Genomic DNA, 71454 nt, shown 5'->3' with positions numbered 1-71454 from the left:
AGTTTTATGGCTGTGGGTGTTTGCCCTGCCCAGCACATCTGAGTCCTTGTTTTGGTGGGTCCCCTTAGCAATGCTGAATGACTGTGACAAGAACCATTTTTTATAACTGTGGGGGTGGGCAAGAAGGACCATCTGGATCAGCACTGCAAGTATTCAACTGAGTATTCACAGATTGTTTGGTCTTTGGGTTTTCTGGATTACATTGGGATAAATTCCTGACTTCCAAACTCTGTTTACTTACCCTTAATTCAAAATTTTTTCTTTTTTTTTCTTTTTTTTTATCTGTATGTTTTTTCTTTCTATAATTACAATATTCTGACACAGTTCCAGTCAATTAATGGTCCATTTACCTTCTTCCTAAGAAGGTATTGTTTAGGGAAATTAATAATAGACCCCAGAGGGATTTTGTTCTTCCCATTGAACTCACAAGCTTTGTGCTTTTTTTGGCATCATACAGGCTCTTGTATGTTTTTCATTTTCTTTCTTTAGGACAGAAGCAAGAGCTGTGTTCACATCCCTGTCTCAGTTTGCAGTCCAGCAGTGACCAGAAATGCATAATAAATCTCAAACCCAGCTGGGCAGGTACCCTCCATACTGAAGGGTCACATCTCACATTTATAGCAGAGCTACTTCCAGTTTGCATTTGCTAAAAGCAGCATCTGAAATGGAACTTCCCCTCCCAATCCCTGATCTGCTGCAAACCAATTTAATCCCAACTGGATCAGACCCCTGATCCACCACGAGAGAAAACTGAGCCACTGAAGTTATAATCATGGCAAATCCAGACTAACCTTCAGTGGGAGCTGATGGGTGAGATCCCCATCCCAACAGACAGGAGAACACAGGTGTATGATGGACACACACTGGGGTTGTTACAAGTGTAACACCATACAATGTAGTTTATAGTTATTCTATTCTGATAATGTTTTGCCAAAGCAAAGCAGAGGGACAACATGGCATAAGGTGGAGGTTTGGCTACAGAGAGAAATACACCCTTTCAGTACTCAAATTGTAGAATTTTATCATGTATTTCAAGCGAGCAAAAAAGAAAGACAACAAACTCTCAGGTGCTTTTTGGTTACAATACCTAGAGAGAGAATTCAGCTATGATCAGGCTGGATTCTTAAGGCAATGTTTAACTTCACTGCCACCAAACATGTCACTGTCAGAGTCCTCTGCCCAGTCAACTGCCAATCATCTTCGAGGCTCATGTTGAGGGACTTGCAGCTCCTCTTCCCTCCCTGAGTATTTGTCATGCTTACTGATCACTGGTGTGCTTTGCAGGGATCTCAAGACAGAGCCACTGAATGGTTGAGGTTGGTAGTGACCTCTTGGAGGTCATCTAGTCCAATCCACCTGCTCAACAAGCAGGGTCACCTAGAGCAGGATTCCCAGGACTATGTCTAGATGGCTGTTTAGCATCTCCAAGGATGGAAACTCCACAACTCTGGTCATGGCTTTGACCAGTCCAGGGCAACAGATTGCAGCATTGCCTGAGCCCTCAGTAACAAGTCCAGACAACAAGTTAGTTCCAGATCCCAAGGAGCAAAAGAGGAATTCAGATTTTACTTTGGATTTTCACCCTCCATTTTACTTCTTTTTTCCAGGAAGAAGATGAGTGGGTTTGGAAATATGTGTTGATAGGGTCAGTGCTCTAAATACTTTCCTGAAGGACAACTTGCTCTGATGTTGGTCACAGACAATTTGGGGCACAAAAGTAACATTGTGCAACAGGTGCTGTGTGCTTGAGTTTACCAATGGTTCACACTAAATCTAGAGACTGAACCAACTGTTTAGCAATCCCAGTGGAAGAAAGACAAAGACCTTCAAGAAAGAGCCAACAGCTGTTGTTAAGAAAGATTTGTTAGCAGGACACCTGGGGGCTTTATACATCTGTGCAAAGGAGGTGGTGGCAGACCAGCGAGATGATTTAGCTCCAAATACAGCTGAACAGATGGACTGAGTCCTGACATTTGTGCCTGGAAATCTCTGTGCCCAGGGCTACATGTGGGCACCTCATGGCCTGGGAGGGCTGTTTTGCTGTTCACCCAGGCAATGCTCCCCAGCAGGCTGACAGGCCTGGACCAGGCTGTGCTCATCACCACTAAGTTGGTTGTAATAAGATGAGTTGGGGGCTTTGACTGGAAAATATTTCATTCTTCACATTCTCCTGTGGCAATGTTAATACAGTCATTCTGTTTAGAATCAGCCTCATAACTTGTTTTCATTATCTATGGCCTTATGGTGGCAATTTAAACCTACTGATTTATTTATTCAGTCTTAATTGGGTCTTGACCTGGGTCATTGCATTATTCTATTATTCTATTCTATTCTATTCTATTCTATTCTATTCTATTCTATTCTATTCTATTCTATTGCTTTAATGAAAGTCTAGCAAATTAGGCTGGTAATATGACTGCTTAGAGGGATTTTTCCCTGTTCCTGCTTCTTAACAAAATCCCTAAAAAGTGGGGGGAAAAAGCAATGAGCTTATCCTACTGAATTGCTACTGGTGTCATGGAGTCTGAGTGAAATTCAGAAAATCAATCTGCAGTGCCCTTGGCTCTTCCTCCAAATACATGGTCTCAGAAAGAGCAAACTTAGCACATCAGCAAACATTGCCCAGAAGAGGAATTGATGGAAGACAATGGTAAAATGTGAAGCTGAAATGTGGTGTCTGTGAATTCACCCTGTGAATCCCTCCTGTTCTGGGAGCCCAAATCTCTGTTGATTTTCAGGTCTTTCATCATGTCTCAAAAGGTTTGTTTCATCCCCCTTCTCTCTCCTGGCAGCTTGGTGCCCAAGCAGAGAACTTGGCAGCACCTGTGAGAAGGACCATTTTCTCCCTCCTCTCTGTCATGACATCCATGAGAAGCAGCCCTGGCCATCGTGACTGCCCTCCATTACCACTGGCTCCTTACAGCCTCTTCCCCAGGGAGTTTCCAGCAAGGCTGCTGCACCTGCAGTGCATTTTCTGCCCCTGCAGTGCATTTTCTGCCCCTTGGGCTAAGGAGCTCTGTGCTGCCAAAGCTGCCTGTAACTTCTTACAGCTCAATAGCTCAATGTCCCCTGTTGTATGGCTGGAAATATGCTGCTTCCTCCCACTCCTTGCTCTTCGCGGAAGACCATACAAGGTGTCTCACTTGGCACTGGCTTCTGCTGAGGAGAAAATATCATCACTTATCAGCAGTGCAGCCCCCCCAGTCCTGCTCGTACACCCCAAAGCCTATTTCTGTAAAGCACACCAAGAATCTGCTCCAAAGAGAAAGTTGCAAAACCAAAGAAAATCTGCCAACAATTAAAACCAGCAGATGTGGAACACAAAGCTCAGACCACTTTGATCCCCAGTGTGACAATGCATTTTGGTTTATCCCTTTAGCAGAGCAGGGATTTTTGTCTCCACATGGGCTGTAATGATGGGGCTGGGAAGCATCCATTGTCATTAATTAGAACAGTTGGATCACATTTTCCTTTCTCCAGCCTGCTTAGCCCCTGAGTCAGTGCACAGAGCTGGGTGCCTGTGGGGAGTGCTCTGACTGCAGCACTAACCTCACTCCACTGACCAGGTCTGAATCTGGAACCCCAACAAACTGTCCCTGGGCTGCCCACAGGTCTGGCTGCACCACCACACAGTGCTGAGGCTGTCTTAGATGCTGCAGTAGAAGCCAGCTGTCCCAAGCTGGCTGCATCTGAATTCACAATATTGTCCAAAACCACTTTCTACCAGATCAGACCCACCAGGTCAGAAGGAGATACAAACTGTTTGCAAAGCCAACATGAGGCAAGGTGTTTGGTTTTTGCCTGGAATATGAGGTGGGCAGGCTCTGTGTCCCCTGCAGGACTGCTTCATATTTGCTTCATTTGTTCAACAGATTTTGTGCCTTACTCAATGTGGTTTGGGAGCTGTGTAAGCAAACGTGGAGAGGGTGGACTTGTTTTTGCTCCATGACTGTGGCAGCTGGTATCTGAAACCATGTGCTGGCCTCTCATAGCAAACAGCATCTGCTCCAGCTGTGTTTGGAGAGGGACCTGGGTGTTGGGTGACTGTTGTGTAGCTGCAGGGCTGGACTTACATGATTGCACTCACAAGGATGAGGCCAGGCAAGAGGGGTCTGAGGTTTTGGGTAGTTGCCTGTTAGGAACATGGTTTAGTGGTGGCCTTGGCAGTGCTGGCTTGACAGTTGGACTTGAAGATCTTTTCCAACCAGAATGATCCTATGAGTCTGCTGCGTGGCCACCTGGGGCTGGGCATGCAGCAAAAGTGCTCTGCAGCTGGGGTTTCACCTGCACCCCAAGGAGCCCTGCTGAGTGAGCCCCTCCAGCACAGGGCACAGTTTGGCCTGATGAGCTGCTTTGCAGGGCAAGAAGGTCCCACCCCAGCCTGGGGCTTCAGCTGCAGTTATCTGCTTGGTGACAAGGATGGGTGCTGAGGAAGGTATTGGACCGTGGTTTCTAAACTTCCCATGGTCCGTGTGTGAATATTCATGTGTTAAACTGTGTATTAGGTCATATATTAAAGCCAAACACTGTCACCAAGGTGGCACTATTGGCTGGCTCCACTCTTGTGCTTATATATAAAATAATAACATTTTTAACTGCTATCAGTTTTGTCACTTATTATTATAATACTTGTGTTGATTTTCATTCTGTTTTTTTCACTGTTCACTTTGCTTTTTATTGTTATTATTTGTTCGCCTTTTATTTAGTACTATTTATTTACCATTTTATTTCTTTGGGTATCCCCTGCAATAAAGGAGCTACCCAGTTATCTGGCATGTCCCTTTGGCCCAAATCCCAGACAAATACCTGCCACTCATGTGTCTGTAGGTGCCATGTGCAGTAGGTCAGCTTCATCATCTTCATCACACCAGGGCTGTGCTGGGAGGCAGCAGTACAGAGGGTTTAGCCCAGCATCTCAGGCTGCCCCTGCAGGGTCTTGTCTCCCCCAGCCTAGGTGACTTTTCAGTTTGCTGCTGGCAATCTGGTGGCTTCACTGACCACCTAATACTGCCCAGTCCCTGTCAAAACCTGAACACTCTTTGTCAGGGTCCCTGTTCTGTATCTGTGGGGTTTGCAGTCTGCACCCCTAAACCAGACCCTGGCCTCCAGTCAGGGTGAAACCATTTCACATTCCTTGTCCTAAATGTCCTTGTTGTTGCTGCAGGGACCATTAAACAGCTCTCCTGCTCCAGGTGTACCTGCATGGCAGGGCTTGGGTGACAGTTACCAAATATCATGAAGGACTGAAGAAACAGTGGAAACTGAAGATTATATTATTAAATCATAAGCTTTGCTTCCCTCAGTGAGCTCAGCAGCTCAGCAAGTGCCATTCCCAGTGACCAACATGGCAAATGCTATTGCCCTCAGAGGTGGTATCATTATTGCTTTGTGGAGGTGAGATGCTGGAAGGGATGTATGTAATTCTGTATCTAATGCTCAGGCTGCTCCTGATACCTGACTGATCCTCAGGAACTTGCCCTGACAAATCTCATCCAAGTGCTTTAATGGAGACATCTGTCCTAGAATCACAGAATTGTGTTGGTTGGAAATGACCTTTAAAGGTCATCAACTCCCATGGGGAATTTAAACATGATTCCCCCAAACTGCTCTTACCAATTTGTCCATCTCATTGACGTCACCTTTAAGTGTCCTCCTGCCACCCCAGCCAGCAGGTCCCTCCTTGCTGGAGAATTAGCCTGTTTCATCTTAGGCACTGCCCAGCTCACAACCCTCTTCTGTGATGGGCCATTTAAGGGTTAGCACAGCATGGCTGTGACACACACACTGGGTGTGTGATGCCTCCTGTTTGGTGTGACTGATACCTGCTGGTGGGAGGGACATGGACTCTCAGGAGAGCAACAGAGATGACTGGGGGATTGGAGCATCTCTCTTATGAGGAAAGGCTGGGAGTTGGGACTCCTCAGCCTGGAGAAGAGAAGGCTGAGGGGAGACCTTATTAATGCCTGTAAGTATCTAAAGGGTGGGTGCAAGGAGGATGGAGCCAGACTCTTTTCAGTAGCTCCCTGTGACAGGACAACAGGCACAAGCTGGAACACAGGAAGTTCCATTTAAGTATGAGGGAAACCTTCTTTACTGTGCAGGTGACAGAGCCCTGGGACAGGCTGCCCAGGGAGGCTGTGGAGTCTCCTTCTCTGGAGACATTCAAGACCCACCTGGATGCAGCCCTGAGTCATGTGCTCTGGGTGATCCTGCTTTGGTGGGGGAGTTGGACCAGATGAACTCTAGAGGTCCCTTCCAACTCTGACAATTCCATGATTCTGTGATCTCAAACAACAGGACTCTGACCAAAAGTGACTGCCATGCTTTCTTCAGCCATTTTAGGTCAGCTGAGCTTTCCTGGTGTCACAGTCTCCCATGGGTGGACAACAGACTTGTTCCCCTAGATCTCAGTGGAAATGAAGCCAAAACTCTTTGGTTTTTTCACCAGACTCTCTGGCTTGGTGCAGTTCCAGGTCAGTGGTGCTTTTTTTTCTCCTGTATGTTTAGGTACCAAGTGTGTTGCAACAGGATGGGCTTCCCTGGTGACATGGGGATGCAACTGCAGACAGTGCTTTCTGGCAGAGACTTCTAGCAAGTGCCACCACTTGGACCATCATATTGTGCTATATTGCCCAGCTCTGGTGCAATGTTGGGGGCCAGTACTGGTGTGGTCCAGAAGACTGGGACAGTGAAGCTGGTTAAGAGGGAAACTTGACTGAGGGTCTGCAACTGAAAAGCTCTTAACCATTCATTACAACCTGCCTGAATTGGGGTGGATTTACCAGAAAAATAGAATTGATATTAAAATTTCCCCATCAGACTCCAGCTCTTTGCTCTGAAGGTGGTGGTGGTAAAAAAAATCAGCAAAAAAATCTTTAGAGAAAAATAAAATGCTTTTCAGTTGCTGACAGCCCCAGCAATGCTTGTCAGTTTGGAAACTATTTTTTCCAAGCACTGAGGCAGAGACTAAGACCAGGATGGAAACTTTCGACCTGAACAGTGTAAATACAGCTACTGGAAATGTTGTAAAATCACAGCTGTCCTGCTCTCCTGGCAAGCAGTGCTGATTCCAGCCCCAACTACCCTATCTGTTGCCTGAGGCCAGAATTAGTCCTTCACCTTGTGTTTTTGGGCAGTAAAATGAAGCCCTTGTTTTGTGTATGTGAAGAAGACCAGAAATGAGCCTGAATCACCCACACACATGCACAAGAAATCAGGTTTTAGGATGTTTTCTTAGAGAAAAGATCTTCTTTGCTGCCAGCTTCCAGCTAACACACTGTACCTATTGGTGCATGGTGACACTTCTAGCAGCTCTGAAACAAATAATTTGAAGAAATCATAACTCATGATCTGTTTTCCCTCAGCAAGAACTGCTTTTCCTGGCATCAAGAAATGGGAAAAATGATGTATTGACAGCAGTCTGTGACATTTTCTCTTCCTTATCTCTTGAGGCCAAGTCTCCAGCTAGCAGGGTATTTCAGAACTAATCATAAAAGTAATATTAAAAAGAAGCAACCAAAACAGTTGCCCCTTTCCCATCATAATGCATGGGAACAGCTCAAGGGAGCAACCCCTTCATGGGGTGATCATGGGTTTGTCCTTGAGCAGTGAGCAGGGACCAGGCATATCAGCCTCTCCGTTGGCTGCCTGGGTTTACTGGCATGGCAGACCAAATAAATCCCTTTTGGAGGCACTCTGTTTTTCTCTGAGCAAGGGAAGTGGAACAGAAATGTCATCTGAGACATAACTAAGTGGTTAGGACAACCTGCTGTTCTGAGCTTTCCTCTTCTCTTGTTGGCTGGTCCCTCTGTCCTCTTTCCAAGCCACCAATGACCCTGTGGGAGCATCTCTGTGCATCAGACCTTTGCTTATCCTGGGAGAGGCTGGGAAAGAGATGAAGAAATTAGATTGTGAAGGTTAAGAGAGGCATGGCCAGCAGGTTGAGGAAGGGCATTCTCTCCCTCTATTCTGCTCTCCTGAGACTCCACCTGGAGTACTGTGTCCAGCTTAGTCCTCAGCTTATGGACCTGTGGGAGTCCAGAGAGGGGCCACCAAGATTATCAGAGGGTTGGAGCACCTCTCCTAAGAAGACAGGCTGAGAGTTGGGGCTGTTCAGCCTGGAGAAGAGAAGGCTCCAGGGAGACCTTAGAGCACCTTCCAGTACCTAAAGGGGTTAGAGGAAAGCTGGGGAGGGGCTTTTGACAAGGGCAGGGAGTGAGAGGACAAGGGTGAATGGTTTTAAACTGAAAGAGGGGAGATTTATATCAGATATTAGGACGAAATTCTTTCCTGTGAGCGTGGTGAGACACTGGCCCAGGTTGCCCAGAGAAGCTGTGGATGCCCCATCCCTGGAAGTGTTCCAGGCCAGATTGGATGGGGCTTGGAGAGACCTGGTCCAGTGGGAGGTGTCCCTGCCCATGGCAGGGGGGGGTTGAAACTTGATGGTCTTTGTCCCTTCCAACTCCAACCATTCTATGATACTTTGACTCTACAAATAACCTGAAATTCTTTTTTAATCAGGCTACTGCTGCCCTCTGATTTTTTCAAATTTATGAGACAACCCACAAGCTCCCTCTCTGCTCCTCAGGAAGCCAATGAAATGCCTCTGATGCCATTTTTGTGCCCAAGGTCTCATACGCATGGAGAAGATTTGCTTTACTGAGCAACCAGCAGTATAAAGACCTGGTTCCAGCTGCAGGCCCAGGGCTGCCAAGGAGGCTGCATTCAGAGAAGAACATTCTGAGCCTTGAGGCTCCACCACTGACTCAGCTTAGCAAAGCCCTGGCAAAAGCATACTTTGCCTTTGGAGCCTGAGTGACGTGGGCAGGGGTGGGGGGGAAGAGAGCAGATGACAGGGCAGGTACATATAGACTTCAGAGAGAGGGTTTGACTGAGTCCTGTAAAAATTATGGTTTGGATTGTGGTCTGTCTGCTAGAGTAAACAGAATAGAATAGGAAAAAGGAAGTGTCAAATTTGCTCTCTGCTCTGCAAAGAGCATGTCTCTCTGCAAAGAAAGACTGAGAAAAAGCAATGGGCATCCAGCCCCTGCTTGTATGGGAAGCACTGGGAGAGCTACTGGGGGAGATGCTGCAGGTGGTGGTTTACCTGGCCAAGTGCTCATCATCCTCTGTGCATGGCCACAGCAAAGGGATGAATGACATCCCCAAGGTTCCAATCATGAAGAATTCCCCAGTCCTGTCAGTCATCCTTGTGTATCAGACGTGCCAAGTCATGGAGGCCCCTGAGAAGACCCTGGATTCCATGTGGGGACTGTGTAAAGTCAGTAGTCAGAGGCTGTTGAAAGCAGCCTTCTTGATCTTCTTGATCTAAGGAAGAGAAGAGACCTCCCTGAGCTTTGCTCCAGCCAAGAGTGCATTGGTCTCACTCCTTTTGCTCAGCTAGGTGTGTTCCTGTGTGAAAAAATGATCCAAATTTTGGCACCTGATGCAGACGATTCTGATTCGTCCTCTGCCAGGAGCTACAACCCTCACTGGTGTCTTGACATCTCCCGTCCCTGCCCCATTTGGGCAGCTGGTCATTTTAGAAACAGGAATAGGGACCTATAGTCAAGGATCCCTGAATTTTCTTACGCAGATGTGCCATTGAACTGCTGTATGAATAGTTTTCTCTGTGTCTTGGTGCCTCTGCTTGACTTTGAGTGAAGGGGATCATGCAAAGCCTTGCTTAAAGCATTTTAGGCATTTTCAAGGACTTGACTTAGTCAGTGAGAAGGTGAAGTATTTTGTTGGAGTTGTTCCCAGACTGTGATCTATGGGCTGCACTTTGGCAGCTGGTGGCCCTCCAAAACCATGTCGTTTCGGGTTTCCTTTTGATTGCCTTCCTTGCAGAAAAGATCCCAAGAGTCTGCAAGAACAATTAGAAAGAGGAAAGAAGCCAGGCCACTTTGTGTGCTCTGGATGCTGACAGCAGTGCGTTGAACTCACCTCTGCTCTTCACCATGTTGCCAAGTTGCCACCCAAAGGCAATGCCTCCAGGACAGCAGCAAGTTTGCCTGGGTGGATCCTACCATAGAGTGATCATTCAGAATCATAGAATCATAGAATGGTTTGGGTTGGAAGGGACCTTTAGAGATCATCTAGTCCAACCCCCCTGCAATGATCAGGGACATCTCCAATGGGGCCAGTTTGCTCAAAGCCTCATCCAACCCAACCCTGAATGTTTTAGGGTGACGAGGATGATGAAGGGACAGGAACACCTGTCTTATGGGGAAAGGCTGAGAGACCTGGGGCTTTTAAGTCTAGAGAGAAGACTGAGGGGGGATCTAATTAACGTCTATAAATACATGAGGGCTGGGCATCAAGAAGGCAGGGACAACCTCTTTTCACTTGTGCCCTGTGAGAGGACGAGGGGCAATGGATTCAAACTCAAGCACAGGAATTTCCACCTCAACATGGGGAAGAATTTCTTTACTGTGAGGGTTACAGAGCACTGGAACAGGCTGCCCAGAGAGGTCGTGGAGTCTCTTTCTCTGGAGACTTTCAAGACCTGTCTGGATGCCTTTCTGAATGGTCTGCCCTAGTTGTGTGGTTGGTTGGTTGTTTTTTTGTTTGGTTGGTTGGGTGGTGGTTTTTTTGGTCCTGCTCTGGCAGAGGGGTTGGACTCAATGATCTTTGGAGCTCCCTTCCACCCCCTAATATTCTGTGATTCTGTGATTCTGTTTCCAGGAATGGGGCATCTACCACCTCTCTGGGCAATCTGGTCCAGTGTTTCACCAACCTCTTTGTAAAAAATGTCTTCCTTATCTCTAAGCTGTCTTAGTTTAAAGCCCTTACCCTTTGTCCTCTTGCAACAGGCCCTGCTAAAAAGTCTGTCCCATCTTTCTTGCAAGCCCCCTTTATATATTGAAAGCTTGCAAAAAGATCTCCCTGGAGCCTTCTCTTCTCCAGGCTGAACAACCCCAACTGTCTCAGCCTGTCTCTGTAGGAGAGGTGTTCCAGCCTTCTGATCATCTTTGTGGCCTCCTCTGGACTGCTCCAGCCAACTCCAGACCTCCTGAGATTGTCAGGCACACAGTCAGGGCCAAAGGGGGTGGAAATGGGGTCAAACACACTCCAGTTCAAAATGCCCCATATAATTTCTGATGAAGAGTCTGTCCTACTGACCAAGAAGAGAAGGACACACCAATAATGCCTCTCTTCTCTGGCTTCATAACTGAAATGAGATTGTTTAAATCTCTTTAACTGGTGACACTGTCCCTGTCTGATGCTGCAGAGCATGGCCTGGCAAGAGAGGGCACCAAGCAACACACTGACAGGATCCTCTTGAGGTCAGCCCAGCTTTTGAAGAGCAATGTGAGGGGAGATGGTGCCTGCACACCATGATGCATCCCTACCTTCACAAGAGGGAGTGTGCAAGGTGGGCTGACTTTGGCAGAGCAGATCCCACCCAGGGGAAGGGTGGTGGCAGGGCACCACAGGGGGACATGGCAGCAGCTGAGAAGGGACTGAATCTGCAAGCTGCTGCAATGCCACTTCTGGTTGCAAAACCCTCAGAGAACTTCTTTGGTGGAAAAGAGGAGGGAGGTCCTCTGATGCAAACCTGTCTTCTCCCGACACTAACTGGCCACTTTCCTTCTCCTGCTTGAAGGGCTTGTCTGCCCTAGCGTGTGTGATGGGGGTGTTTTTGACTTCATTGTGTTCAGTGAGGTGACCAGCTTCTGGATGAATTGCTCTACTGTGTGTTAGGAGCACAGGATGCTGACAGATCTGACTTTCAGATCAGAACCCACCTGAATGACATTCAGAAAGATTTGTGTTTGTAGGAAACTTTCCACTCAGTTCCCTTCTAGATCTAGGTAATTGCAAGCAGAACTGGAGCTCATTTTATTTCCCAACAAAATGTGGCAAGACAAAAACCACCCAGGACCCTGGTACTAGATTGGGGAATTCAAGGGACACATCAACGTGGATGGGTGCAGTCCAACCTGATGGATCCAACTGCCTTCCTTGCTGGCCAGATGAGTCAAGCAGGTTGGAAACCACAAATCCACATGCTGAGCTAATATGTGGTTTTCTGGTAGTATTTGTGGGCTGGTCTGTGGATGCAGCACCAGCTGAGCCCAAAGCTCTGCCCAGCTCGTGGTTAGAGACTTGTGCTGCTAACACAACATCTTGGGTCTATTTTCAGTAAAGCTACTGATTTTTCTGAGTAAAGTTAAGCTTTGAAATTGGAGACATGCCTGGTGTTTGGACACTTGTCCAGAGAAGTGAGAGGTCTCAGTGAGCTTGGAGGGCATGGGTTGAAGGCTCTGGTTTTGGCTCAGTCCCTGCATTGTGCTGCCTGCAGCATCTCAGCTCCCTGAACCTTCCCCAGGCTCTCCCCACCCATCAGTCCTCCATGGGTCTGTTTTTAAGCAAACCAGTTCCTCTTCTCACCCCTCTGAAATGTCACTGACACAACCAAGTCCTCACCTGGGGCTGCTTTTGGGGTCCCTTATGCAGACACTTGATGGACAGTGCACAGCAAATAGCTCTCCATTTTCCAAGGGTCCCATCCAGGTCCTGCTGGCCACCTCTGCAAGGCCATTTCTGGCCCTGGGGGTGCTCCAGCTCCTGTGTCACTCCTGTAGCTTCTCATCTCCAATCTGAGTTTACTGGAGCACCCTCACCCTTATGGCATCTGCCTGCATGCACAGGCTGTGACCTCCCCACAGCCCCAGGGCCCTGCAGAGGTGTTCTGGAGCTGGAGATACAATAAAAATACCCTTTCATTTCAGCATGGGCTGTCTATGCTTCCATCTTTGGCAGTTTGACTCACTGGTCAGGATGGAGACCCAAGACAGGCTCAGGAAGGTTAATTAAGGTCATTTGCTGCAGTTTTTGCCATGAAGGACTGTGAAGGCTTTGCTGACAGTGTATGCATTGAAGAAACAAAACACTTCAAAGGCTCCCTGCTGATTTTTCTGGGGCAGGGGGATATAGGAATGTGAAGGGACTTCTGCCAAATTTTGTCATGACTCCAGAGTGCGAGTTTGCCAAAGAAAATGTCACTTTACTGATTATAATTTAATGTTGCAAAACAATCATTTCCCACCACCACCTTGTTCTGAGAAATGGCTTCTTGTTTGTGGAAAACTTCAGTAAAAAGAAAAAAACCCCAAACATTCATGATGCAAACAAGAAGAGAGGGAGATGGCACTGCACAATATTTACATTAACCAAAGCAACAAGCAATTACCAAGAAACCATCAAGCACCTCAGGAGTGGTGTGATGCCACCAAGCCCATCTAATGGAAAACCGATCAAGTCACCAAATCTTGACCCACCAAAAGATGATTCCTTGGAAAGACAGCATTGCTGCTGCCCCACTACATCTGTGCTGTGCCTGCCTCCCCAGGGATTAGCTCTGATGCCACCTGGGAAATGCCTGTTGGGATGACTTGACTTGGTTCCACACACAACCAAGGTGACTGGAGACAAGGAGCCCTCCCAGAGCAGCTCCACATATGCTGGGACATGCTGTCCTGCTCACTGTGTTTGTTTTAGGGGATTAGGAACATGCCTAAATCCAAGAGCATGTTGGAAATGATGTTTCACACACAAAGCAGTCTGGTTTGGAGGGAAATAGCAATGTTTCTGTGATTAAATGAAAATAATTGGGGTTAAATGGGGAGGAAAATGAAATTTCCTTGCAATTACTTGGATTTACTGTAAGAAAGAATGACATACCTTGTCAATTTTATCTGCTCTCCACAGTTTTCCTTTTATGTTTTTCCTCCTACTTTTAGAAATGAATTTGAGCTCCTTTGCCTCATTAATGAGAGATTACCCAGCTTGGTGAGAAGTTTTGCATATTCCAAATGGGCTTTACTGGTACAGCTCTGAAACACTGATGTGCTCTTCTATTCCCCAAAAAACACCTTCTCCTAAAACCCAAGCAGAATAACATGGCTGTTTCCCTCAATTATTGTCCAAACATTTGGAAGTCCTTCTCTTCTCAATGGTTCTGGTGTTAAGAAGCAAAGCAAGCTGCTAACATTGTCTGCTCTCCATAAATCCTCTTTTACTGTGTGGTTCTCCCCAAGCTACCCATGTAGGGTTGTCAAATCAGAACAATGTTTGGGATTTAAGAGGAAATAACACTGCTTATTTGGTGCATTTTGCTGTACCAAGATCTCCTCACAAAACAAACAAACAAAACCCCAGAAACCCAGAAATCTTCCTATTGTCAAGTCTAAGACCAGAAGATGATTTCTGAACACAGAGCAGCATCTGGAGCATCCACTCCAGCTCTGGTGAGATACACAAACCTTGCACAAGTTTAACCAGTGACACAAAGAGATGTGGTGGTGGTGGTAAGAGGAAAATCCCAAGATTTCCTTTCTCCTGTTTCCCTCTTTCATTTTTCCTTTACTTCTTTTTTTTTTTTTTTCCCCAGGATGTTTTTTGAGTTTCTGTACCACCCCCTGCCAGCCCATCTAGCTATGCCAACCTGCTCTGCACTCCTGCACCCCAGTTACTCCCACACAGCTCTTCAAAATGGCCATAATCAATAGTGCCTTCCACATTCATTTGGAAAATGGGTTGAAATTTTGCCCTTTTTGTGGGTTTCCAGATTAGCCAGTCCCTGAAATAGCTCAGAGTGGGTCTAAAAATTAGTGTCTGTGTCAGGCCCTATGTGATGTACACCAGCATGAACAGACACTACCCAAATTCCTCTTCACACTTGTGTTTACTGCCTGTACAACATCCCTGGTTGCTCTCTGGGTACTGTCACCAGCAGGGACAAGCAATCAATGATGACACTTGAATAACATTTTTATTTGGGATTGACATCCCCTGTGACTTGTTGGGAGGGTTAACTTGTGATCTGATCTGCCTGCTAGTCTTTATCTCTGGAAATTATTAAAAACCAGGGAGGAATGAAAGGAAAAACTCCAAGGAAATGACTTCTTTTGATTTTGCAACCAGAGGGGACGTTTTGGGTTGTGTTTCGATTTTGCATTTGGGGGGTTTGTTTCCCTTTCTTTTTTGCAAACTAACAAATCTCTCGTAAAACTGACAAGAAGAACAAAATGATTGGGGTTTTTTTTTAAGCCAGAGAAAGAGGAAAATAGGAAGAATTTTCCAGTCTTTTCATTAAGAGACAACAATAACAGCCAAAAAGAGAAAGTTTTTCAACATTATTGTTGGAAAATTTGTAAGAGTAGCAAAGTTGTAGCTGTATTAACTGTACTTTCTCAGCTTTATACGAACATTTTTAAAACATGAATGAATAACAGAGGGAATATTTTTAATAACAAAAAAATTAGAACACAAGCTTTTAATATCTATACCAGGACAAACAGTTCATTTATTTAAACAGCAGTTTAGAAACCAGAAACAACAACATGAAAAATTGTTACTTTCCAATGGGTTTAAATTTTGGAATAAAAATTTCTTGATGGCTTCTAGGGAAGCCTTAGGTCTGTAGTAATTCTCAGGAAATAGCACTGCTGAGTACAGCACAAAACAACTCCATTTGTGCTGCTTTGGAAGGCAAAACCTTTTGAAATGGGTGTAGCTTGTGGTGCCATCAAAATCTTCAGAAATGTTGATATTCAAGAGTGGGGAGGGGGAAAAAAAGCAGCTCTATTTTCCAAAAGGAGCAAGACTGGGAGAGATGAAACTGGGCAGCATCCTAGGAGGCAACACAAGGATTAACTTCTGAGTTCAGCTTGGACTGCAGCTCGTGGTTGAAAGGTGACATGGGAAGCAGGGACCTGCAGAGCTGCAGCCTGGGTGGACTCTGTTCTTGAGCCACAACGTGGGGACCATGCAGTGATCTGGTAAAGTGTGGAGAGTTAGGAGCAGAGTGGTGGTTTGCACACTTACTTCTGAGGCCCTCAACTCCATGTTAAAGATCATCTGGCTCAGTCCACCTTGTACAACTGAGGTGGAGCCCTGGCACATTGTCAGCATTGCCCAGGGCTGGGCAAGGGCAGGCTGCCCCTGTTGCAAAGCAGGAAGAGTATCTGCACCTGGGTGTCATGCTTGGAGTAAGAAAATTATTCTGAGAAGGGAAAAGGAATACAAAACCTCTTCTTCTGCCTTTCCTCCCTCATGGTGCCCTGTTATGGAGGAAGGTTGGTTGAGTGGCAAGACTCAAGATGTGCTCTGGAACCTTAACATCAGCTGTGGATACTGATGCCTCAGCCTATGCTGCTTGACCTGAAGTCAGTGTGTAAATATCTAATAAAGGACATGATGGCCTTTTTTCTTCCATAAGATAACCAAGAAATGGGATTTTCTTCATATTTTAAGAAATTAGACTATATCAAATGTGTAATAAAAATATTTTCTATAGGATTTTAAAATATATACATATATAAACTACCTTAATTTTTAATGCCCTGTTGATAATTGATGTGGTCTCTACAGTATCTAAGTGTAACTAAGTGAGGCTGCCCAGCAACCTCCATTATACCTCAAACAGTGATTATAAAACTTGAAGCCTTGTCCACACTGTAAATTAAACCTGCTTGAAAACAGGACCTGAAATTTTCTGCCAGGCCCCATCCAGCACCCACTGATAGTCAGGCTAAATCCACTCCTGACTGCAGGAGCTGGATTCAGTCCTAGACACAGTCCCAGAATGCCATGGTTTCCAACCCTGTTGGCTGGGCAATGATGAAGGCACCCGAGGGAGTTATTGTGACCTTTGAGGCAAACTAAAAAATATTAGATCTTTTATTTAGAATATTTTGGGATATTTAGAAACAGTTAAGACAATCTAGGCACTTTCATACTTCATTCTGAAGAGGGACACTGGGTGTTGACTTGACTCAAACTTGCCTGCCTCCTTCCCACAGCATCCATCTCCATATATCCTTCAAGTGAAGGATGTAAGTTGTCAAGAAGAGCTCCTGTGTCAGGTGCCTGCAATGGCCCATGGGGCTGAACTGGCATGTTCATCTAAGACAACCTAAAGCTGGTGATGGAGGTGGAGGAGCGTGAGGGCCCAGAAGCACGGATTTACAGTCTGGCCCCATGTCCACCAAGGACAGGGAGGACGTGGCTTTGGGCTGTGCCTCCACACCCAGCCAAACACCATCTGCATTCCTGTTCAATCTAGCACTGTGGCTAAAGCAAGTCCAGATCCATTTTCCATGCAAGGTTTGAAGCAAAGTGTAGACAAGGTGTGAGGGCCAGATCCTGATCTAACACAGGCAAAAACTGCCATTTATCATTGGCCTGAGCACTTACCCTGGCATTACACTTTAAGATAAGTAGCATGGGAGTTCTCCTGCTTCAGAGAGTTAATGTAGGGGATTTGACCACCTGCAGAGGAAAGTTTCTCACTGAGTTTTCGGTTCATCTGCTCCATGTGCCTGGTGTTTTTCCTGGCCTGCCGGAGAGACCTCTTGACCTTCTTCACCCGATCTCGCAGCTGCTTGTTGCGCTTCTCCAGCGTCGCCACCTTCTGCTGCAGCTTCTTCACCCTGTCCTCCTCCTCAAACAGGGCTTTCTGGACTGAGGAGCACATCAGCTGAGGGGAAAGCAGAAACAAAATAGCAACAGGTTAGCTTGACACAAAAAAAAAGCATACTAAAGCAAAGGCTAATTCAGGTGTTCCTTGAAACACTTCAGAGCTCTTCAAAAGAAGATCCTTTTTTTGAAATTCTACTTTTTTTTTAAAACCTTTTCTACTGAAATCCTCTCTGTGTTCAGATAAGACCCGAAACTGTAGGTCTTAATGATCCTAGTGATTCACAATTACTAGTACGAGACATTTTGACAGACCTGTCCAGCCCACTGAGGCTACACTGAGCTTATGGGGAAAGGCTGCCCCATTTCCTAGTGACCCCACTTGGGAGTACTGTCTGGAGCCCTCAACACAGGAAGGACATAGAGCTCTTGGAGAAAGTCCAGAGAAGGGCCACCAAAATTATCAGAGGGCTGGAGCTCCTCTGCTATGAAGACAGGCTGAGAGAGTTGGGGCTGTTCAGCCTAGAGAAGAGAAGGCTCCAGGGAGACCTTACAGCACCTTCCAGTACTTGAAGGGGCTCCAGGAAAGCTGGGGAGGGGCTTTTTACCAGGATGTGTAGTGATAGGATGAGGGGTAATGGTTTTAAGCTGGAAGAGGGGAGATTTATGTTAGACATTAGGAAGAAATTCCTTACTGTAAAGGTGGTAAGACACTGGCAGAGGTTGCCCAAGAAAGCTGTGGCTGCCCCATCCCTGGAAGTGTTCAAGGGCAGGTTGGATGGGGCTTAGAGCAACCTGGTCTAGTGGGAGGTGTCCCTGCTCATGCAGGGGGGTTGGAACTAGATGATCTTGAAGGTCCCTTCCAACCTAAACCATTCTATGATTTTATGGTTTCTGGTATGAAGCTAGAGTTCAGACCAAGGGCTGTCACTGTTGGAAAACTCTAGATTTGATTCAGCTTAGCAGCCCTTCAGAAACTCCAGATTGTGAAGTGAGCTTGTCCTCTGCTCTTTATGTCAACATACAAAGACAGCACCTGCAAAATACAGACCTGGTTGTTTTGTGTTTTCAAGAAGTCTTGTCTTAAATATCTCATTACATGGGTTTATTTCAGATGAAACCCTAAAGGGGAAAATCCCAGTAGATTCTAGGAGCATCCGAGATCCCATAATTTTGACAGAAGTTATTTATTTTGGGGTCAGTGACTGAAAACCACCCCTCCCATTCTACACACTAGCAGCTTATTGCAATATTGTCCCCAGTACAGGCAGCCAGCTCTTGATGTCCACTCACAGAACCATTCTGGTTGGAAAAGACCTTTAAGATCATTGAGTCCACTCACACCTGCTGCTGTTAGAGAGAAATAAAACAAAACAAAACAAAATGAACACACACACACAAAAAATCCCAACAACAAAAACAGCCAAACAAACAAACAACAAAAAAAGGAGACAGCTTCAAAGGTGCTTCACTCGAGGCATCAGAGGCCAAGAGGGCATTTCAAATCCACTGGGCTGGGTGATGGCCCAAAAGTAAAACATCTGTTGGATGACTGGTCATCCTAGGATGACCCAGAGGTCTATCTCCTCTCTGCTATATGTGATTGCCATTCTCACAGTTCTCCTGGTTCTGACTTGCTCCCTGCTTGTAGGTGCAGCAATAGGAATGTGATGAGAAACACCAGCTACAAAGGCTGATGTGTAAGTGTCAAAGCAAAGGAGCTGTGCTCCTGACACACAGTGTCCCTTGGGACAGGATTCAGCTGCCTTCTCTTAAGCTGCTAAACATGAGAATCAGGCCTGGGCTCCTCTCTTTTGGTTTCTCCTGTAATGTCTTCAGGGAGAGACACCCTTCAGGACAGTGATGTCCAGCTTCTAGGGAGGAATCAACCTCTAAACACAACTCTTTCGTTTCACTGACTACAAAGGCACCAAGTTCCATGTTTTCTACCTGGGCAACATTTTCCAGACAGAAACAGATGAGGTGCATGGGGCTCAAGGATAGCCCCACCAGAGCATTTCTGATCTAGAGAAGCCACCATCTGAATCGATTTCTGCCCAGGGTGATGAGCCTCCTTCCTTTTTTTTCCCTACAAAAAGCATCCAGAGGTATTTTATAGTGCAAGTAGGATTTCCAACTGATTGCTGCACTTTGAGGAAAGTCAGTGTCTGCTCTGGATTTATCTCCTATGTAGATCTAGATTTTTTTTATGTGTGTCAAGCACTCCTGGAGCCTGGATGGACTTTCTCTGGCAGAACATTTGGAACAGAGAGGGAATCTAAATAAACAAGTAAATCCTCACTGTGATGATGAAGGATTACATGTTTCTTTCCATCTTACTTTGTAGTATTTTCAACAACTGGAAGTAGGGGGGGGGAGAAGCTGCTTTGATGATTAACGTTTCATTTGCTTTGGAAACCCCCAGCAGCTGAAAACCATGGCCAGTCAACACAAACACAGCAACTGCTTCCAGTCCCCACCAGCTCTTGTTTCTTGTGCAAAAGCACTGCAGGGCTTTGCTGAAGGGCAAATGTTCACCCCGATCATCCTCTCGTTAGGGGTCTTTTATAAATGCATACTTGGGAAGAGTGGGAGCTCACACGTGGAGGGCCAGAAATTGCTCTGAAGAGGAGGGAATTTGGTTTTGATCACAGCTCGTTCCAAGGGCAATTTGAAAACAGCCAGCACATCCTGGCTTTTGTATTTGCTAAACACTTGCAAAACTTCAAGCAGAATACTTCTTGAATTTAAAACCCTGCAAAGGAGAGCACTGAGTTAGGAAAAGATGTCTGTTGGGAAGACAGGAGGTGGAAACTCTACTTGATGAGGGATTTCTTGCATTTTCCATTGATGCAGTGACAGGTCTGGCCTACGACAGAGCCCAATGCAGAGGAACAAACAACTCATGCAGCTGAAGTGTGAGGTTGTGTGAACTCAGTCGTGTCATCTGCCTGGGCTGGCTGGTGGGGGAATGGCAACGTCTGATGGCAGACATCAGGGATGGCACTAGCCTTATCCCAGAGGCACTTTCAAACCTTTTGAGGCTGGTCCTTTATCAGCAGAGGTGGTGCAGCTCTACAGAGACACTCGGGAACTTCCCAAACACCACCAAAAAGCTAGCCAGCTTGTTTGCTTATGCTGTTCCTCTTCCAGGTCTTCACTCTCCAGCTGGAAACCTAAGGCTTAGTGCTTAAATTACCTGGATATTTCCAGGGAGATCACTGGAACAACACAGTTATGAAATACTGATGTACTCTCAGACATGCAGAGCTTTGCTTTCCAACAGGGCAGGCAAGAGAAGAGCCCAGCTTGATAATTTGATACCTGCCAACAATTGCTGGACTACTAGCCAAAAAATAAGCTCTTTGCTCCTTCTGCATGGGGAAAAATAACAAGGTGGTGTCCTCACATTCTCACCAGCTGGTTACAAAGAGCATTTTTCACAGAGCTCTGCAGTCAGGATGAAGTTTAAATGTGAGTACTGTCCCACCCTTGCTGTTACTGCGAGGGCTGCAGTTCACGTGGGTGCAACCAAGTTATTTTTAAACTGGTGCTGGGAACTGTGTAAGAGTGAGAGCTAAGAGCTCGGCACTGCCTGGATAACTAACCCAGTTGCTGGACAAATGGATGAGAAGATAACCAGCCCTCAGTTCATGTTGCTACTTGAAACTTCTTGTTCGTGACCAGATGAGATATCCCTGTATTGTGCAGTCGATCCTGTGGAGTGTATCTACAGCCAAGAATTTCACACCCCGTTTTGTCTGGTCTCATGCATCCATAAATGCACACACTTTGCACTTGATAACCATCATACCTTATACCTTAAGATCATACCTTAGACCAAAGTAATTTCTAAAAGCTACAGGGAACTGGATTTTGTTTCTGGGAATGGCCTGTGCCCCCATTCTCCACCACAGCTTGCCGTGTCAGGTACACCAGAGAAGGTAGGGTAGGGGGGTTGTGCAATACTTAATGGATAATGAAATCTCCAGCCAGCCAGGCAAGTCACTGAGGACCCAGCTCCACTCGGCACCACTGAAGAAAAAGATGGGAAAGGATGGATAGTTGACAGCTCCTATTCCCACAAGGTATCAACAGTAGACAGGTAAGTGACAGCTCTGAAGTGCTGCACTTAGCATGGTGCATGTGCCCACAGACCTGGGAAATGGGCAGAAGGACCAGGAAATGGCTCCTCATAAAAATGTGTGTATTACTTTTCTAGGGTTACTTCAAAAGTTATATTGCCTAGCGACCCACAGTTCAGAAGAGCTGTTTATTCTAGAGATCTCTATCTGCATGTCTTCTTGTTCCACAGCTTTGTTAGCAAGGCATCCTCAGTAGAGGTTAAACCTGAGTGCAGTGCAGCACCAGGAGATGTAACAAGGTAGCACAACAAGAACCACAGAGCTCGTTAAGATTGATCCCAGACACCCTACAGCTGTGAAACTACAAATTAAATATATTTCAGTATCTGTCTAAAACATCCTGTCACAGATACAGCCAGCTTTAAGTTTCACTACATCTAGGTGATTTACAAAGTCTGCCCATTTGTCAAACAAATCAGCACTGTGACAAATCAAACTGATTTTCTGAGGTTCACATTACAAGCATGTGAGCCCTTTACCAAAGACCCTGAATTGAAGTATATATACATTTGTCTGATTGACAGGCACACACATCTGCCTTCTGTAAGCTTCACTAGAATGAGACAGGGGCTAGGACACATGGATAAATGTGCAATGTTAAAGCTAATCCACCACAAATTGTCCATAAATGGCTGAAGTTAGCATTACAGACCTCAATTCACTAAAAAATGCAGCAGTGGCACCTAAGTCTTGCCCTTCCTTTACCAAAGGGAGAGAAGCTGAGTTGTAACTAGTTCCTCATGCTTGTTCCCTAGGGACAGCACAGTACCAGAGCCAACTACCTAAAAGTCCTTCATCTCAGGTCTCCTAAAAATATCTTTCACATCAGGCAGTATATTTGGACATTCAGATACAGGTTGTCATCAGGCAAGATGATTGTAGGAATGTCTTTAAATATGTGACAGTAAGACCTGACCTCTGCATGGACGTGATGTGTTTTTAGAAGAACTGGGCATGAGTCACTTTGGTTTCTTTGGTCCTCAGATCTTCCTCCTGACCCTCAGTGCTAACTGGAGCAGTGCCTAGATGGGCTACTCCCTCAGCATCCCAGACACAGCAGCACTTCACCACAACCTCTGGGAGTGTCCAGTGGAAGAAGTGAGAGTGTCTCTCTCTGGAAACGTATCCTGAGCCCTGTGGTTGGGAAGCACAGCTCCTGCTCTGCACTGCACCCCAGGGACCTCACTGCATCCCTACACCCCTCTCCTCTTGCCCTTCCCTGCTATAAATCCTCTCTACAGAAAAGGTAAAAAACGTCCATTTTCTTGCTTCTCTGTGCTTTGCCACTGTTCAAGTTATGTAAAACATCTTCAACTGAAGCCTTATGCAGCACAAAGTGTGTGTGTTCCTCCAGCTCTACTTGTCTCAGCACAGCAATAGTTCATATCCTCTCTCTCAAGAGGCTCAGGAGCCAAACACAGCTCTCTATTGTTCTTCATCTCCACCAGGAAGCATTTCTCCAACCCCTTCAGTGCTCTTAGCAAGAGGAAGGGTTCTGTGTCGTGGGGAAGCTAATAAGGACATGATATAGCTCAGGCACACAATTTTCAGCTCTCCTGGCCAGGGAGGTCCCCTTCAAGCCCTGCCTTGCCACGGGCACCTTTCAGACTCTGAGCATCCCTTTCTGCTGTTGCTCAGCCCCTTTGGGCAGGCTACATGGGGGCCAGGATGCTGGATGGGAAGACGGACGGTGCAGCAAAGGGGAGCAGGAGGGTCTGGCAGCAGAGTATGAGGTTTGGGATGGAGTGACTTAACCTCCAGTTCCTGGGACTTCTCAGCCAAGACTAACGCTCCTGCTGAAGTGTGGAAAAGCCCCTGTCAGCACTGTTAAACCATTCTGCTGGGGCATGGCAGTGCTGGGTTAAACCACCTCTGCTGGCTGCAAGGCTGCTGCAGGACCTTGCAGAAGTGCCAAACTGGGATCTCCAGGGCAGATCCAGCCTCACTGGCATTAAGGGGGAGGAGCTGGGATTTCCCCCTAGGGTTTCATATGAATCACCAAGATACATAAGACCTGGACGGAGAAAGAAATTATGGCAGCTGTTCTTATCTTACTTTTGGGTCAGGAATTGCCATGGGAGGTGTAAGGCTTGTGGCACGTGTCTCCAGCTCATTTGAAATATTAGAGCTGGGGACTTCAGTGGGGTATGAAGCACTGCTCACTGGAGCCTCTGGCAGGCTACACCCACCACGAGGTGCCTCAGTGCTGGAAATGGTGTTTTTCTTCCCCACTCCACTGCTCACTAAAAGCAGGTGTTCACCTTAAACTCCTCAGACACAGCCAGTCAAGGCAAGTCCTCTCACCTTTCCCAGCCATTATAGGAGAGGAACAGTCATGTCCAAGGGGAGACTTCTTGCCTATCCTAGACACTTGTCTCAGGTGGGCCACCTCTGGGAACACCTCTCCATTGCCTAGATAACTAACTCAGACTGAGGTGGATCCCACCCAAGTCCCACAAAATGGCAGTTGGTGTAACTGACTAGCTGGGGCAGGCTGCAAGGGCAGCATATGGGTAGTTTTATTGGAGTTTGGACAATCTCGCCCAGGAAACAGACCCAAATCCATGTTCATGGGCAATCAGGAGTCTTTAAAAACAGTTTTGTTTCTTCTGATCAGCATCAAACTGCTGCTTGGTGGAAAACCACCCAAAGGACTGTTGGAAGGCTTGCCTGGGCCAGCTCTTGGGTAGCATTTTGGCAGGTCTCTTGGGTAGTATTTGGCCCTGATGTCCTCTGAGCAGCTGAGAAGGGCCCATGTACTTGGAAAATGTGAGCAGTGTTTCCAAACTGTGATGTAAAGCCTGAGTTCCAGCAGCTCCACCAAGACACTGACTCAGCACAGAGGATGGTTTCCTCTCAGGGAAGAGTGTTTTTCACAAGGAAAAACAAACTATTATTTTTCTTCTGAACGTTTTTAAAAATAATGATCTTGGGCCAAACAACAGATCGTTTTAAAAGAATGCTTCCCTGTGATTAAGCACTTTGAAAAACCAGACTTTCCTTTCTGGCAAGGGGTCTGGACTGCTGGTGGCTCTCATCTGCACAGGGCATTGCAGGAATTCATCTCACAGCCCTTGCACCCCTGCTCCCAGGTTATGGGTGATTTTAGAGAACACAGGAGGATTAGGAGGCACTTGAGGGCTGGTGAAAAGACTGTCAACCCTGGAGGTGCCTGGAGAGAGGTCCCTGGCCCCAAAACCATGTGTAGAGCATACCCTGGGGCATTGCTTTCCCCAGACATTTTGACAATGAAGCCTGAAATGCTGCTGAGGGGGAGGATGCAAAGATACAAGTGACAATTGCACCCCATCCCGTCTGCCAGGTTTGGAGATGGAGGTGGGAATGTGTCTCCATGGTACTCAGATTGGTCACTGCCAGTACCCAGGAAGGGATCAACACCTTATTCCCTCTGCTTGCAAAGGGAAAAAGGAGGTGGCTTAATGAGAATAGAAAGCACAGTGATGAAGAAGACAGGAAAGGGGGAAAAAAAGAGATGTAGAGTATGAGCCAGGCTGCCAACCACAGGCACCTCACTTGTGCCAAGGGAGCAGATAAGTCAGTCCTGACAGTAAATCCCTAAATTCCCTGCCCAGGCAGTGAGAGACAGAAGGTCTCCAGGAAAAGAAAAATAAATCAAGAGGACAGGACCTCACTCTGGGGCATCTCCAGGTCCTTTTCCTCTCCCCGCTGACCACGCAGGCAGCGGGGCAGGCACACCAAGAGCCCGCCCGGCTGCTTCTCTCTGTCCCTCCGAGGAGCCTTGTTTCCTTTGAAAATGTTCCTCTAAGCGATTGGCTCAAGATGCCACAGGAATGCGGTGATAGATCAGGGAGGGGAGCGGCCCTGAAGTCTCTCGTCTAAGTGGTTTAGCAGGAGCAGCTGTCCTCCTCCTCCTCCTCTTCCTGCTGCTGCTGCTGCTCCTGCTCTGGTTCCTTCTAGGTACCATGCCTGGAGGTAGGTGCTCCTGACACACCTCTGCCCTGTTCCTGCCGTGCAAGCAGGGAAGCTGCTTCCTTCTAGGTAAATGACACTGAGTGCTAAAGTGCACTACCCAGCTCAGCTGTGCTGGGCTTAAAGAAAAGTGTTTTGATTAAGAAAAAAAAAAATCTTTTCTCTGTTGGCAGAAGCAATGTAGGTGCTGAGAACACGGTTTCAAGTCTACCTTACAAAACAGGCTGCTTCATTTCTGCATCTTGCTCTGCCTGAATGCTGAAAGTGACTGTTCCTGAGTTACTGATTTATTTATTCATTGCTTTTTTTTTAGTGTTTTTTTTTCCTGTCTCAGAGCCAGGGTTGCAGTTTCAGCTGGGCTTCAAAAGGCTGTGTAAGAGGCTTTTCCCCTCCCTCCCCCCTATAACTTGCACAGAAATTTTCCATTTCCAAAGCTACCACCCAAAAACTTGCTATCCACTTTAATTTCCAACTCAGCTCTTTCCCACCGAGCATTAATTATTATCACAATAAAACTAATTAGGTCTGATGTGCCTAAAACTACTTTGCCAATATACTTTACCTCAAGTATATGTGACCATGTCTCCATCTAACCTTGTTTTACTTGGCTTGTGTTTCAATAGGATTAGGTCACCATTCTACACACACACACACACACAGCAAATTAATTAAATACCAAGGAAGGGGTAAAAGCAACAAGACCCAGAAATCAAGTGTATTGTGTCTTTCCCTCCCTCTGATGGGAACACAGGGAAATGAGAAACTGCTGCTCAGAGCATCACAGCATCATCTGCTCTGCTCCCATTTATTGAAATGTTGGTGTTGACTTTTGAATGAGCTGAGCTCTACCTTGTGTTACAAACCTTCAGTTTCTAGAAACTTCAGTTGGTGTAATGGTTGTGTTCAATAGACAGCATCTACCCTAGAGCAAGGCAGCAGTGAAGGCTGCACAATATATTCAGCTACTGCATCACCAGATGCAGCTGAAGCCAAGAACCAGCATCAGCTGGTGAGGAAATGTATTTGAAAGTCAACCATGTCCTGGGCTGCTTCAAAAGAAGCGTGGCCAGCAGGTCAAGGAAGGTGCTTCTGCCCCTCTGCTCCACTCTTGTGAGACCCCAGCTGAAATATTGTGACCAGCTCTGGAGGCCCAAACGTAAGGACATGGAGCTCATGGAGAAAGTCCAGAGAAGAGCCACCAAGATGATCCAAGGACTGGAACATCTTATGAAGACAGGTTGACAGTTGTGGTTGTTCAGGCTGGAGAAGAGAAGGCTCCAGGGAAAGCTTATAGTGGCCTTCCAGTGCCTGAAGGGGCTACAGGAAAGCTGGGGAGGGGCTTTTTACAAGGGCGTTTAGTGAGACGACAAGGGATAATGGTTTTAAGCTGGAAGAGGAGAGATTTAGGTTAGATATTAGGAATAAATTGTGTGAGGGTGGTGAGACACTGCAACAGGTTGTCCAGGGAGGTTGTGGATGCCCCTCTATGGAAATGTCCAGGGCCAGGTTGGATGGGGCTTGGAACAATCTGGTCTAGGGGGAGGTGTCCCTGCCCACGCAGGGGGGTTGGAACTAGATGATCTTTAAGGTCCCTTCCAACCCAAAGTATTCTGTGATTCATAGTTACCAATATTAATTTGCATGAGAAAAATATGGAAACAGTAAAACAAGGTCGATTAAGGGCTTAATGAATTTAAAATTTCCTGTGGGTGAAGCAATTCCAGAGCTCCATGTATCCCCTGACAGGTTCAGAGGGCAAATGCTCAGTGCCTGCATCCTCCCTGGCTGAAAAGAACAGGGAAGGGCTGGGATCAGTAAATACACAATAAAATATAATTTACATACAAGATTAAAAAAATGTTGCCTCTCTATCACCTCTAAGTTGAAACTGGGAAAGAAGAAAAGCAAATCTCAGCAGGCTGAGGATGGATATTTGCAAATGGCTGCAGTGTGAACCCAATGGATTAAATGCTCCCTCTCAGAAAGGCACAGAAATTGGGACATTTACTGTAAGTCGAGTCCTGTCTCCTCCCCAGCAAATATGTCCTACCTCAGGGAAGTTTTATGCACAGGAGGAGAACCTGTGCTGAGAAAGGCAAATGTTTAAAGTTAATGCAACGTTTATAAAACTCCTGCTGCTCTATAAATCCCTCTACTCTGGACATCTTGGCTTCATGCTTCGCCCAAGCTGCTGCAGCTCAGCAGCCTTTCCTAACAGAAAGGATGTCCCTGGCTGCAGGCTGGGCTGGAAGCCCTGAGCGTGCTCTGCTGCTGTGCAGCTGCTGGATTTCACAGAGCAAATGCAGGTGCCCTGGGGCAACCTGCCCTGCTCAGGTGCCCTGGGGAAGCAGAGGTGTCTGCATCACTCCTGAGCATCAGTAGGAACTGCTGGAGCTGTTTTGCCTCATTTGTCAAGTCCTCTTGGGTGCAGGAAAGTGGGAGAAGTGAAAAGGGCATATTCAGACCCGTGTTTATCTGTGCTTGGTGCATCCCTTGGGGTAGTCTTTGCACCATCCTGCCTAATGGATCTAACCTAAATGCTGGGCAGTGAACACTGGTTTTCTGGGCTCTTACTACAGTCAATGAAGAGACTGAAATTCCTCTGGAGGATGAGTCAGAGAAACTAATGTAGAGCAGGGAAGCAGGCACTAAAACTGAGCTGAGTAGCATGCAAACAACCCTGACACCCTCTGTGCTTATACATGCAGCTGGAGATGCCCCTGCCAGGGCAGGAGCAGGGCGAGAGGCTCTCTTGGAGCCTTTCCCTGCAAGCAATAAGGAATCTGTGGAACCTTGAGGGGAAATGATGGCAGTGGCATTAAAATCAGACTGGAGGAAGCCACAGGGGCTTGACGAAGGGCATCTGTGTCTGCTCCTGAGCTGCTCTGCAAGCCCAGAGCCAAGAGACGTCAGCAAGAGGCTGTTTGCTGTGCCCCACGCCAGCAGCCTCGAGACAGGTGTTAGAGCCAGTGGTGACAAACAGGCAGAGGAAAAGGGTCAGCCCTCACCCAAGCACGGAAGTGCCACAGGTTGCCACGGCCCTCAAGTGGAAAAGCTCTGCTGAGGTTGAAGAAGTGAAGACAAAGGGCTGGAAAAACAAACATCTGCGGCCTGCAGGCGCTCTCTGGCTAACGTCAGCATGTCAAGAAAGGAACCGAGGAGGCAAAATGCCTGTGAGACTAATCAGCAGCTCTGAATAGCAAGCTCCAAGCACTAACATCTGGCTGACGGGAGCTCCCTGCTACTCACAGATATCCCCATCCCACCAGGCAGCTCAGAACAGCCTGTCCACAACTCCGGCCTCTGCGTAGGCTGTAAATCCTGAAAGGGCTCCGGACCACCCTGGATGTGATAAATGGGCAAGAGGCTACTCTGAGCATGGCAGAGTTTGGCAAATAACCAGTCTTCAAGGTACAGAGACATAGTATTTAGGGGGACCACCCTCCTGTGCTTGCATGGTCCTGAGCATTCGAGGCATTAGTGGCTGTTGCCATAGGAGTCAAAAGCTGCTTTTTCACTCTAGTAGAATCCCTCAGATAGGGTCAAGTTCCTGAGCCAGAATTTCAGTTCTGAGTAGAGGCTTGTCGCCGTTTGACTCAGGTTCGACAACTTTGAGTCAGAGAAATACAGGGTCATGTCTGAAATCCAGCATCACATTTGATGGTCAAAGTCTCTCCCTGCTGCTCTGCTGTGCTTCATGTAGACACACGAGCATCAGAAAATTCCATCATGTGCTGAGCAACTTACTGCTTTTTACAGAGAAAAGCTTTTTACACCAGACTTGTTACAATGTCCATGGAAAGAGGGTTTTAAGGTAAGAGTAAGTCAGGTCTCCCCATACACAGAAGTCTGGAGCCCTCTTTCCAGTCTGATTTCAGAAGAAGGAAGATTTCAGCCACAGCTACGCCGGACAAAATGTCCACAGGGCTGAGAGATGCCCTGCAGTGAACTCTTCTCTGCAAGCATCTAAATTATAGAGCATGCTCTCCACTGCTGGTTAATGTTATGATGGTGACTCTCAACTGTTTAATCCTAAGTTAATAATTGTGTTGAAGTGAGATAATTGCATAGCAAGTGCCACACCACCACACATGAACACACAGAGATATCTTTGAGCTACAGTTCAATCAAGCCCTTCTTTGTTTTTTGGCTCTTGTGAATAAATGCTCCATGGTCTGCAAAATCTTGCAAAATCCTGCTGCTGTGTGCATTTAACCTGCACTTAATCTACTGTTGTTCCTTGCCAAATACTTAGGGGCAGGTAGCAAATGTATCCCTGCAAGTCTGCGTTACTCTTTCTGTATGCGTGAACATATGAGGGCTTAAAATCTGATAATGAAAGTGATTTCCTCCAATAGTCAAAAAGTTCTCTGTGGATGTTCATTTTGCTCTTTTCACATTCCTCTGACACAAAAGTTTTATCTGTCCTTTCACCAGCTTTGCATTGCATCACTTCAGCAACAGCAAGAGCCAGGATGTGAACAGTCCCTAGGAGCAGATGGTCTGTATTGCCCCCCACCCATCTTGCAGCAGCAATCACAGTATCCACACCAGTCATCATCCATACAACACCACAAGAATTACCTAATACCATGGCAATTAAAAAAAAAAAAAAAAGAAAAGAAATTTTTTTTAAAAAGGCAAAAAAACCCTCAAAATCCACTGTGAGTAAGCCAGGATCTGGGCTCCAGTCTAGCTTGTTAACTAGGACACTTTCCTTGTCTTCTGGCAATAGTAATTCTGGAAGGGCAAAATCACAATTATTTTGAGCTGCTTTATCTGAACAGTTTGTTCTCATTAAGCAACATGTGCATTTCACACCTAATCAAAGAGGGCAGATAAAATGAAAGCCCTAAGCACAGGAAAGGAACTAGATGTCTCCACTACAGAGAGGGCAACAGTCAGTTATGGGAAAAGCAGACCCAGTGAGAACCAGTTTCTCTGCACTTCAATTCCTTGTCTCCAGAAATGGGGATTACAGGACTTCTGTGATTTACAGTTTTCTGAGCCTTTATATTCGAAACTAGAAAGGTCTATATTTGAAGCCCAGATCATGTGGGGACAGCAGCAAAAGATGAGCTGGGACTCATGGTGAGATCCTTCACTTGCAGGCAAAATGGTCTTTGTGCCTCTCTGGGCAGATTCAGAGGATGAGCCCAGAAGCCACATTTTTCCTTGAATGGTACTGTGAGGCATTGCCTGCCATTTCAGCCTTGTCTCTGGCAATCTGGAAACCCATTTTCCAGTAAGGATCCTGCATAAATTGCCAGGCCTTGGATCCATGACTGGTTGAGTTTTCAGTGATTGGGGGTTTAGTCAATATAAGTTTGTAATATAAAAGCTGCATTTCTGAGTGTCACAGATCAAGGCATTTGAATCCACAGTATCCAAGGAGAAAATCCTGGCTATGTGACTTCTTAGTTTAGACAGCAGAGCAACATCATGGGAAGTGGATGTGTGCTGCCTCACACTCGTGACAGACAGGAGGAATTTTCCAAGCTGGGAGGATCACAGAGCCCACTTGAAATCACTGGACACTTCCACAAATCTCTACACATGTCCAAATTATTTACCAAGAGTTTAAGTTTTCTTTGAAGATAGGAGCAATATGGTCAAATGACCTGCAATCCTGAACTCTTAACCCCTCAGATTGTGAAGACAGGAGCACGTAGGTAATGTACTGAAGGCTTCAGTCTCAAAAGTTTCTAGTACTGAGAAAAGAGAGATCTCTTCGGCATTAAATAATTAATATTTTCTCTATATTTTTAATGCTTATTTGCAAGGCCTGTTTGCCTGCAGGGAAAGAACAGACCTGCCCAGCTTAATGAAGTAGTATGGCACTGTACAGGTGCCTGGTAGGCTGAAGAGGCCTGATTGTCATTTCACCACTGGCAAAAAACATCTTGAGGGAGCTGAAGAGTGTCTCACCAGCTAAAACCTGGCCCATTTATTTAGCTGGTTAAACACATCCTTGTCATTTTCTGCCATCGAGATGACAACTGTCCTTGGAGAGGGCATGGACACATTGATACTTCTGATCAACTCCAGACATACTCAGTCAAGGGTGCAGCTGGGTGGGTGCTATAGCCCAAAGAGTAAAGGTTTCAACCACAACTGAAGGGACAACTTCCAGCAACTGCCCTCACTGGGACATGGATTACATAACCAACTGCTCTTTAGGCACCACTCACTAAAAGGGACAAAAAGGATGTGAGCAACAACATGCCAATAGTCACACCTCTTACCCTCTAGGCCTAAGGGTCAATAAACCAGCAGAAAAGCCAGCAGAAGAATACACAAGGGGTTTTTTACAAAGATAGAAGGCAACATTTATTCTCACTCTTCATCTAGGACAGAAATTAATGGAGATTGAACGAGTGTGGAGGAGCTGAGGAAGAACAGGGCAGTCAGGCCCTGGGGGGATTGGTAGAGAACCTTTCCTGCAGGTATCTGAGGCCTCTCTCCATCAGCCAGATGTAATTTAGGGTTAATATATGTGAACTGCAACACAAACTCAACTAGAAAGACTGGGTAATGTATTTGTTTAATCTGATTCCCATCCAGACAGACCTCTCAGTTCTGCCTTGGCCTGTTTAACACCATTAGTAAGTACATGGCTGCAGTGGTGTGCAGCAGCCACACTTCTCATAGCAGCCACTGTCACTGATGACCTGCACTGCTCCCTCAGGATGTTTTTCAGGCACTTGAAGTGAAGCACAAAAAAATTTAAAAAATATTGCATAATTTCAAGTGTTTTTCCTTCCAAGTACTCCCCACCCTACAGATCCTGCCACTTACTAACATTTCTGTATTTAATCCCTTCCTAAAATAACCTTTTTCCATTGAGAAATTTGCAAGTGTTTGGGAGGGGGGAAGTTTGCTGTTTTGATGGAAGAAGAGAAACGAAATTATTTCCTGGCTGAGATTTATGTGTCAAGTTTTAGCTTGCAGACAGATTTTTCTAGCCAAGTTATGAAATCTCAAGGTAATTCCAACTCTCCCCCTTTGGTGATTTTTATGAAGTAATTTCTGATATGTATGGAAATAAAAGGAGACTCCACAGCATGGAGGTGTTCAGTGGGAATGGGGACTCTCATCCCTGAGCAGAAGGAAAGGGCTGGAACACAGGTGACTCTGGCAGAGCTGTCAGAAAGTAGAAACTCAGCCCCAGCTTACTAGGAAATGGTGAACATGTTGATGAATCTGTGTTTCTTAATGCTTTGGATGCAACTGAGAGAAAGGAGGAGGTTGCACTTGACCATGGACAAATTGAAGCTGAGTTTTTCTTGAGACATCAGGCTTTTTAGAAACTTAAGAGCAAGTGCTTTGATGTGACATCTTAAAGATGCTCAGTTCGATGATGGGCAGCTGAAGGGTGTTATGGTCATGTCTTCCAGCAAAAAGGACACAGAAATCCATCACATGAGCAATGTTGTACTCCTCCAGCCCTTCTGTCACATTTGTCATGCTACCAATGCCAATGTAGCAGGGATGACCTGTGCCTGAGGCAGTAAAGTGGCTGGAGCATCTGCCTGTGGACCAACTTGAAGGGAAAAGGAGGCAGTGGAGACAAGTAAACATGTGTGCCAGAAACCCATGGTGAGACTGGGGTGCTTGAAACCTGAGATGGCAGGAGAGACTCACTGTGAAAAGGCTGGGGCTGTTGGCTATATCCATATTAGCAAGTCAGTTGGAGCAGTAGAAACATATTTGCACACTGAAGTTCTAAATGTATTTGAGACAAGCAAATACAGTGGGAAGGGGATCAGATGCATGAAGGACCAACCATGGATCCCTTGTGTTCCCACTAGGACTTGGTACACACCAGATGGGTGTCTGTAGCAGCCTGGCTCTCTTTCCCTCAGGAGGAATCTACTCAGTGTGCACCAAACCCTCTCTATGAACCAAACCAACATTTGCTAAGCCAAACTATGTCTCCTAAAATTCAGGCTCTCTCCCAGTCATGAAGAAGATTGCACTGCTTTAACATGACATCTTCTTGACAAACCTAGGAGGACTGTTGTCCCTGTAGCTGATTTCCCTGAGCTCCGTGACTTGGGAAAACTCCAGAAACCAGTAGCCCTCACAACCATTGCACAGCCTGCAAGACAACTGGTTTCACACTTGCTCCCATCACTCCTGATGGGCCAGCTCCAGCCGCTCAAGGTCTCAGCACTGGGCTGGCCGGGGCCCCTCGCAGCTCGGCTGTGGACAGGGTGGTGGATGTGGTGATGGATGTGCAATGAAGTGCCAGGGTTGTGTAATTCAATTGTAACTCACAAATAGCAGCTGGCGGCTCCCCAAAGAGCTATCTGCCACTGGAGCTCACTACATTTCTCTCCCTGAAGTTTCCCTTCAAAGCTCAAGCAAAGAGAAGGGCTGGCTCGGCTCTAAAATAACCCGCCTGTTTCCCTTTGCTTGACACACTGCAAATCCTTCCTGGTGCTGACATCCACACTCTCCTCAAACTCCCACATTTTTCAAGAACAGTTGAACCAACAAGTGCTGGGATGCAGAGCCCGTGAAGCCACCTTGGCTGTGTTTTAATGCCTTCTGGAATGATCCTAATGCAAGACAGACGTTGACGATGTGTTTGCACTTGTAACGAAGTGCTGGCTACACTTGAGCTTGGCTGTAATGAGCTCTCCCCAAACTACCACACATGAAATGCAGGCAAGGAGACAGGGAAAGTGGTTTCAGAGTTACAAGTGAAGGAAGGCAGATGTCTAGAAGCAGGAAGAAGTGAGTAGATACAAGGATCCCCATATTGCCTCCCAGCTCTGCTGATGACTGTCCACACCTTAAAGCCAGCTAAAAGTTGGTTTGATACTTTAGTTGTGAAGTGAGTCCCTCAGACACAACCAGGAAACTATTTTCAAGTACACCATGAAGCTAGAGCTGGACTGAGTTCAGTAAAGCCACAGATGATCATTTCTGCTCAAAAATGCCAAGAAATGGAGTTTACTCCAATCTTTTGCTTTGTGTGAGGGGATGGGGAGTGACATGTAAGAGGAGATGCTCTCCTATAGACTCTAGGCCATGGGTCTAACATTTGCTTAAATAACCAGCCTGTAATTTGGGTAACACTACTGAAAAGGCATGTCACATCCTTGTGTATACCTTTGATTGCTGAGGGGATATTTCCCAGGCATCTCAAAGCTCAATTATTCAAAGGCCTTTTCAGACCATTAGAATAGAACTGATGCACATGTAGCAATAATTAAGAAACCAGGAAATTATAGGGATAATCCAACATAAATGCCAGTTGATTTAATTACTGGGCTGAATGCCAAAGTTCATGTTTCTCCTAGGGTTTGCAAACAGCCTTTTGCCTCTGTGTTTGGACAACCCCAAACTCAAGTCTATTCCAGACAGTGGTGAAAGAGCTCACAAAACATTGTCCTACCTCTCTTGCTGGACAAAGCAGACCAATATTGTATATTAACAAAGCCATTTTTATCAAAAAAGTGGCTTTGGATTTCAAGCTCATTTATTACTTTATTTTTGTGCATATGACTCATAGTTCATGAGGTCTACACAAAACCACAAACAAGGAAAGAGGGAAAGGGAGAGTACCTGTAATAAACTCTACATTACCTGAAAAGAGAATCAAGTATCTTCTAGTAACAGCTTCCTTTCAATGTTAAATCACAAAGGTTAATATGCAGTTATACCTCAGCAGTTCTGAGCTGAGTTTTGCATCTTGGAAGATGAGACAGTGGATGCAGATGTGGGTTACCTGGGCTTTAAAAGTCCTGGTTTAGAAATAATGAAGATACAGTAATAGCCATGACAAAGCATGTCTGTAGCAACTGTGGATGGGCACTCCTCAATATTCAGCCTGCATGTGTGTCATGCCTTAAACCCCTACAGGTATTTCAGCACACAAATAATTCACACACAGCATCTGCAAGGCTTGCAGAAGTTCAGAGGAAGAGGACAAAACACAAGTAGTTCACTGTTACACATTTTCCATGTCTCCAAGGGCAAAGTGGTGTCATGGGACACTTTCGCTCCTTGTAGTCAACAGAGCCAAAAACTTCCGGAAAGCTACCTCAGAAATCAGTCTCCCTATTTCCATCAGGACCTAAAAAAACCCCATAGCAGCTGTGAGCAGATGTTATTCCAGTCTCCCTTTCAACAGCTGCTGGACACCTCTGAGCACGAGGCTGTGACAGCAGGACCAGCAGGATGCATCACCACGTCTCCAGCCGGTGGCAGGTCAGCTGCCTGCTGCAGACCTCAGACTCCTTCCTGCTCCTTTTTTAAACTTCATGGTGTCAGCTGAGTTGAACCAGTTTTCTGGACACTTTCCCATTTCCTTAATACTTCATCAAACAGCACTAAGAGTGTGAAAGGGCCCAGTGCACACTTTTAAAGGAACCCAGGCCTGACAAGCGCTACTTGGCTGTCACCGCAGGGAGGGAGCTGTGTCAGCCCTTGCTTTCCTCCTGGTTTTAAAGCTGCTCTACAGTGTGGTTTATTGCATTTAATGGGGAACTTTAAAAGACTCCTGTTCTAAAGTGATTTTAGAAGACAGCCTCCATATGGCAGTGTTTTTTCTCACCCTGACTCTTCAGCTATAGTCAAGCTTGGTAAAATGGTGCCTTGGACAGGTTCTGATTTTGCTTTCTGGTCTGCTGCTTTTTCACTCCTATGGTTGGGATTTCTTTGTGACCTTTGGACATGGCTGTCCAAGGTTTCCCATGGCCCACAGGGAGACAAATCACCAGGGACAAGCTCTGGGGCAAGGACACTGAGTTGTCCATCATGTGGCCTATAGTCCCAAAACATCTAAGCTTTCTGTTAGCCAAACTAGAAAATAACATGCAGAAAGCTCAGGTCTAGTACAGGGCAATGAGAGCAAGAAAGATCAGTTCTGTTTAACCAGATTAGATCTGACTTCCTGTAGAAAATTGTTGAAAGTCATCCCCAACTCCCAGCAAATGACCTCAGCAGGTGCATGATTTTCCTAGAAAAAAAGATCCATCCCCTTTTTCAGTCCATCATGACCCCTGGCAAACTCAGGGGCAAACCCTGCCTGACAAATGCAGTGGCTTTCTACTATGGAGTGACTGCACTAGTGGACAAGGGAGGACCTATGAATGTCATCTACCTGGACATGAGCCACCAATGTGCAGTTACAGCCCAGACGACCAGCCACATCCTGGGCTGCATCAAGAGAAGTGTGACCAGCAGATCAAGAGAGGTGATTCTGCCCCTCTGCCCTGCCCTGCCCTGGTGAGACCCCACGTGGAGTGCTGCGTCCAGCTCTGGAGCCCCCAACACAAGGAGGATGTGGACTTGTTGGAGCGTGTCCAGAGGAGGGTAACAAAAATTATCAGAGGGCTGGAGCACCTCTTTTATGAGAACAAGCTGAGGGAGTTGGGGTTGTTCAGCCTGAAGAAGAGAAGACTCCAGGGGGATCTTATAGTGAACTTCCAATACCTGAAAGGGGCCTATAAGAAGGCTGAGGAGACCTGTTCACAAGGGCATGTAATGATAGGACAAGGGGTAATGGTTTCAAGCTAGAGAAGGGTAGATTTAAGTTTGACATTAGGAAAAAGTTCTTTAATATGAGGGTGGTGGATCACTGGAACAGGTTGCCTAGAGAGGTGGTGGGGGCCCCATCCCTGGACACATTCAAGATCAGGCTTGATGGGGCTCTGAGCAATCTGTTCTAGTGTGAGATGTCCCTGCTTATTGTAGAGGGGTTGGACTAGATGACCTTTAGAGGTCCCTTCCAACTCAAAACATTCTATGATTCTATGACCCACTTCAGTTTAAAAAATCACCACATTTAAGTTGGGTTATATGGACGTGCATTGTTCCCAGCCTCCAGCTGCAGGTCAAAAAAACCAAACAAACCAACAAAAGAGATTTAAGGCAGAACAGTTCTGGTTTGATTTCCGAGCCAGGAAATCCTCACTGTAATTGCAGTCTCCCAGGTAAGTCATGCTTCCCCCCAGGCTTCCACCCACGCCACATCCAGGTGTTTCAGGAGGTGATACTTTCCTCTCCAGAGAAACACGCTGGCCTCTAGCAATCACTAATTAGCACTTTGCTGATGGACGAAGTGCAGAGGAGCATTTGCTTCTGCATCACCACTAACTCCATAACCAATAATTACATTTTTGTTGGGCCGCCAAGGTCCTCACACACACCTGCATGCTGCCCACACAGTTGTTAGGAAGAGATTTATATTAATTAATTGTAACATTCCTATCATAAATCTCCCCACCCACTTCCAGCAGTGGCATGTAAGCCCAGCGACGGGCATGTCTGATTTCCCCTCCTTGCTACCCAGGTTCACAACATCAGAATAAAATCAGTTAAGGCTCTCTTCTGTTTGCATCCTTTGAAGCTTTGATTCATTTTTTTTCCTGAAACCTCAATTTAATTCTAGGTGAGGAATCATGCTTTCTTCTTCTTCTATTTTCCCCTGGTTATTTGTTCACGCCTTCCTGACTAGTCTAGACAGCCCTACCACTTATGATTTTCCTGAGATGGATGCTTTCCAAACTGCAAGTCTCTCCTCCCACAGAACGTGGGCCAAGCTTCACAAAACCAAACCTCTTCCCACAGATCACCACTTCCCCAGCTAGCAATTGACTTCCAGAGCTGAAGAGGTGGGAACTGAAGGCCGTGCAAGATATTCGTCACCTCCAGGACCCTTCCCAGTTTCCAAAGGCATCTATCATCCATGCAGCATCCCACCATGCTGCATCCCTCATGCTGATATTCCCACCCCCTCCCTGCTTCGTGCTCACTCTGGGAGCCTTCCAAGCTGCTAACACCACTGAGGCCCTGCTGCAGTGCTCCTCTTGCTGGTCTTCCTGCTGCTTGTCTTTGGAGAAGGAAAAAGCCCTATTGAAATTTTCCTTCTCCCTCATTAGCTTCCAATCTGGTTTGCATTTTATTCTTTCTTTTTTCCCCCCCCCGCACCATGTTCTGTTTTTATGTCCTTCTCGAGTTTCACTTTCTCTGGCAGGTTGCTGGCACCATTGACATCCATCTGCACTTAATCTTCTTGGGGTTAAGTCTTACACACAAATATTTGCTTTCCCTGTTGGCACTTCCAGCAGACTAGGCAAAACTTTGAAATTTCCCTGTGGCAACAGCAGTGGGAGGTCCCAGACAGTCAGGGAAGGGGCTTTACTCCTTCTTCTCTCATGGACTTGCATTGCAGAGCATTTGTGGTAGCTGATTCCCATCCAGGATAGGACAGAAACAACCTTCTTTGAGGCTCAGACATCAAGCACGGTCTGCACCCTTCAGTGTTGTGCTACGAGAGGTTAGAAGATAGAGGTCTACACAATCTCAAGTGCCACAGAGTGAGCAAATAAAGACTGACAGCATCTTCCAACAGAAGAGGTGGGGGTATCAGATGATATAGCAGCAGCCAGGTTCAAGGCAACCAAAAAGTGGTTATTCTCAAGAGAAGGCTGGACAGTTTCATGGAAGAGAAATCCACTGAAAGTCACTGGTTATATAGAAAAACTAGGTGTATGGAAGTAACTTCACCACGGAGAGTCCTTCACCTGAAAACACTGGAGGCTGGAAGAGAAGCAGCAGGAAGTACCATGTATCATTGCCCTCTTACACTCCTCCCTAGATACCTGCTTTAGATACCCACTGATATGGAAATGTTGAGAGTCTTCTAACGTATATGTAAAAAAGTAGTGCAATTGATTAATTTCAGCTCTATCACATCCAACCTGGTGGCAAGGACCAGTTTGAGCTCTTAAGCTCCACTTTGCCTGAGGTCCAGATGCCTGCATCCCCTGGGTCACCACTTACAGGCAGGTGTGCCAGATGTAGGCAACCTGATATTCACATCATGCTCATTTTCTGGATCCATAGATTATCTTCCTTCTTCTTTGCCATCAATGGGAAATGGTTTATTGCCAGTTTTACAAGGCAGGGCTGGGACAGGCACTGGAAGGCAGCTCCCACCTTCTCAAAGATGTAGTGGGGGGCATCACTTGCATGACCCAGCAGCACCTGTGAAAATCCCTTACGGGTCACTGAAGTAACCCCTTGTTAAAACTGGACCAAAACTTATCCCTCTGCCTTCTTAACAAACTCGTTAACTGCTCAGAAACTGGCTTTGGTTGGCTTAAGGATATTAACTGGATACACTTGCTCACATTTCACCTTGGTAGAAGTTTTTGAGAATGATTTTAAGAAAATCAGTTTCCTACTCTTATCCTCTGTTGGATTTCCACCTCTAAACATTTGTGTAAGAAACAACAGGAAACATGAGTCATTTTGATTTATTAATGGCATGCCAGCTTACTGCTTGCAACCAAGTCTGAACATGTCATCCCAAAAAACTGGAACAGCCATAAGTGAGTCCTGAATGGAAACTTTCATCTCTAGAAGGTGCTACTTGGTTTTCCCTGGAAATCAGGCAGGTGAGGAAGCAGTGGGCATGAAGGAACTGTTATCAAAACTCTCCCTGGAACACCTACAGCTCCAAACTACACTGCCCTTTAGAGTATTTCTCTTATTGCCACAATTTGCAGTTGTGGGGGTTTTTTTGATCACTAAACTGTTTCCATGTCAAACAAGAGCACATCTTCCCAAGCAGGTGATTTTGTATCTGACTCAAGAGAGGAGAAACTCGAGAAGCAGAGGTGGGGTGAGACCTCTGTGGTTGAACTTTCAGCCATTAAACATCTCACGGGTTTTATTCTGGCATCTCTTGGGGAAGATACTTCACCTTCTCCATGTCACTCTGCCTAAGTTAACAGTGTTAAAATATTTACCTGAACTCCTGGGAATTTCTGAAGGCCAGTACAGTGCCGGGGAGGGGTAACAAAGTGCCTCACACCAACTTTCTCCACCACAACCAGAGAGTTCCCAAACTACAGGCTCAGGTGGAGGAGAAACTGGACGATATTGCTTGACATGATTCTTCCTCCTTTAAAGTCAGCCTGAGTTTCAGTGGATATGGGACAAAGTCCTAGAACTGCTTCCACCAAGGAGACAGTACAAAGCACAGTAGGTTTGGCTACCCAGTGGATTGCTTCACTTGAATATAATTTGATCTCCAGTTCAAACTTTTAAAATCAAACCAGCACAAATCTTGCTCTTCTTTTGTAGCCCTGACTTGTATTCTCCACCTTTTCCTCAGAAGACACTATTTTGCAACAATCCAGAGCTTCCAATACTGGAGCTCCTGCCAAAAGGACTCATACTCCACTGGCACTGTGCTTTAGAGCCCTGTATGCAATGAAATTCAGTCTTTACTCACATTTTGGGAGCAATACTGAAGACAAGCTCCCTAACTCCCTTTAACTACTACTTTAAAAAATCCGCCAAAGAAGCCAACCCCAAAATAGAATAGTTATACCTAAAATGCATAGAAGAAATAATTTCAGAGTCCTATTCAGACTATATACCAGAAGATCAAAGATAAAATGTCCCAAAATCAATGTTGAAATAACTCAGAAAGCTCCATGTAAAAAGTTTGTCTTACAATATGATTCCAACAATGCTGCCTGGATTAGAAAGCTATTCCAGTTGTTACTGCAGGCTTTGGAGTCTGCAGCTTTCTATGGTCTAAGACATTGTTCCCTTTTGATCAAGTATTGATAACATGTGTTCTCTTTATTTTCTCTTTCTAACACCATTCTGAAAAATCCTTTTAGCTTCATTTGCACATTTTGCACCATTTTCTAAATCAGTCTGTAATTTACCATAGGCATTGAAAAAAGGGGAGCCAGAGGCTTTGGAATTTCAAAACACAAGGGATAGCTTTAATGCAATTTAGAAGATTGGCTTTAAATCCACAAAATAAAACTCAATGTCTTACATGCCTTCAGCAAATCTTATCCAAGAGGCTTTATAAGCTAGAAGATAAAGGCTCCAAAATGCATCACAAGCACCAGCCGAATTCAAGCCACCTGCTCCAGAGAGCAACAGATACAGAAGGAGGACCACAGGCAGGATGCAGTGCTTGTTGCAAGCTCTGGACTTTTGCAGAATCCACTGAATCTAAGCCCAGAACTGCTAAATCCAGGAAAATCAGACAGTGAGACAGAGCCATAATCATGGTCAGGGAATTGTAGCATAAATGGTCCAGGACCAGGCCAGATCCTTTTAGATACTAGTAAGACCACACAGGGCCAAGGGCAGACTAGAAATGAGCTGTTTCTGCCATATTAATATATAGTTTTCACTCAAAAGTCGAGCAGAATCTGAAACCAGTTATTTGCAGGGCTACCCTCACCACTGGGAGCAACACAGGAGCTCTTCCAACTCACATATTGTGCCAGGCACGGTTTTCCAAATCACTGTGCTGCTCTGGAGAAGTCAGTACTCCCAAATGCAGAAGGGTTCCCCAGATAGGAAGAACCAGTCTCAATATTTGGAACTGACCACTCATCATGTTCTATGTGCCACAAGATGCATGTTCATTAATCTGCCACTTCAGTGTCAATTCATGGGTGAAGAAAACATCCTTGCTGCAAAGCAGAGGATACAACACTGGTATCATGGAGCTCTGTTTTCTCAAGTATTTCTGTAAGCAGGATTTCTGTTGGCAATTCTCATACTTAAAAGGCAATTCTCACAATTCAATAAAATTAAGTGTGATGCAGCTGCCCACCCTGTGGCATCTGGTGCCTCCTGAAATGCCCATGTGGACTCCAGCTGCCGTGGGAGAAGATGGTGTTTCAGTGACGAAACACTGGAATTCCTGGTGAATTCCTGGTCTTGTGTCCTGTCTCTCAGATACCCTGTGGCATCCCAAACAGCAACAAGCAGCTGGATTGATCCCATATAGGTTTGTATCTCAGTCTGCCTGCTGATTCCCACCCAGAGATGGAACTGCCAGTGACAACCAGGCTGCCTCATTTCTGAACTTCCTGGGCTCAAGGGTGGGAAAAAAAAAAAAGCTGTTCTTTCAGTAGTTTCCATTAAGAAAAAAAACCAAAACATGTTACACAAACTGAAAGCACATTTCTAAGACACTGAATAAGAGAATATCACATTTGAACCTCTGCTTGGTGCTGGTGACCTCCTAGGGTAGGTGGAGATGAAACTCTTCTCCCTGGAAACACAAGACAAGGCTGCAGCCAGCTCTCTTCTGCTCTTGGAATCCAAAATTGCTCTGAATCCTCATTTAGCTAGACTGAGAACCTGCCTCCCCTCCCTCTGTCCGTTGTCTGCCTGCACTGCTGTATCTTTCCAAGATACAAAAATAGTATAAAAGGAAGAGGGAAGGGAGGGAGAAAGGAGAAGAGGAGAAAAAGAAGGGGATGGGGAAGGGGAAAATAAAATAAAATATAAAATAATTAAAAAAAAGAAAAAAGTATAAAAAAGGATAAAAAAGGGGAAAAAGGGAAAAAAGAGAAAAAAGAGGAAAGAGGAAAAAAGAGGAAATGAAGAGGAAAAAAGAGGAACAAAAGAGGGAAAAGGGGGGGGGAAAGAGGAAAAAGAAGAAAAGAGAGAAAAGAAAGAAAAGAGAGAAAAGGGAAAAGAGAAAAGAGAGAAGAGAAAAGACAAAAAGAAAAAAAAATCCTCAGGATCTCTAGAGGAAGGGACAATTCACTGCCTCTGAGAAATATTGAGAGCAAACATTAACCCTGCAATAGCCACATCCCCAAATCAGTCGTAGTGGGGTTGAGACAGACCCTGGGCACTGCCAATGTGTTGTTAATGTTTAAAGACACATGTGGGCTTAGGAGCAGGGCAGGGTACAGAATTAATTAGCCCTGGGCAAGCCTGAGATCTCTCCATTTCAAAACTTAGGAAATGCTGTAAATACCACAGCAAATGCAATTACCAGAGCATGACACACAGCACTGCATTTAGCAGGGACCACGGGAGGCTTCTCCTGTTTCAGGCATTTCTGACAATACACAGGAACCAAACCAGGGGTTGATCCTAAAATCCAGACACAGACCAGGCAGGCAAGTGCATCAGGGATGACTCTGCTCTGATATTTTGGTTTGATCCCTTCTCAGTCCTGTGGTGTGGGGGAAGGAGCCAGCTTCTTCACATCCTCAACATCTGTAATGTGTTTCTGGAGCAAGGACCACCTGTAAGGAGTGGGACATGTTCCAGAGGCTCCAGAGAGCCACTGACTTGGAAGTGCCAGGACAATTCCATCAGTGTTTCAGCTGCTTCTAGCCACGGGTTAAATATAGGAGGGTTTTGTCACTGAATGTGGTTTTAATCCATTTTTATTGCAGCAGGAAAGATTTGAGCATAAAATATTATTTCCAGGTTACGTTTAATCTATGGTTCCGCACCTTTGGGAAAAGAACCAAGAAACACATTTTTTTCCCCTGCCTTTTGAAATCGAGACTTAAGAAAACACAGGCTCAATTAGGGTTTCAAGGGACAGATCATGAAATGTTCACTGAACTCTGACAAAACGTGCCTGAGCCTAAAACACGTAGAAGGGCAGAAGCCCAGTCACCGATGGTGGTAACAACCCTTCCCTGGGGTTTTCTTCAAACTGTTCATTTCCAGTCCACAGACTTTTCCCAACATTGGTGTTCATGCCCAGCATGGGTGTAGCTGTCTGAAGGGCCCAGGGAACTTGCAAGTGATTTTTAGAAAAATTCTCCTCTAGGTTTTCTTTTAAAATCCAGCCAATGGAGGTGGGCTTTGGATGCCATCTGGTACCTTCTGGAGCTGCTCAGCTGCTGCATGGGGGATCTAAACCCTCTCCAAAGGGAGTAAGTCACTCCCTGCTAAGGAATAAGGAGTGGACGTGGACAGAGTGTTTTGAAACTCTATAGAGATCCCTCCAGAGCCACACTGTGACCCATGCAATGGATCTTCCTCCAGAGACGGGGAGCAAAAGGAGAATGTCTTCTTCTGACAAAGAGACCAACTGACTGAAGGAGACTTCACCACATCAGCTGGTTACACACTTCAGTAGATTAGTTCTTCTTTTCCTGTTTCCATGTGTTTCGTTTTTTTATTTTCTCTCATTTACATCTGTTATTTTTTTTCTCTCTACTTGCAGATATCTCCCCAAGAGAGGTACTTCCAGACTCAGAACAAGGTGCCTGTTTCCTTTCCACAGATATACCACATGCACAGAGATTCTCACTTTAAGGCACCTTTTATGAATAAATAAATAATGAATAAACACTCTCCCACCCACCTGAGACCTCAGAGCTCTTCTAAAGCATGGGCTGGCATCTGACAATGCTCTGCCATGGTCACAATGACTAAGCCCCTTCCTCATTATCCCTCCTCTTCTACAGCCAATGATGATGCATTTCAGGTGGAAAAAACTTTCCTGCTCTGCAACAAAACTGAGGATTTTGAGTGAATGTGGCTGCTATGTTCACACTATAAAGGCTCTGAAACAGGATATTTTTACCCATGTAATGGAAATGGGGACTTACAACATCTCAAATCCTATTCTCATCCTCAGCCAGTGTCAATAAATGTTGTTCCTCCATTTTGACTTCCTCTCTTTCTCCAACTACCATCCAGTTATGGTAGTTTAATTAAGTGATTTTTTTCCATAATAAAGAAAAAAAAAAAACAACAGAAGAACATAATTTTGCTCAGACCCTGTCAAAAGGCTCCAGAAAGATAAAAAGCAAGCCAAAAGTATGGATGTGCTCTGAAGCAGGTTTACAGTGAAGACAAATGAAGGTGACAAACTCATTACTCTGCTCTTGAGAGACCCCATCTTGAGTAGTGTCCATTTCTGGAGCTCCCAATAAAGGAAGGACATGAAGCTCTTGGAGCGAGTCCAGAGGAGGCCACAAAGATGATGAGAGGGCTGGAGCACCTCTGCTATGAAGACAGGCTGAGAGAGTTGGGGCTGTTCAGCCTGGAGAAGAGAAGGCTCCAGGTAGACCTTAGAGCACCTTGCAGTGCCTGAAAGGGGCTACAGGAAAGCTGGGGAGGGGCTTTTTACAAGGACTTGGAGTGACAGGATGAGGGGTAACAGTTCAAGATGGAAGAGGGGAGATTTAGGTTAGACATTGGGAAGAAATTCTTCAGTGTGAGGGTGGTGAGACACTGGAACAGGTTTCCCAGGGAAGCTGTGGATGCTCCACCCCTGGAACTGTTCAAGGCCTGGTCAGATGGGGCTTGGAGCAACCTGGTCTAGTGTCCCTGCCCATGCAGGGGGTCTTGAAGGTCTCTTCCATCCCAAACCATTCTATGATTCTATCATTACATTTTGAGGCAATGAAGAGGAGAGTTGTCACTGTCCACCTGAAGAAGGAAATCAGGCTTCATACCATGCTTTGGTTTGAATAACCCCAGTTGCTCATGTGTCACCCATCTGAACATATCTCCTTACTCAAACCCAGCAGTGCCTGCGCAACACGGCTGGAAGACACAGAGGGGAGGGTACTGGATTTAGACAAAGAAATTGACAGACAGAAAAGGTGTCCAGACAGTTGTTGCTAATCCCAGTGGGGACAAATCCTGAGTCAAAGAGCATTGTGTCCACTGGACTGGGATACAGAATCCAAAACCCCTGCCTCACTTTTACTACCAGCAGAATGGGAACAAATCTGCTACCTTGTATGGTGGTGAAGATGAGCCAGTTTGAGGATGACAGCTGTGAAAGTACTAGTTTGCATTTTCGTCCCACATCTTGTCTTGATACAAACCACTGCGCTGACATTCCCCCTTGCAGTAGCTGGTGCTTCTGCTCATTCCCCACTGATCTAGGAAATACAGAAGTACTGCAGAACAAGCCCATTAAGTGCTTCAGATCTCAGGAAATTATTTTTTTTTAGCTTACTCTTCAGTTTTTTGGGCAGAAATTTACACCTGGCTTCCTAGTCTTATTATTTCCCCTTCCCATTATACAGTGTTGTGGAAACCTCCTTCTCCCTCAGTATATTTTTCCTGACCATTCATTTCATAGATAACTGATTCTTAAAAATAAAACAACAAACAAAAACATACACACACACAAAAAACCCAACACAAAATAACCCACAAATTGGGGCAGCAAAAGGAGGTAGTCACTGCATCAGCTGCCAGAGGCACCTGCAGTGATTGGAGCAGCAACCAGCTCCAAGTGGTCACATACTCCACATACTCCCAGTCCCCCAAAACTATCTGCTCTGGTTTGTCCCTTGGCATTATCTGTTGTCAGGGGCTGAGTGTTCTCAGGGTGGGTGGCAAAGCCAGGCCTGGCACCATGTGGCTTCTCCTGGCTGAGTGAAATGGGGCAAGGACACTTCTCCAGGGGAATCTGGAAAGGCCCTTGGCTGGCAGAGGCAGGACAGGCTTTAAATGGCTCCATCTGTATCTTCCATTAGGGATCTGAATTACTGCTGCCTCAGCACCGACTTGGCTTGCTGTTTGTGAAAAAGAAACAGCATCAAAATGCATGGGGTGGGAGCAAATATGTCCCAAATGGAAAGAACACATCTCTCTTCAAGCCAGAATGGCTGGTCTGGTTACAGGCAGCATTGCAGGTGTCCCGTCTGACAGCTGGATTTTAGTGGCTGTTGATCTTAATTAAACCTTTTGCTCCATCTCTTTCTGTATCTGTCTCACAGGTGGGTCAGGACAGAGAGGTGGAAAGAAAAGACTTTTCTATGGATTCAAGATTGTCTGGGGCCAGCAACTAAACCAAAGGCTGGATCTGCCCACAGGTCCTGTAGGAACAGCGTGTGCATCCAGGACAGATCCTGGCCCAGGACTGCTGGTCCACATGAACCATCCTTCCCGACTGCTGACCAACACAAAGCATGGATCTGCAGACACAAAACTCTCTAAAGCATCTACAGACTCACACATTTACAGAGGGTCTTGGTGACTCATGATTGGGCTGAACAACACAGAATTTGGGGACCTCCAGTGCTCATTTTGGCTGCTCTTCACCCAGAAAACCTCCCTGAGACTCACTCTGAATGTTTTGCCAAAATCAGCTGGTCCAAAACAAGGCCTAGGAGAATCTAAGCAAGTGAAGAACCAGGTGCATCCAGCTCAGATGTTTGCATCCTCCTCCTGTTCCCAACCCAATCAAAAGGACTAAAATAGTCCAAGTGGGTTACTACAAGCAGGCTGCCAGGAAACATCTTCCAGGCTAAGTCAGTACCTCCACTCTCTAAGGTTGAAAAATCATGGGACAAGTACAAATAAGAAGCATGAGTCGATCAAAAACCACCCATTATCTGTTTCCTTGGACTGCACATTCTGTTTTGCCTCGGGTTATGAAGATAATACATCCACTTTACAAGAGCATCAGCCTCAACTCTTCTCCCTGGAGGCCATGTCCCAGTTACCTGAGGGAGAACCTTGAATACAGGACCCTGTGTTGAGGAAGGTGATTTGGCCATGGACACAAGCACTTTCAAGCACATGTTGTCCTGCACCACTTCAGTTCCCAGCTCCAGTAACCACCCAGGTCCCGCCAGCCACCCTCACCAGCCAGTGCTTTCACCCTTCACAGTCTGTGTGCAGTGGGATGTCCTCTCTCACCTTCCCACACCAAGAAGGTTGTGAACAGGAGGGCAGAGCAGAAAAGCAGAGCAATCATCAAGTCACATTCAGGGAAGAAGACAAGAAACTGATCAGCCTCCTCATATCTTCTTGTTGCTACTTTTCCCATGACGGTGCCATCTCCAGAGCGTATGAACAAGAGGTTCACCTCTCATTAGAGTGCTGCTGTTCCCAACCCACCTTCACATGCAGGTGCTCATGGAGACAGCTTCAAACTTTCCATTGTTCTTCCCAAAAGGAGGTATCTTCCACCTCAGCTACTTCTGGGCTAACACAGAGGGAATGTGAGCAGCCCAGTGAAGTCCCATCTCTTCTACCTCCCTGTGGACAACAGCAGTAACATCCTACCTGTGCTGCACACTATGGAGTTAGCCCCAGGCTTTAGGCTGTACCTTTCTAACCTGCCTGGGAAACAAATGGCTTCAGCCCTTGGCTAAGAGTCAATAGTTGGGGGCTTGCAAAAAAAATCTTTGTCTAGCTCAGCAAGCACTGAGTCAAGAGTCATGCTCAGCAGGAAAACCATGGATCTTTCATTCACCTCTGGGCTGGAAACCCCAGGGGTACAGCATCCCTCCAGGAAGCCTTGGCTCTGAAATGCAGGAGGAACAATGGGCTCCCTTCAGCCCCATCTCTGTGTGTCTCAACATGCAGAGCTCAGCTCACAACCACCGACCTCCTCTGCGGCCACCAGCAGTTTCCCACCACTGTGGCGATGGAAGAAACCAGTTGGAGAACCAAAAAGGTGTCCTGGGGCCAGGGTCAGATGCCTGCTCACCCTGAAGTTCATGTACAGCAGCAAATAGCTTCATGGCATGAACTCCAGAATTATTTAGTGCATTTGGCAGAACCTCTTGAGAGTGTGGCTCTGGATAATTAAAAGCAGCCTGGAGCCATGTGGGTCTTCATTCACTGCCAATTCCTGGAAGGACTGTTGGTTTGCCCTTTGGAGGAGGCAGCCATGTACACACACACATATCCATGGCTGTCTAGGCAATTCCTTGCTTGGCGGGTTGGAAACCTGATCTTTTTAAGGATATCAAGTACTTAGATGAGCCTGAGACACGGTCAGAGAGCACACGGTCAGAGAGCACGGTCAGATACCATTGGCTTAATATGTACAGGTTGATAGGGAGCAAGTTGGTCCAGGCTCATCCGCCAGGAGCTGGGACATTGATTTAGGACTCCCCTCACCTTGTCCTGCACCCACGTTGGTACAAGGAGGGTGATGAGTGGAGGCTTCACCTCAGCAGCTCCCCACTGGGAGCTGTCAGCAGGGACAAGAGTTAGGATGGGTGGGGAAAAGCTCCTCATTCCACCCAAATTCAGATCATTCACAACTTACATCAAATCCAGGGCTTCCATGCTGGCTTGGGTCAACTCATCATGTATGGCAATCAGCCAACCTGCCTCCTAGTGCAGAAATAAGGTGTCTCCAAATGATGTCCTAAAACCAGAGGAACTTCCCCATTTTTTTTCTGGGAAACACCCAGAACACCCTCTGGGTGCTATAAATATAAGAAAGACCATATGCAATGGAAACATCCCATGGATAATACTAATTTGAAGTCCTCTGTGATACTTTCTTCTGTATTTTAGCAGCCTGTGGGAAGGCAGCAAACCAAGAGAGAGATGCCAATCAGACCTCTAAGGGTCCCCTCCTACAGCCTGGGTGGGAAGATTTGGAAATGAGTCAATGCCATTCCTATGCCAAAAGACTCTTGGGGATGTTATCCAAATGTCTCGTGGTCTCTCCTCATCCCAGACACTTGTCAGCAATTCTCCATTTTGTCTAATATTGCTTACATGTATGCAAATTAAACCCAGATTGCAGGATGGGGCTACACTCTGGGTGGGTTTCTGGGAGGAAAACAAAAGGGCTGCAAATCACTATTAAACAACCCAGAAGTGATGTAGAGTTTCTACTGTGCTATTAGGCTAATGGAGCAGCAACTCTTCTAATAAATGGCAGGGCAGGAAATGTAAAACAAGATTCTCAAACTTCTAGATACTGGACCTTACTTTCATATCTTTTGAGGTCTTTCTGACCTGCCCTTGCCATGTAGCACTGTTTTGGACTGAGAATATTTTCTGTTTCCCCAGTGCCTTAAGACCAGAGAAGGGAGGATCCTTTATGTGGCTTATGCCACAAGCAAACACAAAAGGCCAGTAAATGGGAATTAAAGAGAACTGTCTTAACCAAGCCAGGCTGCTGCCTGCTCTTTTCCAGACCAGTCCTTCCTCTAAAACTGCTGGCTCTGGACTCCACAATCAGCATTTTCCAGTCCTGTGACTGATCTCCCAGCATTTAGAGCAGAGGGAACTCCTCAAGAGCAGAAGTGCTTAACTTCTAAAAAAGAAAAGCCAAAATGCTTTTTCATTTTATCTCAGTGGATACCCTGGATGAAATTTTAGCTGAAAGCCACCACAGTTACCAGCTTTTTTCCTCTAGTGGCCAGGTCATGATTCATATAGTTGGGTCACCTTCAGCATCACCAACGTCCATCTCAGCCACAGCAGGAAGAGCTCTGGTCCCTGCATCCAAGGCAGGTTGGGATCTTTCCAGACACCAGCATCTCTCCAGCAGGTAATGACCCATGATACTATTTAATCACTGTCCAGACTCAAAATCAGGGAAGTCAGAACAATGTTGAGCACTTCCCCAACTTTTCCTTTTCTTTGCCCCTCTCCAATGGCACGTTGCCTGAGGAGATGGGTTAAAAAACAGGTCTCCAAGACAAACAACATGTGAGCAAGCCCTTCTCTGGTAGCCTACAGAGGTTTTGTGCAAACAGACACTTTGCAATTTCAGCCCTTGTGCTTCTTCTCAGCAATGTTGCTGAATGAGCCACCACCCTCCACCCAGCTGAGAGCAGAAACAGGCTGGGGCCACTGCTGAGCACATTCTGCTGCCCACAGCTGGGTTCAGGGAATGGTTCTGACCCACTGGCTCCCAGTTTGTGCACATAGCTATTGCTAAAATACAAATAGCTCTAAAATTATTTCCTCTGCTTCCACAGAGGAAGGATGCCATTTAACTTAATTCTTGCTTTGCATAATAATGGCAAGGCCATTTATGCAATTACATTGCTTTTCTTATCTGGTTCTCTTTTCAGCTGCTCCCAAGCCTTGCAGGTGTCCTTAATCAGGTCATCAGGTTGTTACAGCAGCCAAAATGCCACCAGAAAAGAGGACGCAGGGCCCCAAGATGCTAAGCAGGTATTTATAGACTGCCCTGCTAACCCACTAATTACCTTCCTTTTTATTTGTGACACTGACTACTCTCTTAAAAGCTCTATTATTACCCAGATAAATCTCTTGTGGTCTCTCAGAAGGCAAGTCAGCCCATCTAAATCAATTGAAGGAGCAGTGTGTTTGTGGCTCTGACTCTTGAGAGAAGGAGGGGCTTTGCAGAGAGAGAGGCTTCATAAAAGATACCATCTCTCCCTGCAATCTCACCAGGCTTAATTGAAGTTACTGGACTCCTTTATTTCCATGGGATTTATCACAATGCTAGTGCTCTCAGTTGCTCAGGATGGGTTTGACACACTGCTGTTCTCTCCCTCATCATGATGCACATGGGGTCATTTTGCAACTCTCCTCAGTGAAAAAAAAGGGGAGGAAAGTGCCCTGTAAAAGCAGCACTGCATGGCCCCAGGTCGTGAGCACCTCTGCAGCTCACAGCAAGTTGGGAAGACCAAAAGGCCACATTTCCCTATCAACCTGTCAACAAAACCAGGAGTTAAAACCCCCCTGAATAATAAATAATGACAAGTGCTGGTAGACACTTCTATAGACCTTATTATCACCAGACCTCACGTCCCTTTGGTGTAATCCCTTGTGTGCAGACAAGGTAACAAGGTCTTATTCAAGAGACCACACAACCCTGCAGAAGGTTTCTCCTCCTCTCCAACCCAGAAGAAATTAGAAGAGCCTCTAGATTTGTACTGAAATGGCAAAATGCTGCAAAATGAAGGATTTCAACCCCAACTCACTGCATCGCCCCCAGGCTTAGCAGCAGAATCTAGGAGAGGAGGAAACCACAGGGATTCCCACCTCCCAGCTTGAGCAAGTTGAAATCAATTCCCTGTGTGTAGGAAAGTGTCTTTTAGCTCTTAGCCATAAGAAAAACCTGCTCTGAAAAAGAGGCTTTGGCACATATGGATGCTGTCCAGGCCTTCAGGATTTTTCCCATTCCCCTTCTCCATTCCCAGAGGAGGATGCTGTCTGCACTGCCAAATGCTCATCCCCACTTCCCCAAACATAGTCTGACCCCTCAGACTCCTTTTGAGCAAGAAAGTGTTGCAAGGCTGCTCCCTAAAAGCATCAATAACCAAACACCAACACCAAAATAATAACCAAAATAGCTCCATGGCATGCAGGTGTTTAGTGAGAAATTTTAGGGGCACTGGAGGAAGGAGGGACTAACACAAAAGGGACACCTGGGGTGGTTTCCCAAGGCAAAGGTGACCCAGAGTCTGCACAGCAGCAGGCACAGGACAGTGCCTGCACAGGATGCTGTCAGACTTTACAAACTCTCTGATACATTTGTGGATTTTCCCCCCTCAGGGGGTCAACGTGAGACCTGGGTAAAAACATGGAGCTTTTAAGAATTTTAATTAGGTTTTTATTATTTATTAATTGTTCCTTTCTTTAATAAAAGCAGCTTATTGAAGGAAACTGCTGTGACTGTAAGGTTCCTTGGCTAGCTGAACACTGCATTTCTCCCATTGGCAGAGGGTGGGAAGAAATCAACTAAAACTGTAATTATGAAAGGGAAAAAAGAGCATTCTTGTGTTATTATCTCCATCAACATCAGCTCTGGGATGAGGCCAAACCTGGGACCCAGGTACCTGCAATGTGCTGCAAGAAAGGGCCTCTCATTCTGCCAGAAGTTGCAGCCATCCATTACAAACCCAGCTCCAACCCCAAGCCTGGTGGGAACAGAAGTTTTCAGCAACAGCCTTGCAGAAACCACTACTGTGGTGAGCCAGAGTAAAGCAGGAGGTCTGCAAACGTCACTAAGGAGCTGTGAGAAAAGTCAGGATGGAGCACAATTAATTACTGGCTCTGCAAACCTGGAAGTTAAAATGCAAGTGTCTAAAGAGATGCCAGCCAGAGCTACCACTGCTCTCCAGAGTGGCCAGAACAAGCACCTGAGTGAATTTATGAGACGTTGGGGTTATTGGAAAACTCTGGAAAGCAGCATCTGGCCCTCAGCCTAGACTGCAAGAGGCTTAAAAACACAGCTGGAATTAGCTTCCAGAGACTGCAGCAGGCCCAGGACGAGGAATGTAATATCCCCAATGAGATGTGCCTTGGGTCTGGCCCCCTTTCACCATGGGACTTTCAGAAAATTAAAAGCATTTTCCCACAATGGAAAAGGCTGGTGTCACATCCCAGTGCATCAAGAAGTTCCTGAACATCCTCTTCCTTTCTTTTGCAGCATCAGACATGTATGCTGGGAGGAGGAGTAGGAGCTGTCAGGGCTTTCCTTGTTTCTCCCACTGGGACAGTCCAGACAAGGCTGCCTGGATGCAAGGAGCATTGCAGAGAGAAGAGGCTGAGCAGGAGGACATCAGGTCAGTGGTCACCTTTGAGTCCCCCGCTCTGTGTCTGGCTCAAGCACACCCCATAGAAGGGACCTCTCAGCACTATGTGAGGCAAAAGACGTTCACCCATCATGGGGCTCTCTCCCCCCAGAGCTTCAAATACTAATTATTTATTACAATGGAACATGCTTCCAGTGCTGAAATCTCCCTTAAAAATGTCCATCCGGAAACAGATCAAGAATAGGGCACAGGGCCATGAGCAAATACAGGGATTCAAAAAATCTTTTGGACTACAGGATCCAGCTGTAAACAGATTTCATCACTGCTTTATTCCAAACCCACTGAGGCACACTGCTCTTTGACAGACCCACTTTTTAAGATGTCCCTGCACACAGCTGTCCCAAGACCCAGAGGCAGGACCTTAGCTACCAACTCCTGGCATCAGACTTTCTCTCCAGCTGCCTTCTGGTGTGAGGATCTCAGCATCCCCATCTCTTCCCTCTGACTGCACAAAACATCTGTGAGGATTTGAACCAGTAATTTATGTCAGCACACAGTAGCTAGTGAGACCCCTGACTCCTCACTGCAGTCTGAGCCTTGTCAAAAGACACTTTCTGTCCAAGTTCTCCACAAAAACACACTATCACAAAGACTCCCTTGGGTGGCCCCAAGCTCCCAAATAGCTTATTTTCCAAAAGGCTTCAAGAATAATGCCCCAAGTACTGCTCACTTTCTGTGCCATGAATCATAGAATGGGTTGCGTGGGGTTAGACGACCTTTAAGATCATCTAGTTCCAACCCCCTGCATGGGCAGGGACACCTCCCACCAGCCCAGGTTGCTCCAAGCCCCATCCAGCCTGACCCTGAACACTTCCAGGGATGGGGCAGCCACAGCCTCCCTGGGCAACCTGTGCCAGTGTCTCACCACCCTCACTCTAAAGAATTTCTTCCTAATGTCTAACATAAAACTTCACTCTTCCATCTTAAAGCCATTCTCCCTTGTCCTATCACTCCATGCCCTTATAAAAATTTCCTCCCCACACATGCCACAGGTTTCTGCTCAGGAACCAGTACGGGGCAGCTCAACTGAGCACGTTTGGAAATGGAAATTGTTCATACTGGGATGGGATGTAAGCAAAGGCAGTGGCAGCCAGAAAAGTCACCACTGGATGTGACAAGGCAAAGAAAGGAGAGAAATACTAGAGAGCTGCACCCTGGACATGAGCACCTGCATTGGAAAGAGGTGGGGAACAAATTTCCAAGACTGTGGCAGCCAGAAACACCATCCCCATGCCAGGCTGGAGCAGGCAGGTGCTGGGGAGCCAGCACTGGGCTGGGGAAACACAGATGCAGGAGCTGAATGGGAGCACAGTCAGCCTGAGCTATTTTTAACTGGTGCAGAGGAAGCTTTTACTTTTCATTACAAAGGGGAGACAAAGTGTCCATCAGTTGAGCTGGACTGATTCACTCGACGGGTGGATATTGAAGCCTGTAAAGCCCCCAGCCCCGGTCTGTGCAACCAGCAGCTCTAATCCCCCCCCTAAGCTGCTCACAGCTGTGCGGGGTCAAAGAGCACAACAGCTGAAATGCACTTTTGATACGTACAGTTTCCATTGCCCCAACCTACCCTGGGGGTGTCTACTGTGTGATTTCCATGAAAGCCAAGCAGGGAGATCCACTGCTGGCATAAAGGAGCACCAGCCCAGCAAGATCCCCTACGTTTAGCTCAGCACAGCTAAATAAACAGTGCAGGAGTATCACAAGGAGGCAATGGAAGCTGGATCTGGTGGTCCCCCAATGGCACTTTGCTCTCCCAGAGCAAAATCTGTGGATTTGGCAGCAGCAGTGCCTTTACTTGCCAAATATATTGCTTAGGGCATTGGGGAGCCTGTGGGCTGGCAGGGAGGAGGCAGAGGTGGGACAGGGGCTCTACATCTTCCCCTTCTTACCCAGCCAGAGTTACAGCTCTGCAATCTAACTGTAAGATAATTTCTTTTCTCTTAAGCATCAGTTCCTGCTGCTGTTCCCAAATATATATTTGCACACCACCATTCCCCACTTCCTCCCCAAAACATCAGCAGTGAGAAAACAGCTGCTGACAGAGCATCCTGAGGTGTGGGACGTGTCACTGTCCAGACGGCCATGCAGCAGCTCAAACTTTGTACCCTGGTGGTCAGCCAGCTGGTGAAGGGAAAGGTCTCAGCCAGCTACCAAACCCCCTCTATCCATCTCCCAAAGAAGCTACTTGTGCATCTGCTGCTGTATGCTAATATTGTGCCTTGGATGAATCTACAAGAGACGCAAGCAACAACACATGCCCTGTCCATCCTGACCTAAGGAGACTCTTTAAAATGTTTTCAGCTACTGGTGAAAACAAGTAGCCTCATAAAACAAGGTTTGGCACTAAAACAGCTCTTCAAGTTCCACTTTTGCAAATATATATGCACATCCAGAACATGCACACACTTAAATGCAGGTTAGTCCTCACTGCCAAGGAAGTATTTATTAAAATCCTACATTCATTACACAAACTACAACCCCACAGAGGGACTCAGAAGTCACTAAGAATGGCCATCATTGGAATTTTCATCCTAAAAACATACTTATTTAAGGGAGGATTGCCTGGAGGGTGAACTACTTGCTGTGGCCTCCCTTGAGAGGAGAAAGAGGCATTTCATTCAGCTTCCTCAGAAGTAGGTGCTGGGGTCACTCAGATGAACCTTGCCCTCAAGAGTCTATTTTTCCCCAGCTGCTACAAAGACGGCTCTGGGTGATTAGTTCAGAAGTAGATGTTTATGCTGCTGTGTGGAGTTAGACAAGAAAAAACCCCGCCTGTCATGGTCCAGGCACTGCTCTCACTGCATGAGATGAACACAGAAGTAAAAAAGCAAATTCCTGCACCTGAACACTTCAGCTGGAGTTTAAGTACCGAGTCACAGGAGAGCGAACCCAGGAATGACCTGGGTGGAGTAGGACAGGATCACAAGCAGTACTTGTTTCCTACCTATTGCTCGTGAACAGTTTGATAACCAGCTTTGCTCAGGTCCACAGGAAGCTAAAGAGCTAACACAGAGGTCAGCTCTGAGGACAGTTTAGCATCTCCCCACCAGTGTGTTACCTTGCCAGTGATACCACCAAAGGACCAGGAAAACCAGGGAAGCAGGATGCTGCTCTGAGTTCACAAACACGTGTGCAAATGACATGGGACTGTCGTGGGACTTCAAAACAAGCAATGGAGAACCAATAAATCCCTTACCCGATTGTCCTCTTGAATCTCCCAGTCACTGGAGAAGCTCGACACATGCTGTGCCTGCGAGCAGTTAGAAAACTGGAAAAGGCTTGCAAACATCCTTCTGTTCTCCTGGGTGTCCGGGAAAATCGCCTCCTGGAAGTTGACTCCGTGCGGCAGGAGGATGTAGTTCTCATCCATTCTGAAACATAAATTGCACGGGCAGCTCCCTGTGAGGCTGAACAGCACCTTCTCTCCTGCAGAAGTCACCTGCTGTACCTCAGCCTGGCTCAGCAAGTGCCACCAGGGTCGCACAGGCAGACTCTCAGCCAGCATCTGGCCCTCAGCTCTCCTGGCACTTACTGCCAAGACAGCAATTTCCACCTGGGAGGACTGGACCAGAGAGCAGCAGCAAGGACCTAACAGACCCTAACCACCCTGCAGACACAAATGAACACCCACGAATGGGGCAAATCTATATTTTGGCCCATGATTCCTCCTGAATTTGCATCGCTTTGCTGGGGTTTGAGTAGTCCTTTGAGCAGCCAGTAAATGACTTGTGTAAAAAGTGCCTGAAGATACTGCCACAGACCGAGCACCACACAGCACCAAACTGTTTCCCTGTGCACCCAGTGTAAGAATATACCAAGCATTTCAAAACAAGCCACTGAATAGTGTTTTGCAAAAGCTCTTGGATTGAAAGGTCACGTCGATGGCTCTGTGCCCACACTGTGGTTTACTTTCTTATTCTTTCGATGAGCCCAAAGTCAGGGTTTGGCTGGGACTCGGGAGAGCCGAGACAAAGCTCCTGGGGGAGTATTTGGGGATGGGTTTTAAACTCCCACACCGAGCTCCGGCAAACAGGCGCTGGCCTCTCTCCAGCGCCGTGACCGTCCCGCCGCAAGAACAAAAAAGCAGGAGCACCCAGGAGCTACTCAACAGCAGCTCCTCGGACATCTGCTGCCCGGCAATGCTGGCACAGTATGGATGGATCTAGGGTGGGTTTTTTTTTCCCGCTGAGACTGTGAGTGGGTGCGCAAAGGAGAAGGCGCTGCGGGCAGCGGGACGGAGCCAGGACTCAACTCGCCGGGGCAGGAGCGGACGCGCATCCCCCCCACACCCCCCGGCCACGGAGATGCCCCGAAGCCGGGTTGCCGACCCCTTCCTTTCCGGACCCCCCAGTCCCGGGACTCACCGGAGGAAGAAGAAATAAGCGTAGCCCTGCATGACCGTGTGAGAGTGGCAGGAGAAGTAGCCGAGGCCGGTGAGGTTGAGGCGGGAGCCGGCGGGCACCTCCAGCATGCTGCCCCACGCCTGGTCGCACAGCAGCTCGATCTCGGCAGAATAAAAAAGCCCCCCAGCCCCTTGCTGGGGACCGTCGGGGGGACCCCTCTGCCAGGGCAGGTAGTTGTAGGCGCCGTAAGGGTCGGGGTGCAGCGCCAGCACCCGCGCGTAGACGATGATCGCGGCCAGCTCGGCTCGGCAGCCCTCGCTGAGCGGTCGCCACTCGGCAGGCAGTTGGCAACCCCCCCCGCCGCCCGCTCGCCCCCCCAGCCCCAGCACCAGCCCCAGCACCAGCAGCAGCAGCGGCTGGGACCGCATCGCGGGAGGCTCCGCGGCCGGGCCGGGCAGGGGAGGGGGGTAAGGGGGTTGGAGGGGAGGTTATGGGGTCGGGGGGGGGGGGGGGACGGACGGCCCGGAGCTGCTGTGGGCTGCCCTGGAGGCTAAAAGGGAGCGGGAATGGGGGGGAAGAGGTGTAAATGTGCCGGGGTGGGGAAGGGAGGAAGGTGGGAATGCGAAGGGAGTAGGGAAGAGAAAGGGTGCAAAGGGGGGAGGGGGAGCGGGGAGGGAGAAGGGAGGGGGGTGAAGTGGGGAGTGCCAGGAGGAAATACCCGAAAGGGTTGAGATCCGAGCGGGCAGGGGTGCAAAGAGGCGAAGGTGCAAAGGGTGGAGGGGCAGGGGGTGCAGAGGGGCAGAGATGCGAGGAGCGGAGATGCAAAGGGGAGGGATGGGGAAAGGCAGAGATGCGAAGGGGGCAGAGAGGCAAAGGGGAGGGATGTAAATGAGAGAGGTGCAAAGGGGGAGGTGAAAAGGGAGGGATACAAAGGGGAGGGATGCAAAGAGTTGCGAAGAGGAAGGAATGCAAAGGGAAGAGGTGGACGGGACAGAGAGTGAAAAGATGTAACAGAGTAGAGATACGGAGGGCAAACACACCCCGGGGTGGGGACAGCTGCTGCCAGGCATCCCCGGTTCCCGGGGTGGGCACTCGGGGCTTTGGGAGGTGACGGGGTGGCCCGTAGGATGCTGGAACTGCGAGGGTCCCACTGAAGCAAGGGGCTGTGCACTGCCTTTGCTGGGAAAGAAGAGCCTGGGAAAGGGAGGATGTGTGTGGGGGGGAAGCTTGTAACCCTGGTCACCCACTTCTCCCACTTCAGATGAAGCTGGAGAAAAACCTGCAAGTGGAGGAGAGCAGCTCTTCCTAGCAGCCTGCAGCCCTTTTTTTCAAAACGCATCTGGTGAGCAAGGTAAAAGTAAGAAGCCAGCTCTCGATATATTTTTGCTTCCCACCTTTTCCTCCTAGAACTGGCTGAGGGAGATTCGGGCTTCTCCGGCTTTTTGGCAAGGGCTCAGAGACTGACCCCTCTCCCTGCTTAGGAGCTGCCGTGGAGCTTCTCCCGAGGCTCCCTGGGGGCCCCGCACCGCTCACAGCCCGAAACAGCCTCTTCCTACTGCAGTGTTCTCCTTTTCCCACATCTGATCTCACTGGGGATAATAGTCAGGAATGGACATGGGACGCTTAAAAACTTCTGTTAGAATATGGATGTCAGGAAGACGTGGCTCCGGTTAAATGTCTCCCTAGCTGTGATGTTTACTCTAAAAGTTTGACAGCACATCCTGACTGGTTCCTTTAATCTCCTCCTCCATCTCTCAGTCTGTCTGTCTCCCTCTGACTCTCCAGTCCTCTACAAGGACTTGGGAGAGCAGAAGTTGCCTTTTTGTTCCATGTTCTTGCTGTGCCCGGTATAGGGAGGGTCCCCATGTATGTCCCGTGTTTGAAATAAAATGCAAAATAATGAATCATCAGCTGAATCACGCTGAGCCACGTTCATGACAGTGAGACAAGACTTCTGTGACAAGTGTCTCCCTCTGGAATAGTTTCAGCAGGTTTACCAGTGTCCTGAAGAGTTTAACAAAGTTAATATTCATATTTAATGATAAAACAGTCCTGCAATGTATCTGATCATAGCTTTGTGCAAGAACAGCAAAGTTTATTCTTGCTAAAACAGAAACAGATTTTTATTTTTTACCTCACAAAAACTCCAGAATGACAGATAGAGCTTTTCTGATTATTTTTTTTAATAATCTGTTCCTTGAAGACCAAGAAATTGCTTCCAACTTTCAGGGGAAAAAAAAAAAACAACAAAACTTCAAAGACAATCCTGAATATAATTTTTGGGAGAAAACATAATCAGGAAATCCCAACAGACCAACAAGCTCAATTTTTTAATTTTTTTTTTTTTATGCTAACAATCAGGAAAAAAAATATTTTGCTTTGGAAACCGAAGGCACTAAACTGTGGTAGAGAAGGTTTCAGAGCCTTATTCAGTAGTTTTTCAACACATAAATAAGAACTAAGGACAAAACTAAAATAACTGAGGCTGATGTTGACTTCAGACAAAGCTAGGGCAGTCCTAAAAGCATTTTCTACAAGCCAGTGTACATGGACTCCTTGGTACAAACCTCATGTTCCCATTGAGAAATGCTGCTTTGAGATATAGGCAAAGACATGGGGGTCATGTGAAGAAAGAGGGAAGTGCTGCAAATTACGGGAGAGATGTTCAGCTGTTCCAAGGTGGTCTCTCCATGTCTCTCTCTGGTCTCTCCAAGTGGTACAATTGGTGCCAGAGCCTGGTGGCTTCAGCAACATAAAGCTCGTGTTGGGTGAAAGCAGCAGCCTACAGATTTGTTATTGCTCCAGCAGTGCTGCTGAAGAGGTAGAGGCCCAAGAAGCTGATGAGACGTTTGCAACTGTAGGTTTGCTGGTTTTCTCCTGGGAACCAAATTCTTGGCTTCTGTGAAATACCATTGCTGTTTCTTCTGTGTATACATAGGAGGTTTTGGGTAGAAGAGCCTCATATTTAAGCTTCATCTCTGTTTACTGTGTGTTGCAAAATGAGTGATGGTCAAGTGTCCTCAGACAGCTTTGGAAATATCTAATCTAAACTGTAAACTGTTCTGTTATTCCTCACATTTCAGTTAGCTACCACGCAGCAGCTGGGGAGGAGGACAGGGTGAAAAAGGGAGGGACACTGGTAGCTCACACCCAAATATGGATGTGTCTTTCCTTAATGTTACTGTTAATAGTCTAAATTAAGCTTCTTTTATTTGGCAAGAGTGTTTCAATCAGTAAGCCATCTCAGAAAACACAACAGCGTTTGCTGGCATACGCTGGCTCTGGGTGATGCTCTCCAACCCTCTTTTTGGTGGTGATTACTGGAGTGTGGCAGCAAGTAACAACATTCTTTGGAATTTCTCTGTCATCCTGCAGAGTGCTTGTGTTGGTGTTTTGAGGATACAGCAGGAGTCCATGTAGCTGACTTCAGAGCTGAAAGAGCCAAAAGGAGGTCTTGGCTATGACTCTGGAGCAGACACAGCAGGTATGCAAGTCTCCACATAAAAATAAAAATACCTCTCACTTGAAAGGGCCTGATTTCCTTGTTCTCTTCTATTTAGGTTTGCTGGTGCTGTGCTTAGTGCTGTTGTAAGGGCTCAGGGTGGCTCATCTTCTGCTGTGCCCTCTGTGAGACATCTCCATCTGAGACCTTCCTCTGCCAGGAGGCTCTCTGGAGATTCATCAATGTGTCCTTTTCTTCCCATCTTGACAAGCTAACCCCTTGGGCCATTATTTGCTGCTTGGGTTCATTAGCAGATTTCAGATCAGTATTTTAGTGAAGAACTAGAACCATCTACATCCAGATCACAGCGATTAATGTGATTTTGCTCTTAAATTTCTCTCCATAGAAGCATCATCAATTTTCCTCTCTCTCCCTTCATTTCTGAGGTAGTGAAAAGTAGCAGGAGCATCTGAATCTATTCCAGGACTCCTTTCTCTTCCAGCTCTGGATAACAAGGAATTAGTGACACAAAGTAAGGATTTAGAAATGCTCCCTGGAGACCACATCCTTCAGATCTGTGTTTGCTGTTTCTCTGCAGGGATCCACTGGCTGATCTGAGAGGTTCTTCAGTGCAGTGTGAATACCTTTGTGCTGTGAGCTCAGCGTGGGTCTGACAAGTGCTGTAGCCAAAACCAGCTAATCAGAGGAGCACCAATAGAGCCAATTACCTCTCAGGCTGCACTTCTCAGCCTCTTGTCCATGTGCCACAGTTATTCATTCACTTCCTCTACTTAGATAGTCTTGTAGACTTTGGGACAGGCTTGTGGCTATCCCAGGCTCTTCCTTTCCCTCCACACGTCCTTACAGCTGTTTAAACCAAAGGCTTCTCCCTCCAGGCTGTGTCATTTTCTTTGCTATTGCTGTGGTGATGTGGGTGATTTAAGGCTTTTAATAAAACATGGCTCTGCTCTGGCTCTCTCTTTAGAGTATTGACAGAGTGGAGTGTTAGTCCAGGTATCAAACAAGTGAGCATGGTGCTCAGAGCCTGGCTGCCTTTTTGATGGGTGCAGATGATCTGAAACCTCAACCCAGCTGTCTTTCATTTATATATCCACAGTGATTCCTTTGTAGTCCATGGTACAAAATATCAAATCCAGATTTCTTTCTCCCTTAGCACACCTCTTTAAACTGGGAGATCTACAAAGATTAATATCTGGCCGTGTTAGTGTCCCCACAGAAAGAGATGTTTTCCTTACCTTCCTCTGTCTATGCTTCTCTAATTTGAGTAATTCCTCTCACAGGCTGGCATTTGGTCCATCATATCCAACTATTTTTGTACCAGTGTCTGGGTTGGCTGATTCCTCTTTTAAAAAACAAGCAAAACCAACAAAACAGAACACAACCAAACAAAAAAAACCTGCTACATATTCCCTGGCCAAAGTTTCCTGTAGCTCTTCATGTTCCTTTTGAAGAGTAATCATGATCATGAAGAAACAGGATTTGTCTTTGGGGATCAGCCAGGAATACACTGCTATCTCAAAGATTTTGCAAAGATTTACCTTATGCCCAGCAGTAAAAAGACTTTCTGTAATACCATTTAAAATTCAAGTGGAAAAGTGATTAGAATGATCAAAGAGTATGGATGGAGATCTTTGCATACACCTTCATTCTATCCTTCTGCCCTTTCTTGGCCCCTTTGACCTATACCCTTCCCCACTGCCCATCTTCCCTGTCCTGCCCTGATTGTGCCGACAGGGTCATGTTCTCCCTTCCCTCTGGCCCAATCTCTGACAAAGTTCACCAATTTAAGTGCTGTTTCCTTTGGAGTGGACTTTTGTCCCATTAGCTGTGTCCTCCTACCCAATCTCCATCTCAGCCTGGCTCCCTGACATGTGGGGACATCTGTCTCTCTTCTCAGACCCATCGTGGCTGAAGGGGAAGTGTTACTCTAATTCCAAGTGACCCTTTCTCAATCACTGGCACTATCACCTCATCTTATCCATCACTTGGGCTTACAACCTTGATGTCATCCTCATCTTAGACCTTCTTCTCTGTTCTTAAGGTTGTGCAGACATTTTCCCCATAACTTCTCCTAGATGCTGTCTTTCCTACCATTTAAAGAACCAAGCTGCTGTGCAGGCTCATATTTTGAGTCCTGCAGCATCTTTTCCTGGGCAGATCCAGCCTTGGCCCACCACTGTTCACCCAACTGGTTGCTGCACACACAGTTTTTCTAGCCCATCACTACTGATCATGCTCACCACACATCTTTTCCCTGGGCTCCCTTGGTTACCCACATCCACCCCTCACTTCCTGCCAGGCTCTTACAGAAGAGCTCTGGGGCAAGGACCTCCTCAGCTCTGTGTTTCTGTAGCATCTGGTTCGAGAGCCACGACTGCAGGTCCAAGAATAAGAATAGCAACAACATGCAAGCTGGTTTCAGCCCAAGACAGCAGAGGCCAGACATTGCAGGGCTCAGAATCCTGCTCATAAATCAAAGTCAAACGCGCTGTCTGAGCGCAGCTCCCAGGAGACACACATCTGCATAACACATACCACTGACACAACTGGGGATGGGAAAAGTATCTGAACATATTGTTCCCACAGCTGCAGAGGAATGAATAAAGATGTCTACTTCCCCTGTCCCTGGGGTGAACCCTGATCCAGGTAAATGCCCCTCTTATAAATCTGAGGTTTTAAAGGCAGAGGGATCGTTTGGAAAGTCTAATCTGACCACGCTGTCTAGAAGATGTCACCCAGGGACTCCTGTGTCAAGATCATAACTGAATTTAGAAGAAGGCAGAAGAAAGACATCCATCTTTCAATTTTAAACTTCAGATGGTGGAGAAGCAAGCTCATCCCTTGGTGAGTGGTTCCAATGATAAAATCTTCTGCTTCTTCCCATTCTGAATTTGTCTGGCTTCATGGGATTGTGTTGTGCTGTTGACTGCTACATGAAAAAAAAACAACAACAACAAACAAAAACAAAAACAAAACAAAACAAAAAACACCCAACCCTCTTATTAGAAATGCTCACCCAGTTTTGACATTTATAGTCCAACAATCAAGCACTCCCTTGAGTTCATGAAATGTGCTTTCCTTTACTCTGTGGCAGGATGATCGGACTATCAGTCATTACTGTAGCTTGATTGTCCCAGATTTTCAACATCCTTTTCTCCTGCAAAGACCAGAGAGGAACTCTGGTCTGTAACGACTGGTCTGAAAAGAGTCAAGGAGAGGGCAGCACCATCGCTTCCATTTGATTTTCTGGTCTTTTATCTAAGAACCACATTTATTATGCTGTTCAGTGTTACATAAGTATGGAGCAATTTCCATTGCTCACTCCTGAAGAAAAATCTTATTGGTAAAGCACAATTTGCACTTCAGTCCTTGCTCAGTCAAGTGAAGGCAATTCTGGACTGGTTTTGGGGCCAGAGCAATCATCCCTCCATCGCCCAGTCACAATGGGCCTCTTCAGCTGAGGGATCACAGTGGAGCAATGAAGAAAGTGATGCTGTAGGTACTTAAGTCTTAATGCAGCAGTAATATTGTAGGACTTTGGCTTCTTGTCTGGAAATAAAAAGATGGAGATGTGAAATGCTTTGCCTTTGCTTTAACAGCTCAACTTTTCTGAATTTATATCCTGCCCTGTTTTCAAAGAGTTGGATCTGTTTTAATTTTTGAATCACAGCTGGAGGTAATATGTTTGGCACTGTCTTCTTCTGAAGTGAATGTAGTGCTGCTAAATGCCAATAGATTGCCAGGACTGACTTCTCTCTGTGCCCTGGCAGAAGAGCAGCAGGACAAACTGGAGCTGGGGAAGGGGTTGCCTTTCAAAAGGGCTAAGATGGTCCCAAACCAAAGCCTGCTCTATCTCTGCTGAGTGTGGAGATGATGTGCAGGTAGATCCAGTCCAGAGGAACCACCTCACCTCTCCTTCATCACTCAGAAACCAACACCTGACTTCAGAGGATATTGTGTAGAGCCCAGATGGTGATGAGAATTATGACTCTCATGCTATTTCTGACTGAGAAGGAATGATCATGTGTGTCCAGGAGGTTGCAGAGCCCTGGCTTGGGAGGGTCCCATGCAGAACAACCTTTCTTCTTGCAGTTTGCCTGTAAAAAAAAAAGGGTAAAAAAAAAAAAAAAAAAAAAAGGTCGAGAAAGGAATCTTAGAATGAGACTTTAGCACCATGTACAGCTAATGCAACTGAACTCATGCTCTGCTCAGTTTTCACAACTGGGTTCTTACTCTGATGAGCTAATTCCCTTTGATGTCCCTTCTGTCCCTCCCCTGCTTTCGTTGAGTCTAAAATAACCCAACTGTCCATCTTGCTGATGGAATTAGGGAACTTTTTAAAGGAACACAAAGTGCTCTCACACAAGGATTTGGGATTAAACCTCTTCTGTTTATGTTAAACATAACATCTTAATTCTTCCACTGCTGGAGGGCAAATGAGTCTCCACAACCCCAAAGAAATCTCTTTCAAGCCCTATAGCAAAGGTCAGTGTGATTTGTTTCTCATTACAAATGTTCTTTCCGGTAAAGTTGTCTCATGGTATATGACAGGTCTCTTACAAAACACCTTGTGCAATTTAAAGCATTTTTACTTAAAATATTTTTCATTGTAAGACAACATACGCTTGATTTTCAGCACATTTGTCTTCTCTCAAACTGCGCTAATCAGTGGATCACCTCACTTTTTTTCCAGGGATGTGGTAAGAAGCAGAGTTGTCTGCCATCCACGTCTCATCCAACAACCGAGACACTCTGGATTTGGAGGAGGGAATCCTGCTGAAATTGGCAGTTCCCTGAACTGGGTTTAAACGCAGCCTTCTGGCTCTGGGGGTGTGTGTGTCTTGGGTACAGATGTGTGTGCACATCTGGAGGGGGAGACTTGTGGGAAAGAGTGGCAAGGCAGCACAGATTATGGAGTGGTAGATTCCTGTAGACTACTGCAGAAGTGAGAAATGCAAAGAGAATGGAAATAACACTAAGGATGAGGCAGACACAGGGATACAGAGCCCAAGAAGAAGCTAGAAAGAGTGGGGAAAAAGGAAGAGGAAGTGGGAGGAGAAGCATGAAAATACTCAGGACAGGAGGGAAGGGGCAGTGGGGGAAGCAGCTGGTCAGGGAATATTTTAGGCAAAGAAGGAGCAAATTAAGGCATTAGGAAGTTAACTTCTTGAATTATCACATGATAAAATTATAGAAATAAGGACAAGAAAGGAAAAAAGGAGCAAGTAGAATCCTAATCCTTTTTTTACACAGTCACTGATTGGAAGAGTCCAGTACAAACACCATCAGACAGCTGCATTTCCCCATTGGAGCTCACAGCCCTTCTGTAAAACCAGCTTTTGCTCAGCAGTCTGACACTGGCCAGCTTGGATCATCTCTTGTCCTGCAGAAAGCTGGGCTTGCCATGAGTGTCATTCCCTGCCTCCTGGCTGGTCCCTGAGCTCCTGACCTGCCTACAGCTGGAGAGTTGCTCTGCCTTCGCCACCATGGCCCCGTCATCATAGAATCATAGAATCATTCTGGTTCAGAAAGACCTTTAAGATCATCAAGTCCAACCATTAACCCAGCACTGCCAAGTCCACCACTAAACCAAGTCGCTCAGCACCATATCTACACAGCTTTTAAATACCTCCAGGGATGGTGACTCCACCACTGCCCTGGGCAGCCTGTTCCAGTGCCTGACAACCCTTACAGGGAAGAATTTTTTTCCTAGTGTTCAATCTAAACCTCCCCTAGCACAGCTTGAGGCTCTTTCTTCTTGTTATATTCCTTGTTACTCGGGAAAAGAGACAAACCCTCACCTCACTCCAACCTCCTTTCAGATATTTGTAGAGAGTGATGAGGTCTCCTCTCAGCCTCCTTCTCCCCAGACTAAACAACCCCAGTTGTTTCACCCTTCCTTTTGCCTCATGAGCTCCGTTAGCATAGGGGCTCTTCATTTTCTGCTTTGAGTAGGTCTTATTCTTATGCTTTTGAATAGGGCTTTCCAGGTCTTTGACACAGTTGCTCTGTTCTCAGAGCACTTGAGATGAAAGCACATCCCCTCTGCCATTGTGCAGGAGGTTTGTTTGCATTTTAGAAATTGCCCTCAGCAAAGGATAAAAAAACTACATTTATCCCAGTGAGTTGACCCACACGTGTGGCCAAGGTAGTGAAATGAGCTCTGATCCAGGCTCCCTCGTTGGAGTTTGCTCCCTCCTCTCATGGGAACCAGGGGGCTTGTTGTTGATCAAAACTGTCCTCCTGTCTCAGGAAAATTTCTTCCCTCAAGAGCTGTGCCAGCAATGCCACCACCAGCAATGAGGGCTTTACTTGGATGCCGAGGATGAGAGCTGTGCTGATGGGTATGTGCTGGTCACCTAGTCCTGCTCCTGACCTCCTTGGGAATGAGATTCTCCCTCACCCCACCAACACTACCACAGAGGAAACACCTCTTCTTCTGAACATGCCTTGGCTAGCTGAAATGCATCCTGCAGCTTGCTTATAACAGGCCAGGCGAGGCTGATGGCTCTGCTGCTGCACAGCAGATCAGTGCATTTCCACGCACACGGCAGGCAGCACAAGGTCATATGTCAAGGTCAGGACAGCTGTTCCCTGGCCACCACTGCAGGGGTTGTGCAAGTACAAGGCAAGTGATGCTGCAGCCAGTGAAGGCTACAAAATCCAGCAGCAGCCTCAGCCTGAACAAAGAATTTGTTGGATTATATTGCCTGTTAGCAAATGTGCCTGGATACTCCTTGGACTGCATTAACTGTTTGGGCTGAAATACCACATTTTGCATGTTTATCTTGGGTAGATTTCTGTGGAAAATATTTAATTGGTCTCTTCACCAGGGAAGGCTAAAAAGCAACATCTTGTTTTCCTTGTGTTGAAGACTGTTCTTATGAACAGAGACAAGATCCTCATATCTGGCTGAAAGGTGTGGATGGAGAAGATTGACTGGAAGGATAAGATCTGGGCACCAAAAAGCCAAGCCTGGTTGGTCTCATAGCTTACATAGCAGAGGCTTGCTGGAGCTGGGCATGGACACAGCCTAAGGTCTTGCAGGAGTCTGAAGCACTTAGGAGGAGCTTTCATGTTGTAGATAACCCAAAGAAGATGTCCACATGAGTCGCAGGGAGTTACTGAGAATAAGATTTCATAGTATCTTCCCATTGCAGCCTCTCCATCCTCTCACTGTGAAGTTCAACTCTGAGAGGTGTCTGCTGCACAGGTGATAACACGAGCATAGAGGGAAGGAAAATATCTCTTCCACAGAGATGTCTGTTAATTGCTGGTTCTGGTTAAATATATCTCAGCTGCTAGAAACAGCTATGAAAGATATTTTTCTTTGCCTTTTTCAAATGTGATGCATTCCCCCTCTTCACCGTCCCCTCATGAAGGGGGGGAAGAAGAGCGTTGGATAAAATCCTTGCTCCAGGGCAAGAAGAGATCCAAACTACAGCTTTGCATAAATCTGTCACTTCAGTTCCCCTGAGAGCAACTGCAAACTGAAAAACAAGGTAGAGAAGCAGGCACAGGTGTTAACTTCTCATTTCTTCATTGGTAAAAAAAAAAAAAAAGGGGGGGGGGGGGGGGGATACACACAAAAAGGGGCTGCATACAGGCCCCAGAACATGACATTTTTCAATCAGCTTTAAGCTTCATTAGCTCTTCCAGGACTATCTGGGTGTTGATAAAACCCGTATTTCTAAACCAAGAAGGAAATGGGGAAATTGTCCTGTACCAGTATCTGCTGCAAAATCCGTATTAACCACCTTTTGCTGCTTCTGCTGTTTTATTCTCTCCCTGGAACAATCGGACAGGGTGGGGGTGGTTTGCTCCCTCTCTCTCTTTAAAATGCTGATGCATCAAAGATGTGTTTGGCTCGGGGGTGGGAGGGCAGCCTCTGAGGAGGTTCAGCGATGTCTTTCACCCCAGGGTCAGCTTTTCGTATCCTGCATTACATTTGACTCTGTCTACTTGAAACAAAGACGCAACTGTTGTTACAAACGCTTCTCCTCCCCTCCTCAATCCCGGGAACTTTAATCCCCAAAACGCTCCAGCAACAAGCGGCCAGAGGTGGCCGTGGGGGATGAGCTCGTCCTTGCTGGGGCCCACGACAGAGATGCTCTGGTTGCACCCCACGAAGCCTGGAAGCAGGAGCTGCCCCGAGGTGGGTGTAAGGGAGGTGAACCACCCACATCAGGAGCGTTTGGCAGGGATGGCACATGCACCCCTTGCCCTTCCTGGGGCTCCTCTTGCCCCCAGTCACCCCACACAGACCCCGGCTGGCTGCAGCCCAGCTCCACACCCCTACCTTTGTCCCTTCATCTTTCACACTCTCATTAATTAAGCAGGAGGGGTTTTCCTTAAGGCTCGATTGTAAAGAAGGAAATTGCTTTGCTACTGCAAGTCCCAAGGGCTCTACATTTCTCAGGCAATTAGACCTTTATCAGGCATTCACGCTGCAGAGATAAAGTTTGCTGAATATGTGGTTGTGGCCACAGACACAGGCTGACACAGACAAACAGCCTAAATGACATGAGGAAAATGTTGGTTTGCTTGTTTTTTTGTTTAAATCCTTTCCCAGCCCGTAGGTGGAACTATACTTGAAGTAAATAAAGTGAATAAGTTTAGGATATTGGGCACCACTGGTCACAGTGCCCAAGCCTGGTAAACTGCTCTCTCCAAGCACGATGGACTTGGTGACCATTTCCCTCCTGTGACTGTCTCCAGAGCACAACCTGATGGAGCCCACCAGATTGCTCACCACTTTCTCACCCTGAACCACCCCAGGACTCATGGTGCTGAGCCAGGAGATCCAGCTCTTGCTCTGACATCAGGGGACGCTGCCCACAACAGGACAGCTATAACCCTCCTCAGATATAATCTGAGACTATATGGAAAAGGGTTTAACCACCAAGACAGCTTTGCATTTCAGTGCTGCACTTCTTGGGCTGGTAGCCAAATCAATAATAAGGTTTGGCCAAGTTCTGCATAGGTTGAAACCTGACTTTTGGCTCAGTTCCTGTTTGAGAAAGAGCAAGATTTCAGCATTGCCTTCAGCAGCTTTGCTTCTCTACAGCTGTTGGTCCCATTCCAGCAAACAAGCCATAGGTGGCCTGCCTCCAGACTGAGGATGCCTGTGAGTCTTGTGAGTTGTGGCAGGAGGGTGACATGGGGTTGGGTTTAAATAGGTGAAGAGTCAGAATTCATGAGATTGTTGCAGCCTATGCAATTAATTTCTAACATCAGAGTCTGCATGAATTCCACCACTGCAGAACATGTGCCTGGGGACATGGAGAAGTTCACTCTAAGGTGCAGCTCTGCCCATTGCATGGTGACTGATGGATCACATTGAATTATCCCAAGAGTTGTGCTGGATTGTGCTTGGAGTGTCTCATTTCAATAATCTACCAAACCTCACTGAAATCAACTGGAGGCTGAAAACAATGTTTTTAATGTGAACTGGATTGGCTGTTTGAACCACATGTTATTTGAGATCATCATTCTCCCTCTGACACCAGAGAAATTTACCACAGACAAGAGCTATCATACATAGATATGATTAATACATTATATGATTAATACTTCACAGTTCAGAGCAGAGTTCAGATCTCTCTTAAGCAAAAGGTCTTTTTCTATCCAATATCCAGAAGTGCTAGAAGACAATTTCCCAAGAGGGTTTTTTTTAATTTTTCCTTCTTGGTTTATCTTTCCTTAGGGGCATTTGAGAAAGTGGTAAATCCTGCTTGGAGTGGAAATTGGAGAACATCTTCTGGAAGGCAATAGAAATACACTCAAAGCAAATGAACCCAGGCTGGCCCAGTAGGTAAAGGCTTGGTACAGCAGAGTGTAATTCCCTTTTCTCTCAGGTTTCCTGTGACACCTTGGGCAAGTCACCAAAAGCCAAATACTTCAAAATGTGAGTCTTAGTCTTATTTGTAAACTAGGGATAACACCACTTTCTTTCATCACAGTGGTGTGGTGAAGCAGAGATCCTGGAGTATCACCAGAGCAATGGGGATTACATGAATAAAGCTCAAGCTGTAGGAAAGATTAGTAGCAATTTATAACTA

The 71454-nt window shown here is 46.5% G+C and overlaps 1 protein-coding gene across 1 annotated transcript; it reads right to left on the bottom strand.

Moving 5' to 3' along the window:
• Window positions 1-14673: 14673 nt before the first annotated feature.
• Window positions 14674-58358, bottom strand: CCDC3 (coiled-coil domain containing 3). The gene is made up of 3 exons (XM_051624362.1): window positions 57952-58358; window positions 56784-56958; window positions 14674-17488 (listed from the first exon to the last, which is right to left on the bottom strand). The coding sequence occupies exons 1-3, from the start codon at window positions 58356-58358 to the stop codon at window positions 17213-17215; spliced, it is 858 nt and encodes a 285-aa protein (XP_051480322.1). The 3' UTR covers window positions 14674-17212.
• Between the last annotated feature and the right edge of the window lie 13096 nt (window positions 58359-71454).

This window comes from Apus apus, chromosome 1 (assembly GCF_020740795.1).
Source record: "Apus apus isolate bApuApu2 chromosome 1, bApuApu2.pri.cur, whole genome shotgun sequence".
Lineage (NCBI taxonomy): Eukaryota > Metazoa > Chordata > Aves > Apodiformes > Apodidae > Apus > Apus apus.
The sequence above is the reverse complement of the archived record's forward strand: the minus strand, read 5'-3'. Positions and strand labels throughout refer to the sequence as shown.

Bases quoted from the DNA above. Each gene is read 5' to 3' on its own strand.
- CCDC3 (XM_051624362.1), bottom strand. From the start codon at position 58,358: ATGCGGTCCCAGCCGCTGCTGCTGCTGGTGCTGGGGCTGGTGCTGGGG. The intron at 56,959-57,951 runs GTGAGTCCCGGG...TTTATGTTTCAG, and splicing joins GCTTATTTCTTCTTCCTCCG to AATGGATGAGAACTACATCC. The intron at 17,489-56,783 runs GTAAGGGATTTA...CTTTCCCCTCAG, and splicing joins AGATTCAAGAGGACAATCGG to CTGATGTGCTCCTCAGTCCA.